The 60,948-nt window shown below is 39.5% G+C and overlaps 4 protein-coding genes across 6 annotated transcripts; 3 read left to right on the top strand and 1 right to left on the bottom strand.

Moving 5' to 3' along the window:
- The first annotated feature begins 200 nt into the window (after positions 1–200).
- LOC149071734 (alpha-galactosidase MYORG-like) lies at positions 201–13,531 on the top strand. Of its 2 annotated transcripts, none has more exons than XM_089247836.1 (3): positions 201–605; positions 9,441–9,730; positions 10,639–13,531. In XM_089247836.1, the coding sequence occupies exons 1-3, from the start codon at positions 485–487 to the stop codon at positions 12,649–12,651; spliced, it is 2,424 nt and encodes an 807-aa protein (XP_089103962.1). In that variant the 5' UTR covers positions 201–484; the 3' UTR covers positions 12,652–13,531. The 2 variants fall into 2 exon arrangements, with proteins under 2 accessions (XP_089103962.1, XP_089103963.1); XM_089247837.1 differs by lacking the exon at positions 201–605 and adding an exon at positions 6,478–6,713.
- Positions 13,532–14,329: 798 nt separating this feature from the next.
- Positions 14,330–24,089, top strand: LOC149071733 (hydroxylysine kinase). 2 transcript variants are annotated; one of them, XM_089247763.1, is made up of 8 exons: positions 14,330–14,559; positions 18,636–18,770; positions 20,705–20,807; positions 22,172–22,300; positions 22,439–22,584; positions 22,759–22,930; positions 23,445–23,701; positions 23,811–24,089. In XM_089247763.1, the coding sequence occupies exons 1-8, from the start codon at positions 14,455–14,457 to the stop codon at positions 23,997–23,999; spliced, it is 1,236 nt and encodes a 411-aa protein (XP_089103889.1). In that variant the 5' UTR covers positions 14,330–14,454; the 3' UTR covers positions 24,000–24,089. The 2 variants fall into 2 exon arrangements, with proteins under 2 accessions (XP_089103889.1, XP_089103890.1); XM_089247764.1 differs by lacking the exon at positions 14,330–14,559 and adding an exon at positions 15,847–15,957.
- A 1,138-nt stretch (positions 24,090–25,227) lies between these two features.
- LOC149071732 (uncharacterized) lies at positions 25,228–30,420 on the bottom strand. Its single transcript, XM_089247762.1, has 2 exons — positions 29,708–30,420; positions 25,228–26,567 (listed from the first exon to the last, which is right to left on the bottom strand). The coding sequence occupies exons 1-2, from the start codon at positions 30,416–30,418 to the stop codon at positions 26,358–26,360; spliced, it is 921 nt and encodes a 306-aa protein (XP_089103888.1). The 5' UTR covers positions 30,419–30,420; the 3' UTR covers positions 25,228–26,357.
- Positions 30,421–35,310: 4,890 nt separating this feature from the next.
- Positions 35,311–47,118, top strand: LOC149071731 (astacin-like metalloprotease toxin 5). The gene is made up of 6 exons (XM_089247643.1): positions 35,311–35,421; positions 36,302–36,375; positions 38,354–38,429; positions 39,590–39,704; positions 42,704–42,879; positions 46,845–47,118. Exons 1-6 carry the CDS (start codon positions 35,358–35,360, stop codon positions 47,063–47,065), a joined length of 726 nt encoding a protein of 241 aa, XP_089103769.1. The 5' UTR covers positions 35,311–35,357; the 3' UTR covers positions 47,066–47,118.
- Positions 47,119–60,948: the final 13,830 nt, after the last annotated feature.

Below are 60,948 nucleotides of genomic sequence, written 5' to 3'. Positions count from 1 at the left end.
AGAAACCCTGATCATCAAAAAGAAAGTCTATGACATTAAAATTGATCTGATTTCAGGTGCACAGAGAAGAAAAAAATCCGCAGAATTTCCTTTCACAGAACAAAGTGGAAAGTGATAAAATGTAGATGTAAAAAATACGTACATGATCTTTACCTTTTTTTTTTCACCTTGCTTGACGATGTTTTAAGTAAATATACCGTACATTTCCTTATCATCCACTCTCTCACGCAGTTATTTCTAACATTACTTGAACCACTTTCATATTTATTTCTTCTTTTTTTAGTGGACTGAAAGAGGGATGCTCATAGATAAGATCCAAATAATACTCGTGAAAAGATAGAAATAGTCATATTTTTTAAAAACACACAAAAAAAAACCCAAAAAACCCAGACGCTTCACTTCAACATTCGTTGTCCCGTTCAAGAAGAAGATGTTTCCTTGAGAGTTTTCATAAAGTTTCGGTGAAATTCAATTTCTTTAGAACATGAATCAGAATGACATGTGGCATAATAACGACCGAGCTTCATTCAGTTCCGTCAATTTGTTTTATCCGCCTGCGAAACCAGAGGAGGAAGTCTGGCAGTTGAGGAAGCTAGACGATGGAGGTAATGACGATATTATGAATATTAAACGGGAAATATTATGAATATAATGAATGTAACTCTTATCAACTTATCTATTTTATTGTTTTACTCTTTCATTTGTTTTTTTCCCCCCTTCCTTTTCTCTTCTATTTTGTTTTTGGAAAGAGCGGTTAGGACAAGTTTACCATATTTGCCGATTCGTCAAATGTAAAAACTCTCTTCCGATACGCCATTTCGATCCGAACACTCCTGTTGTCAGACAAAAAAAAAACTTACGTAAGTGGTAAGGTGGGGTCATTTTGACCCTACCGAAACTTGATCAATGATATAGAGGGAAGAGAAAGAATAACATCATCAATTTTTCAAACACATGTAAACAACTAGTTTGAAAGGTACTTAAAATAAGATAACCCAGATGCATGCCTTTCTCAAGAGGTGGCAAGATGAAGAATGCGTGGGGGTCAAGATGACCTCACCCCGCCAGTTAAGGATTAATGAAATGGTATCGGCTAATGCGAGCGATGTGAAGTTAGGCGTGAGTGTTTACGTAATCGAGAACGGCGATCTATGGAAACACTCCCTACATTACGTCCCAACAACAGGAGCAATACATTAAGTGGTACCGACGTTTGAGTTGGACGCTCTGTGGAAACCGTTGCAGTCAATGCGGCTCTGGTGCTTATGAGAAAAAAAAATTAAATTAAATTGTATTGATAAAAATCGATCAATACTGAAAAATATGAGTCATAACCAATGCTCACAAAAAACGTTGATAACTACTGTATTTATCACGGCCTAGAGTTTTTTTTTATACGTATACAGAGTGAAACCTCCCAGCAACGGCCACTAACGGGACCGTGAAAATGTGGCCGCTGTTGGGAAGTGGCCGTTATTGGGGGAGGAATGGGAGTTATAGTTCTGGAAAAAAACCTCTATAATTTGTGATCTATGTAACATGTAAAATGATAATCCGTTCTGTTATGGATTACGATAATTATACTGTGTAATTGATTATATAATGTATAATTGTATATACGATAATTATATAACTGATTAGAGTGTTTGATTAAATACAAATACGAAGATTATATCGACCCGGCAATATAATAATAATTGATTAATCGACGGGGCCGTAACTAGAGAGGATCAGGTGGGTCGGATGCCGAAGCAGAGAGGGGTGACAAAATGTGTGCTTGTCCTGGCTGACCAAGCTACAACTGAATCTAGTCTTAAACACAAAGAAACGACTTGGCAAGAGAAAGAGATATGAACCAAGACGGTCTACCAGCAACCCCTTCCTCCTAAACAAAACAGTGTGCAAGTATGTGAGTAACTAAATGAGCGATTTAAAGAGCGTGTGTGAGCACGGGAGTGACGGAAAGTAGGATTTAGAAACACGGGTGTACTTACAGAAGTGGAGGGAGACAGGCGGCTTATTGCACACGGTGATGAATTCGAGGAACGAGTAATCAGGAACAATAGACTAGAATGGTGGTAAGGGCAGCAAAATTCGATTTGACCCGCAGGCGGCAAAACTATAAATGCGCCTCTGTGTGTGAGCGTATCAGAAAATATGAACCACAGTCGTCGTCTCTTCAGATGAGCTTTTAAGGTCTCCTGATCTTTTCAGACTTGCGACTTCTTCCTTTGGGGTTTTATTAAATATGCTGTGTACGTGCCGCTGCAGTCAGCCACTTTGAATGAGCTCAAGAACTGAATCACCACCGCTTTTTACAAACATCAATTGGCTGTTGACATGCTATATCGGGCAGGAATTAAGGCCGAAACGCACTACACTGACGTGACGTGATAACCAATCATGGCAGAGACGCTGTAAATTCTGGTTCGTGGAAATTCTGTGACGTGTAAATTATGTGGCGTGCAATTCCCACGAATCAGAATTCACAACGTCTCTGGCATGACGTGCAATCACGTCACGTCAGTGTAGTGTGTTTCGGCCTTTAGACGTGCATATGTGTGCCGCGTAACGAAAAGAAAACACATAGAACACTTGTTATAAGTAGTGGAAAAAAAATTTACTGGAAATGTCTCTGTGTGCTGCTAACAAGATATTATCCATCTTGCTATCCGTAATACCTTTTGAAATATATTACTTTGAAACCCGATGGTTATTTTTGAATCACCCTGTGTAACTAACTAAGAGTCAGGGTCGATTTCGTTAAGGTGGAGGTACAAACGTAATTTTGCTTACCTAGTCCACTTTAAAAATCGATGATTTCACAACAATACCTTTTGTTTCCCTTAAAATTTACCGCCGAGGGAAACTGTTTTATTTGTCCACCAACAGGGTTGGTCTGATTTTGCCCAACCCCAGAAAACCCGGGATGGGGGGTTATAGTTACAAAAAAAAAAGATCCACCAAAAATCACAACTTAAAACTGCACATGCAGTGGAACTTCCGTTAAAACGAGCTTAATTCGTTCCGCAACGAGCTCGTTATCCAAATCGCTCGTTCTTCGAATCAAACTTACCGATAAGAAATAATGTAAACTTGGACAATTGGTTCGACAATTATTCATTCACATGAAAATGACTGACCAATGATCTGGTCTAAACGACCAGAAAGAGGAAGACTACCGTTTAGGACGGTTTAGGCATAGCACTCTGCATCTAAAACTTATTTTTTTATATGACTTTAAAAAGGAACCCTATCTATTACACTTGTTTTGCCGCTTTTTTTGGTTATTCCCGAAATGGGAAATCGCACTACCGGTGGACAGATATATACCCTTATTTGAGGGTGATTCTCTTCTACAAAGTTTGACACAGATTTCCACGCTCTACTCATCCCTCAATCTTATTTGAAATGACGGACACCTCATTTGTCTCTTCGTCTTCCTCAGACGAGGTCCAGCGCATAAGCTCTTGCTGTTGGAGATCCATCGCACAATGGAGATCCATCAGTTCGTCTGTGTATATGACCACGTTCCTCCACTGGGTGTTGAATGTCGGGTTTATGCACCTCCAGTCCCATGGTCTTCCCCAATGACACAATCTCTTCAGGAATGGTGGCCCTAGTTCATGAGCAAACCCCTGAAGTCACGTTCAATAATGCAATCAGCCCACAGTTTTGTCCGAGCGGAATGTAAAAAAGAATTCAAGCGTGCACACGCGTGGTTACAATTCTACATCTAGTTTAGTATCGTAAACAGTCACGTTCGTAAGGGCGTTTATTTTTCGAGTTAGGCACGCTGACCAAAGACTGTAGGGGAGATTATCCTTCACAATTTCACTGTACGTGTGTGGACAAAAAAATGGATAAAAAAAACCCATCAGCTCAGTTGTGATAACGTGAAAATAAACAAACGAAGCTTAAAGTTTTTGCTCAGAATGCGAATCATTGCTGTTTAATCGAATCAAAATTTGTTCAAAATGTTTGCTCGTTATGTAAATTCCTCGTTAACTGAATCGCTCGTTAACCGAATATCCACAGTATTTCAATAACTATAAACGTTTCTCCGAGGATGATGTCACATCATCCTCGAATAAGTCGCCATCTGGTGGCACTGTCAGCAATTGTGAGCTCTTGCCCTAAGTTAGGTCCGACCGTCCATGTACGTTCCCGTTCAGTCCGCGCGAGCTCTGATGAAAGATTGAGATATTCGTTGCCTCTGTAGTCTAGTGGTCTAGGGCGTGAGATCGATTCCCCGCAGGGGCTAAACAGCATCTTTCTGTTGAATTTTCTCTCTTTCCTAAACATATCTTCGCATCTCAGCCAGCTGTTAAAAACCTTCGTTTATAAACGTCTCGCAACATGAATAGGTACCTAAGTTCTATATATACACGTTATTTGGATAATTTTTCTAATAGGAAGCATGCTTCTAGAATCAACAGTTCGCCGGTAAAATGCAGCAAGTGGAATTATGGGATCACCCTGTATGTAATTTTCATCGTTTTTTGACAAATGTTTAATGCAACCAATTGCATTATATGGTTGATATAATTGCATTATATCTGTATTTTTTTAGGACAGAACGATTTTTATCAATGCAATTTAATTTAATTTTTTTTCTCATAAGCACCAGAGCCCCATTGACTGCAACGGTTTTCACAGAGAATCCAACTCAAACGCCGGTACCACTTAATGTATCGCTTACGCTGTTGGGACGTAATATATAGGGAGTGTTTCCACAGATTGGATTCCGTAAAAACTCACGCCTAACATCGCATCACTCGCATTAGCTGATACCATTTCATTAAGCAACATCCAACAATGACTCTGAAACTGATGGAAAAAAAATTAAATCCGCAAACTGCATCGAAAAATTAGATCAGAAAACACGAATTGATAGCTAATTGATGCCAAAGAAAATTGAGGTTTTCTTTGGCACAAGAACAGTGATAGAAAGAACAAGACAATTTGTGTCTTGTCTGTTCGTTTTTGCTCTTTTTCCAGCTACTTTCGTATTGACCGCTATATGCTACAAATCAGTGCCTTTTATAGGACGATAACAATACTTTTCGCAAAAACCGTTAATTGTTGTAAGATTTGAGTTCAGTGTTGTGTTGTGGTTTCATAGCAATTAAAAACGTTTTCCCACTCAATTCATTGTTGGACATAACGGATTTATTGTTGGAACTTCAGATAACGTTTCCATCAGAGGCAGGTACGAAACTGGGATGGTGGCCAGAGTTGGCAGAAATCCGGGTTTTTTTTCTGAAAAATCTCAACCCACTGGGGTTTATTCAGGGTTTTATCGGGTTTATGATACTGGAGCAAGTTATATATGCCATGGCCTACATAAATGCAATAGATAATGCATAAATGCAATTATTTATGTAATTATCATGTCAGTGGTGGCTCCTTACAGAATATTCTGGGGACAAAATCGTTCTGTATTTTATCATGGTAATGGGTATACAAAATGGTTATTTTCAAGGGTTATTCCTCTAACCCATAGTTTCCCAACCTTTTTTGTCTCATCGCCCCATTCTTCAGAAATTTTTTTTTCTCCCTTCACAATCTAACCCATAGGATCCCATCCGCAGCTTCTACCGCCCCCTGGAACTTTCCATCGCCCACGTTGGGAATAACCGCTCTAACCCCCTATAATCTAAATTGCATTAAATACATCGATTTATTAATTTATTTCTCTTTAGATATAATGCAATAACGCCATTAGAAAGCACAGCTTTTTACTGCTTGCGAGTAAGTGCAGTTTTAAGCTGTAATTTTGTGGTGGGTTTTTTCCCATGGGTTTTTGCAGGGTTTTTTTTTTCAACCCCTCTAACCTAATATGGCTCTGCGCATCAAGAAAGGTTGAGAATCGCTGCTATAAAGGGTATTTCCCTAGGATCTCTACCTGCGATTAGCGCCTCAAATGTTACAAATACTCTCAATTATTTAAACGAAATGCATTTCAGGTGTATGGTCAGTGCCGTCTTAACGCATGGGCCCACCCGGGCACGACCCAGGGGCCTCAAGAATAGAGGGGACCTCACAAAAATGAGAAGTGGTTGAAATTTTCGAGAATTTTCCATGTAAAGCTTCAGAAACATCGCTTCACCCGGGGGCGCATGATGCTCTTAAGACGGCCCTGTGTATGACAGCATATGCAGAGGGAGAATCCCGATAAATTTCTCGTCAAAACGGGAGTTTGCGGGTCAAAAAAGTTTGGGAACTACTGCCCGAATGGTTAGAGGTAATTGACGACGTCCATAGGAAGTTATTACAAGTAAACAAAAATCGACGATTTCTTTCTATTATTATTCAATTCTCTCTCTCTCCATCATGGGTCGTAGGTGTCTTTCTCGTACAAATAAATCTTATCTCCTAGTGACATGATTTTCTCCTCCTAAGGTGATATTGTATTCGTATCACCTTCTCTACCTGTTTTTACTGTATTTACAAAAAAAATAAAATAAAATAAATAGATGGGGAAAAGTTAGGCCCACGCTATCGCTTTCCAGCTTCCTGCTGGGTTGGCCTTCGGTTCTACTCTCCCTTGTATTACTTTAACATTCGAAATTGATACCAGACTTGCAGGTCCTTCTTCTCTCCTAAGGATACAAATACGTTTTACCCGAGGTTAAAAACAAAAAAAAAAAAGCAACAACAACATTCATGGAATGCCATGACCGGATCGTGATTGATGTCACGGCGGGAAAGTAAGTAATCACCCGTTTTATATATTGACCGTTGTGTTAAGTGATTGGTAATTCGTAAATATGTGATTCATCAACATGACAAAAACATATCAATTTGCTGATATAGGGGAATTTTTTTCGAACTGAGCTCAGCCCCAGGCTCTCTCGACATTAACAAATTTTAGTGTTTTCCGTTGCCCCGATAGAGAGAGACCGTGTAGGAGAAAACTTTATTAAGCAGTTTAATAGATAATTGAAATGTACATGCTAGGGTAAATGTGATAAATGAATTTATATTAGTAACTGATACATAATAATAAGTTTCTATACATGGTTATCAAGCGCTTTGGTAAGTTTGATAAATTTACCTAAATTTATCGCTTTTACCGGCGATAATGCATAGTATCAAAGCATCGTTGGTAAATTTAATAAGCACTAAAAAATTTTCACTTTTACAGGTGATTATGCATAATACCCAAGCGTCGTATCGTCGGTAAACATGATAAATCGTACTACAACATAATTCATACATGTATTGTATCATTATATCGCGGTACGATTTTAAAATTTGCTATCATTACATAGGGGTCCTACTATACTCATCACATACACTAGACTCATTTGGAATTTTTCTCATATTTATTAAATTCACCAATTATACTAGCGTATTATGCATAATCACAGGTAAATGCGATAAATTTCAAGTATTTATAAAATTTACATCATCAGTGAAAATGATAATGTTTTCAATATTAATCAAATTTACCAAGTACGCTTGGGTATAACGCATATTCGCCAGCAAAAGTGATAATTCATGAAACAAACCAAGACGATTGGTAAGTATGCATAATAACCGGTTATTATGTTTCTGAGCCAACAAATCCTTTTTATTCTTTACTTCGACAACAGAAGACCGGCCGCCCTTACGAGATGATATTATAATTGCCAGCAATTACACCTTAACCCACACGGGTAAAGGGCTTACATCCCGGAAGGGACAGAGCCCGGGTTGTGTCTGGTCTGTCAGCAATTACACCTTTCCGTTCGTGTGTTAAGGTGCGCATTCCTCTATGGCTACTACAGACAACGCCACATATTAGAATCACGGATAATGTTATCACTCGGGTATTGTAATTATTTTTTCAAAAAAAAAAAAAACGGAGCGGACCAACATCATAACATGGCGGGAAAATTTATTTTTTTATTATCAGGACGTCTGATAATGTTGCAAATTTTTTTCTTCAGTCGAACTTGTTTTTTTTTTGCGCAATTTGAAGCTGAGGTTCAACTGAAATTGTTAGTTTGTTCCATGAAGTTATCGTTATCAAGCTGCAAGACAATGTAGGAAGCTAGAAAGTGTTCTCAATCCCCTCTCCTTATTGGCAAACATTTCCATATATTTGCTGTGATCCATGTACGTGTGGAGCTGCTGTTGTTTGCAATGGATTTCCTTAATGAAGGTATGGAACTTGGAAAAAGGAATTTCCTTTGAGTCTCTCATCAGTTTCTTTCAATTCACCACTCGATTCGAATTTCTTTTTCCGAGAGAAAGGATCTATGTTAAATGTACATTAACAGAGAGATTCGTGCATACATTAAACACTTCCATCCTAACGCCTAACAATGGACGAATAACAAAAGCGCATGATTTTAGCTCGATGGAAAAAAAAAACGAACTGGAACAAAAAAATGGGAAACGATTGAACATTTTTTGCAATCAATTATGTGGGAAGGGGAAAAAAAGTTGTCCCGTTTACCAGTACCCGTTTACCATTCGTCCCGTTTGACTAGACGGTATATAGTATATATATATGGTCACAGTAACTGCAGATGGGGCATTTTTCAGTAGAGTTGCCATTCCGTTATCGTTATCAGAAACCATAAGTCCCGATGTGATCGTATTGAGCGGAATTGACTGCATTTCCTTTTTTGAACTTTTGGTGGTGTGTGCTGTACTGTTTATGTGCTGGTATATATATATGTGTAGCCACTCGACGACTTAATTTCTGACAGCCAAATTATTTCTACTTCAGAAATTTGAGCTTAAATGACTAACTGTAGTTCATTGAGACGAAAACGGGAACATCCAGCTAATTACAGTCAATAACAGTCAGGCACAGGGATTTCCAAACAGTGTGCAGCCGCACCTCAGAGTACCAAGAAATTAACCGGATAGACGTGCCGTGGGACATCTTGAGAATAATATTGAAATAAAAACAGCAATAATTAGGTCAGTTGTTCCTAACGGTGTGCCGCGTGGCACTTTAATGTGCTTAGAAATTGTGCTGCCTTGCAGCAGAGTCTTCAATTTCATTGCGATATTTAAAACTAAATTAAGAGTTGGACTGTAAACATTCTGCTCTTGATACAGGGGTGGGGGGGGGGGTGAACACTGCGTAAAAAAAGAAAGAAAATCTCGAGGAGTCACATCAGATCTCACGACAAGAGATTTCTCATTTATCTATTATCAAAGAAATATCTCAAGAAAGGATTATTGTATGAGTAAAGAATGAAGATGAATTTCGTTACTCAGAGTACGACTGGATTTATTTTGGTTTCAAAGAGTACGACATCTTCTGTACTTTACGAAAGTGATAACAATACCCGAACGATAACATTATTCCATGATTTTAATAACCGTAGTGTCAAATATATTTATTTTTGAACACCAGAACCGAAGTTCACTATCGCACTACAACACTACAGCCAATAGCACGACTCAACCCTCCGTTTCGATTATATTTACAGACAGCATCGAGCTTCAGGACAGAGCATCAGCTAGCAACGAAGACCTCACCTCCCTCGACAGCTGGACTCAGACAGTATATTCGAAATCGTCAGTCGGTAGCACGGGATCGCTGGATTCGGCAGCATTCTCGTCGGCTAACACAACTCCAGCCGAGTCACCGGCATCGACGCCAACGCTCAAGAGGAAACTCAAACCCGCCTTGAAGTTGAACCTGGACGATGTCACTTGGACACAGTCCAGGGAGAGGAGGCATCGCAGCAGGAGGCTTAGGCAGAACCTTCAAGCTGGAGTGAGTAGAAGCCCTATCATTACTTCATCGAAATACGGGGAGGATGCTAATGACCATCCAATAATTACACACGTGATTCCTTGTTAAAAAATAATGTGGAGAAGTGTTTTTAAGGTTTTTTTTGATTTGACAAATAATCATGGAGTTATAACGAATTTAAAAATTGATGACGTCACTTTCGAATCTCGCCAAATTCACCGAACGTGCACCAAACGTATAACTTGGCGCTTTTAAGCTGATAGCAATTGCTATAACCCTGAGAGTAATCAAGAAAGATAAAGATGTGCGAACAGGTTTTTTCCTTGCCCTTTCCCTCACAAAATTTACTTAGCAGTAATGGAAAGAAAATCAAATTTTGGCAAAAAAGTGTTGATTTTAGGAGAACAATTTTTTCCAATAGATCTCGTTTGCTTAACGCTTTACAATTCTGGTGATAAATTTGCCAATATATTACGGCGAAGGCAACACGTAATAACAAGGTTAACATCACTCTACACGAAGAGGAAAAAGCGCCAATCGTGAAAAAAAAATTACTGAACTTGGCTTCTAGCGGAGTTGAATATTTCAGTTCATTTTCAATTAGCGGCAACCTGCTGTATGGGGAATTTTTTTTTTCGCGCGTAACTTACCGTTACAACACAGGCACGTCACAAACTTTCAAAACGTTATAACTCCTTTAATTATTCGTCCGATTCTAAAATGGAAAACATTTTTCCATATCAGTTTTTTACAAGGAATCACGTGTGCAATTATTGGGCGGTCGATAGTATCCACTGTTATAATAAAACGAAGGAGTTTCCGTTAAATAGGCAAACCATAGCCAGAGCGTACGCCAAAATTAGTGCTTGCATGAATAGACAAGTAAGTAATGGCAATGCGTAACTTTAATCAATGTTTTTACGTTACAGAGCGCCAGAGTACGAGCCGTGATGAAACACAGCAAAACTCCGCAATTCCGCTTCCGCATGATCTTGCTGACGCTGTTCGCACTGATAGTGACGATCGTATCCTTCACTTGGCACATGTACCAGCGCCAACTGCTCCAGCTGACCATAGGCAATAAGATCAAGTTCCACGAAGCACGGAGGGTGCTCCACCTTCTGACTGACAACGGTAGGGAACTTGTAGAGGCCGTGCTGGGCGATTCCATACCGAAGGATCTGAACCCTTACCATTGCAACATACGCAGCCCTCTGTCATCCAGCCCGATGTGCGAGGAGTGGAAGTACAGAGCGAAATTGCACATTAACTTCTCCCACAGTCCGAGCCTCAGCTGTTATTTCGTGCGCTGGCAGAGCCTGAACCCTAGCACGGTGCTGAGAGACTGCATCGCGCTTAAAGGAGGCCACTGGTACGGAATGGGCCTCCAGAGGAAGCTCCAGTGGCCCCTGAAACCCATACCTGGTGACGGAATGCAGTCCCTGGCTCTTGTCACTGGCGACGGTGTGGAGCAGATGTTCGGTGGGATACTCGACAGGTATTGGATATCTTCTGATGGAGTTGCCGTCCTCGTGGATCCGGATATCACGCTGTTTGTTTCCGTGACGAAAGACTTCTTGTGTCTGGAATCTAGACGAGAGAAAGACTTCCCCTACCAGCATTCCCCGGACGATAACGTGCTTAGTTACACCATCTGCACCGGACCTGACATGCAGACCTTACACAAAGGCATGATGCTGTCCTACAGAGCCCCTCTAACGGACGCTAGCGGAAGCGTCTTCCTGAACTCCCCTGTATGGGCAGTGGCACCGGGGAAGAACCTTACTCAAGCCTCCGTGCAAGATTTCGCCAACCAGATCATGGAACATACCTCCAGACTCCCCGGTTTCATACTGATCGACAGCAGGTGGCAGCAGCAGGAAGGCAGCCTGGAGTTCAACAGGAAGACGTTCCAGGATCCGCCGGAAATTCTGAATATACTCAAGAACAAAGGCTTCCGTGTCCTGCTGGTCGTACATCCGTACGTGTGCCTGCCGTCGAAGTCTTTCGAGACGGCGGCTGAAGAGAGGCACCTCGTCGCCGATCCATGGAAGCACGTGCCTTTGCTAACACGCTTCCACGGGAAGATTTGCGGGCTTCTGGATCTCACGAACAATGCCTCGGCCAACTGGTTCCTTTCCAGACTTATTCGGGTCAAGCAAAAGTACGAAATACACGGATTTGTTTTCACTGGTGGCCAGACCACGCACCTGCCACGTTCATACAAGTATTACAAGACATCATTGAATCCAGATCTCTTCCTATCCCATTACTTATCGGTTGCAGAAGGCGTAGGGTCCTTATTGGGTACCGAAGTAGGCTACCTAACTCAAAGTTTCCCAGGATTCGTCAGACTGCCGCCGAGAACGGTCTCCTGGGATAATTCTAGTGGTCTCGGTTCAGTCATCCCAGCCGTTCTCACTTTAGGTATCTTAGGCTATCCTTTGGTCAATCCGGGTTCGATAGGAGGTGACGGTGCCGGTGAAATTCCGTCCAAAGAGCTTTACCTGAGATGGTTCGAACTGGCAGTTTTCCTGCCGGTTGTGCAGTTCACGATACCACCAGGCCACTACGACAAAGAAGTCGTCGATGCAGTATACAAACTATTCGCCATCAGGGAATCCTACGTGTTGCCTGCATTCACAGAGGCCCTCGAGACTTTCTCCAAAGAGGCCGCCCCGTTGGTGAGGCCCCTGTGGTGGATAGCGCCACACGATCCTCACGCCCATACTTCGAACTCTCAGTTCCTTGTAGGTGAAAAATTGATGGTAGCTCCTGTTCTAAGCGAAAAGAAGCGAACCAGGGACATATACTTGCCCGCCGGATGGTGGAAGGACCACCTACTAGGAGAGATTCGTAGGGGTGGCAAATGGCTTCATAAGTACCCTGTACCATTAACCAAAGTCGCATATTTCAGCATAACGAAGAAACCTTTCGAATGAATTAAACGAATCCATAATTTACTTAGCATAGATGTATGGAGAAGTTTATAGCACACCAGGGGTCGTCTTAATAAGGTTATCATAATCTCAACACATCATAACGTTCCACATACCCTTTCATGCTGTGCAGGATATTCTGTCGCAGTCGTCGATCATCAGAACCCACTGTATGCCTCGTGGCAGGTCTTTCTTACATGCATTAACAATATCATGGGTCCCGGGGCTAAGAGATTCTCTGCGAAAGGGGGGGGGCTGACTTTACCAAATTCAATTTTTAGAATCTTGTAGGTCATTATAAATTGTTTATTTGCATTTGATATAATCATACGAATCCCCCCACCCACTTATGCATCTACTACTACTACTAAACCACACATGCACCTCGTCCATATTCCTCTGCGGAACCTCTAACGAATTGGTACATGCGGGAATCTGTGTGTACGTGTAGTGAAACCTGACGTGAAGTTTGTTTCTGTGTAATGCTTGTTATGTGTCGTGCTGCCATCTGCCACCAGTTTTTCTAACTGTGAGTGAAGTGTAATGATTGAATAATTTATCGTTGTAGGCGTGTTGCTCTCTGTGGCGAGACTTTTTAATGGGGAGATCGCTCGCATTTGCGCCTCGAAGTTGGGAACCACATCTTATGCACACTTATGCATCTGGGGTTTTCGGGCCGTGCGTAGGTTGGCCCATGCGTAGCAACCGTCAATCATCGTCGAGCCTTTTCGATAACTAGGATCGATCGAACCTTGGAGCAATCATTCATTATTTTGGGAACACATCTTGTGTTTATACCGACATCATTCACTTGTTCCCCCCCAAATATTTTTCATGTTCTTGTAAGTTCGCGAATGTACGAATAAAAATTTGTCTTTTCAAAGTGGCATCGTTAATGCTTTCCCGTTTCTGAAATCCGAGGAATTTTCTTTCAAAATCGGGTGCAGTAGCAATAAAACTAAAGATGAATATACAGTACTGTGTGTCAGGGCTAGACAAATACCCAGGCACCGGGTTACCATGGCGACTAAAAACTTGGAATTGGTGTCGCCTAATGTTTTTCATTTATGATAACTTAATTGAAGTCTTAGGGCAGCACAAAAGTATCGGAAATTATACCGATATATCTGCTAGCATTCAAAACGCTCCTTAAGTCCTGGAAAAGCCAAAAAAATACACTAATTTGGGCCGATTTTATCGGCAAAAAAAATTTCTTGGCGTCTAGGAAATTTTTATGGCTCCTAATTTTTTTCTCGATTTGTCAAGCCCTGCTGTATATGAAATAGACTCATTTGGAAATTTTTTTCAACTTCATCAAATTAACCAATTACGCTTGTGTATAATGCATGATAACCGGTAAAAGTAATAAATTTTAAATATTTATTAAGTTGACCAGGTATACGCTTGAGTAGTATATATAATAACCGGTAAAAGTGACAATGTTTTCAGCGTTTATCAAATTTACCAACATTCCAGTAAAAGCGATACTTTTATCAAACTTACCAAGGCGATCTATAAGCATGCATAATAACGATTATTATGTATCATAACCGATTTATCATATTTATCGTGAAAGGTCTATTTATGGACATTGAGCGGAAACTACGAATAAGTTTATTTTTTCGTTTCTTGCCGATAAGTTGATATCTGGATATCTCTTCTTTTTACACACTACTTTGAGCACAAGTGATCACAGGAAAGATTAAGTAACATTGCTGGCTTAGTGAAATCGTTAACCCAGTGATTTTCTGATCCACAGTTATCGGGTTCACGGATAAGATGCGATAACTTGTTCTGACGTCATTGATGTTCTCGATAGCAATCAATCAATCTTTGAGCTCGTTTCGTTCATTATCCAGTCACCCGAAGGAATCGTACACTTTATTTCGATTCAGGAACGACCCCAAAAAAGTGAGTACTGGCCAGTGTTTCTTAAACTATTTTTTACCCGTGTCCCTTTCTAGACCATTTTTCTTGTCGTGGGCCCGTCTTATCCAGCCCCCCCCCCTCTACAGTGTACTGAATTTAGGCACAACTAAATTTATGCTAAGTAGTTTTATTTTGAATAAGTTTAATCTCTGTGGGTAGTAGATAGGTGATCATCCCTAGCAAGAGCCGAACTATATGGGAAAAATCCCGTATTTTACGGGACGATCCGATGAGCTTTCATAATCAATCTCCCATCATATCACCCTAGATTGCCTCAGGGTTAGAGTTCAGATTGTTTCCTTTTTTTCTGTGGGTATTGTATGTAAGGAAGCGTGGGGGGGGGGGGGGTGATGGATTTTCGGAACTTCTATATTATAATATATTGCATTTATTGAATAATATTGCACTTCCAATCAATCCGTTGAAAATTACCTGTATCAACATTTTTGGTTAAATAACGAATTAAAGAAACTTCGACTACCAAACGGAAAAACCGATGCATTTTTTTACAAAATTCGAGACGGAGGAGAAAAACCGGAACTGTCCCAGAAAATACGGGTTGTATGGTCACCCTATTCATAGCAACTAATTTTTAGCAATTTATAAAATCATCCCTGTCAACAGCGAGCTGTAGGTCCACCCATGTATGCAACGCTGTTTCATGTGTAGGGGTATGACGGTTATGGGCTTATGAGGCATCCGGTTCATGTCCGGATGGGCCCGCGCGTTAATATAGTCCTGGTCCTAACGACAGCTTTGCTTTTATTCTGAAAGTGGTCACGTTTCTCCCTAATCATATTTCATTTGAAAGCTTGAGAGTCCTCAGTGGCTCCCCCCTCAATCACATGTCGCGGCTACATTTCCACTTGATTTACACTTGTGGCCTTCTCAATGTATATTCCACAACCACGGGGGTGGAGCATACAACCCCAGGTTGAGAAGCCTAGTCTAGCATTGGGCCGGGAGTTTTACTGCCTCAAAGTAAATTTATCGTAAAATTTCAATTTTCTCTGATCATTGCGCTGGGACTCTGTCGGATTGCGTGCACTGAATATGTAAATGACTGAAATTTTAAGAATAATACTGAATTTAAACTTCTCGGAAGCAGCTTATACAAACAAAACAGAATTGGAACCTGACCGTAAAAGAAACTATTGTAATATGAGAACATATATAGGAACTGAAAAAGGAAACAGATGATTGGCCATCCCTACACACGTTATTACGTAATAACAAGATCTTGAAAGGCTGTCAGGAATACGACCTCGTGTCAGTCATTACTTGGCAACTTTCCAAGATCGAGGTGAAAAAAGAACAACTCTATGCAATGGCGTCTTGACTCCATCATAGAAGAAGAACCTCGTGGTTGAATTCAAAATGGTAAGATTTCGAGAATTTTATTCTGGTTTCCCGATGAGAGAAATATCGATTTTTAGTTGTTACTTTCTTTCATATTCATTTTTTCTTGTTACGGATTGGAAATGGATTCTTTCGATAGAAGTTTAGTACGTCAATTCATTCGATATTCTTTTATGAATAGGCTACACGGTGTGTCTAGGTTCAGTTGAGATTCAATTTTTTAACCTTTCCTTCTGAAATGGTAAAGCTTGTGAAGCTGTGAAATTTCGATACTTGACGTTTAAGCTGTTACCATCAGCTTGCGGTATTGTGAGCTACAACTAAGGCCCGAAAGCTTGGGCACTTCAAATGATCAAAATAGGCAAAAAACAAACTTTACATGCTTAAAATAGGCAATAAAAAGGCATTTGTAATTGATTGTAAAAAAAAAGGAAAAGAAAAGTTACTGAAAGCTGAGATATATTAAGGATTTGAAAACTGGCTAAAATGTTGGCAGCACCCGCTCAGTCTACTGTTTCAATAATTGCATCATTTTAGTCAAGTTAATTTGGTATTACCGCGTCAAGTGTTTATGGTCCCGTAAGGTTAGATCGGGGATTCAATCGAATACTTGATATGTAATTAGCTAACATGCAAAAAATAGTGCTAGCCGAAATCAAAGAATAATTATATCAAAATCATAACGTTTTCAAATGAAATTATTGAAAAGGATAATTTTTTTTTATAATAACGCCACACATTTTCCTCAAAAATTGTGAATAATGAGCTTTGTTTTCGATCGGTCAGCTTAAATTTTAAAGAATCTCTCAAATTCTGGGCTGGATTTTCACGTATCTGAAGTAACTTGCTATGATTGTTTGCAGTTTACTTATCTATGGTGTGAAAAATTAAATAAAAATGACATGGGCTACTGTCAGCCTGCTGTAGCTGTCAGTAAAGCTATTGATTGTCAGTAAAGCATTGGTCAGCTATTCAACTACAATGCTGTACGTGAGCAACACGTGGAGAAATAAACTTCCAATTTATTCTCTGCTTCACTTTGTTGTTTTCGTCTAGAACTCACATTGTTGATGCAAATTCGACGGTATTTTGATTGCTAGATGAAAACTACGTACAGCAAGATGAAAAGTCTTTGTCACTTCAATACCTAACACCGATTTACTTATAGGTACTTATTCCCATTTGTGTCTAAATATGGTCCGGGATGGAAGGCTTTTTGATGAGAATTAATAGTAAGGGTTGAAGATTTTTTTTTTGAAGTTCTCAGTGCTAAAAATATCGAATTGCACAGAAAATGGCCTCTAAAATTCACTAATAAACATAAAACAATGTCGAAACAAGCATTTACGACAGAAAAATCTTAAAAAAGGCATTTTTGCCAAAGAAGTTCGAAAATAGATAATAAAAGGCATTTACGGAATTTTTCCCTGACTTCACTGCCGGGCTCTAGTTATAAGCTGATCTGACATTCGTCGGATCCAAGTAAAGCCCGAGATACACATGCTACTTAGCAGCCCGAAACCATTCTACATTCCAGCAAGTCTAACAGTTGAACAAAAAATGAACATAAAAACTTGCTTTGTAAAATAACCGGAGGAATGACAGTTATGTATGATAGTCGCATATTATTATTTTTGTTCTGAGACATCACCCACCATCCCCAAAAGTATCCTAGTTTTTGATTAAAGTTCCAGTACTCACGAGTAATTTTTCTCAATAAACTACTTAACCAAATGCAGTCAGATTTTTAGGGTACCTTAATGAGACAGTGGGAGAGAGAATTATGAAATAATTCAATTTTCGACCACCAGGTGGGAAAGTGGCATTTTTTTATTAAATATTCCTTTTTCCCATGGAAAACGTGTACACACTGAAGAGCCAAAAAAAACTGGTACACCTGCCTAATATCGTGTAGGGCCTCCGCGAGCCCGCAGAAGTGCCGCAACACGACGTGGCATGGACTCGACTAATGCCTGAAGTAGTGCTGGAGGTAACTGACACCATGAATCCTGCAGGGCTGTCCATAAATCCGTAGGAGTAAGAGGGTGTGGAGATCTCTTCTGAACAGCACGTTGCCAGGCATCCCAGATATGTTCAATAATGTTCATGTCTGGGGATTTAGGTAGCCAGCGGAAGTGTCTAAAGTCAGAAGAGTGTTCCTGGAGCCACTTTTTCCAGATCCGTATTACAGTGAAAACTAAACTTTCTAGAAATTTCCACAAGAGGAATATATTTTCTTTCCGATTGTTTGAGCTGATAAATGCTCCCCCACACAAAATAATAATGATAGAAAAAACAAGGAGGAGAGGGGAAAAACTATAAAGTTTTATGTTATTTATGCTGTACCTTCGTATACTAGCTCGAAGGAAAGGGAAAAACATCCTTTCTCCTCCCTCTTCTGTTATCAGACTTTGAACAAAAGTCGACCCCGCCCACTGGCAGTTGATTGACTGGACGGGAGGAGGGAAGGAAAACAAGTTATCAGGAGAAGTAAACTTACAACGGTATCTGGGCTCGTTGCCGGAATGAGAGAAATTTAAGAAGCCAAGATATTTCGGGATTGCCAAAATAAAGCGGGGCCAAGTTATACGAGATGTCTCGGGATTGCCGCTTTGAAGGTTAACTTACCAGAACTTGGACACACTATAAAAACCAAAATGTAAGTTATTCTATTGCATTCAAACATGGTCTATCTCCAGATGAACCCAGGAGTAGTTGTAAAGCCGGCAGTCAGCAAAGATCTGGCCGTGGTGCTGGCGTCGAAACTGTACGGCTTCGAGGTCGAGTCCATACGAGAGATGGTCAGCTTCGACGACAAGAATTTCCACATACAAGTAAGCCGAAGCTATTGTACAGGGTGTCCCACGAATTCGTTAATACAGTCGAACCCAGTTATAACGAACTCCAAGAAACCGAAGAAATCACTTCGTTGTAACGAAATTTTGTTAAAAAGGAATTCCAGGTTTTAGCATTTTCCCTATTTGAACTAATCTGGGAATTAGAAAAGTGTTCACTAAAACGAGATTTTTTGTTTTCGCTATAACGGGATTCGACTGTAGTTTAAACATGCATAGAAATTGAAGTAATTTGTTTATTTGAATGCGGTTTGCGAAAAAGTTATTCTCGCGAAGGACCAGACCAGACCAGAATTAAACTTTTTAGCCGATTCCCAGCCCATGGGTCCAACTACCGGCATAAAAACTGGCCAAGAAGGCCTATGAAGAGTAAAATGTGGTAATGTTTGTTGATAGATAGGTGCGGCATGTAAGTGTAGTGAATGTTAAAAGAACTGGTCAAAATTGGTCAATATAGTCATGATCGAACAGGCAAAAGCCACCACAACCACAGAAGCAGGTCACACGTCTTCAGTCAGCAACATCAGTTCAAAGTAGAAAAGGGAGTAATCACATGGGGATCGTGACGGAAAAAAAAACCCCCAGCAAGAGCATCAAAAAGCAATGGTAAAAGAGTTCTGTTTCAACTTAGTGCATCAGAGTTAAATGGGGGAAATTAGAGATATTTATGTGAACACAATTTCAGATCACAAGAGACTTTTTTTTTTATCATATACATTTTATGCAGTTCAAGTCCAATAAGTATTTTGTATGGGAAAACATATGGGGGTAGAAGTCGAATGATGTAGATCAATTAGATACAATTAATGCTGAATAGATGCGAGTAATGTTGGATAGATAGAAATAATATCGATTAGGTGCGAATATGTCGAATAAATGAAAAATCGTCAAAAGTACAAGGTGCAAATATATCTTTATCTGAAACCGACTATAGGTCAGACCTACCACAATGAAGTGATTTTCTGCCCTTTACCCAATTGGGTGAGCTATAGCGGAAGGTGCAAATATAGAGTACGGAATGTGCACTTCAAAAATATTTACAAGTGAGAAAATACCTTTACAAATTTTCCCATGTAAGGTGCCCAATTTGCTTGGGTCCCCTATATTTTCTCAGAGAGTCAGTGTCATAATCAACAATCTCCCTCAGATGTTCAAATTGGGAGTTAAGCATACGAGATCGAATTGATCATTGTTTAGTTTCTTAATGTATGTGAAGATATGCGGTATGCCCAAGTCTTGTCTTATGTTTATTCCCCGAACGAACCAAGGGGCTCCTACAAATCTCCTAAGAATTTTATTCTGTATGGTCATTCTCACGAAGGGTGAGGTTTTTTGGTAAAGAAAAGGAAAATTAGTTCAAATTTTTGTTGATGGAAGCTGATCACTGGAAACATGCAAATTAGAGTCCTATAAAATGCTGAGGCATGCACGATTAACCGCCAATTTCTGAATTTTCCTGTAACTGGCGATCGCATAAGGGTTCAATTGGTAGCTTAAGTACAATTGGTGAAGTTGTGTTTTACCTCAGCTACGAATCGCCGTCTTAATGAATGTTTCAAACACAGAAGGGACTGAAGAAAAGTTCAGACAAGAAAGGAGCCCAGTAACAAGACAATGGTAATGGTTTACAGCTCTCTCTATCGACAAAAAATCGAACTGATTTTGTTTCTGCACTGAAAAAAAAAATCTACTTTCGTGTGGAAAAACTTTCTCGCAAACCGCATTCAAATAACTTCACAATTTCCTCAATTTTTATGAATTTTTTTAACTAATAACGAATTATAAGACATTTTATATAATTTAAAGGTATTTAACTATAGAAATAAATACGAAATTATTATTTAAGCAATGTCGTTTAAATTGTTCTTATTATGTCAATTCATATTGATGAAAATTATTTGTGTATATTACAGGTCTCGAAAGAGCACAAGAACCCTTTCTTGTTGGACGTTCATCAGGGAGGCTACACTCTCAAAGTCACCAACACCGCCAAAAGCGCTCTTCCAGGCCATTTCGGTGAGGATTTACACAGAAAAGTCCGTTATAACGACAGTCCACAATCAGAGGGGAAAATTGCCGCTATAAAGGAATTCTCGTCGATCATTTTTGTTGCACCACGGTCATTTTCTGCACACGAGGCTACAATTTATTGCCGATTCCGAACGGCAGCCTTTTTTTTTTTAATTTTCTCCGAGGAGTTACTACGAACATCGTCGGTGTGCAGGAACTCCCTGTTGTAGTAATCTTTTTCTGCGGTCAGGTCGTCGTTTCTGTAGTAACCCTGTGTCAGGAAAGTTTCTGACAAGGACGAACCAGGTTTCGAACTCGCGACAGTATAAACATCTTTGGTATTACAGGCGAGTATCTTATCGACCTGGGCTACCGCGCCAATTTCTTGTTATTAAGGAATTTTTGTATTTTGTACCGAGAAACATACAAATGGGAGGAAAAAACATATGAGAGTAAATTTATCTCTCTTTTCCATCTTTAATTTGAACTACCGTTGCTGAAATATCTAGAGTTGGCTGCTTATGCATACACAATTTTGAATTGTACTAGACCAGAATTAAAGTTTTGGCCGATTCCTAGCCCTGTGGGGCCAACTGTCGGCTTAAAAACTGACCCAGAAGGTTTGTGAAGAAAAGAAAGATTGTTTATGTTGGTAGATAGAGTTATGTAATGTTTGTATGTGTAGTGTGTGTAGAAAGAATTTGTCAAATTTAGTCGTGGTCTCGAACATTGCTGGTAAATGCCGCCGCAGTTCGCTCACACAATCGTCACCATCTGCAGTCACGTAGCATCTAACTAGGGAGGGCAAAAAACATCACATTGGAATTATGACGCAAAAAACCCCAAGTTAAGAACAATCAAAATAGTAGTAGTAGTATACAGTTCTGTTTCGTACTCAGTGCATCAAAATTTATTTTGAATTGTATAACAAAATTTTGCACTTTATGGAATGCAGCAGTTTTTGCAACTGGAGTATTCGTTGCGTGTGCTCAATATAACATTTAAGGCAAAGAAAATGATTTAGACCTCTTTTCCCCTGTGTCCAGTTTTAGAAGATTCCAATAAAAGAGACGGGGTGGGGAGGGAAGGATTTTCGAGGGAAGCAACAACGATGTCAAAACCAGAGGGTGCGTCCCACCTGCTTGGTGGGCGTCCCAAAATCAACTGACGGTTTTCAAAATGGGATAGTCGTCAGATGGCGTAGAAAGTTCGAGTGCGAAATAAAAAATTTGGAAGTAGAAAAATATGTTATCTTTGATTCAATTACTTTTCTTCTTACAGATCCACGAATTTATGATTTCCTTCCAGAAATCACTAAGTTTATGGTCAATCAGTTTCAGCAATACGTTTTCCACGAATTTCTTTTCCAGATTCGATGCATGCAGCCATGAAGCACCTGCATCGGAAAGGATTGTCCGTGCCTTTGCCGATCCAGAACCTTCAAGGTGATACGTGGACCTTACAAAATGTCCCTCTGCTGCGGAAAACATCATCTTGCGGTAAGCATCTAATGAAATGAAAAGAGATTAATCATTGGTTCACTTGGGATGTCCGTTCATTTTCATCTTTTGTGATTTGTATTGAACTTGAGATCTCACGACAAGATATATATTTATTATTTCTTCCAATTCTTCTAGCCGCCAACGGCCAGGCCAGCTCGGGTAAATGCGGTGTCCACCTTTTGACGTATTTGCCAGGTATGCCGGTCGGCAATAAGGATTACACGACTGGTATCTTGCACGAATGGGGCGATTTGCTGGCGCAGTTTCACATCGCTGTGCAGGTAAATATATCATATCATTTTTACAATATGAGTTTAGGAAAAGCACTGAATATGGAATACTTTATATTAACTTTCTTCGCTCACAAGCTTTTGGCAACAAATTTGGATGATCTCTATGTTTTCTTTATATATGGTAATCTCTCTTCTAACCCCTTTCTTCTTATATTCCTTCAGGATTTCATTAACGAAATTATGTACCAGAAGAAGATATTCTGGAACATTGAACATATTCCAGAGATCAAGACATTCATGCAAGTTTTACCAGAAGAGAGGGCGTCACTAGTACTATCAGTATTGGACCAGTACGAGGAAAAAGTATCAAAGGTTTTACCTACTCTGCCATCAGGTACGTGTAAAACATTTCATGTCTGGGCAATTATGCTATGATAATAAGTGAATTTAGTGAACATTATGACGGTCGTCCACTGGAACCGATTTGATGTAATAAACAAGTTGCGCACAATTGTGTGTATTCGCAAGACTGATTCCCTGAACGTCGTACACTAAGACCAATCGTGAGAGACTTCCGATATTTGTAGTGACAGATCCGGTGAAAATGGGATTTTATGCCTCTTACCGTTTCTGCGCTGGTTCCAGTGTGCAAAAATTTTGGTTTTTCACTATTTCCTCAGGGTAATTAAAGAACGCACTCGCTTGCACGTAGTGCAGTCGTGACCTGAGTAGCGTGTAAGTGTCGCTTTCAATAGACGACGTCAGACGGCCTTAGTCGTCTGTAGTCGCCCACGTTGCTGGCAGTGTGTTTTCACTTCCAGTGGACGACCAGCCATAGGCTGTACTAGACTGTTGAATTATGCATAATGTGACTGAATCGATCGCATTTCTCCATCCCCCGTACGCAGGTTTCATTCACGGCGACTTCAACGAGAACAACGTCCTCATCAGGGAAATCGCTGGAGACAATCCGAAGTGGAAAGTGGACGGGATTCTCGACCTCGAGGACATGCACTGGGGCACCTACGCCTGGGATGTCGGGATGATGTTGGCTTACGTGTCCCTGGAATGTAAAGCGATTGATCCCGTGGAAGGCATGGGTCATTGTCTAGCTGGATACCTCAGACGGAGATCACTGACGGACGAAGAGCTCGCATTTCTGAAGGTTGTGATTGGTCACGGAGCTGTCGTTTGTATCAGTTGCAGTATCTGACTTAAAACTGCTCGGACTTTCGAAGTTTGTGAATTCACTTTGTATTTATATTTCTTTTTAGATGTGCATTGTATGCAGGCTTTCTCAGTCTCTGGTCTTGGGAGCCTATAGTTATAGCTTGGAACCCGGGAATTCCTACCTGTTGGTATCCGCCAAGTTTGGATGGGAGAGGCTCAAGCTCATCTGGGAGATGGACGAAATGCATATCCTCGACACCTGGAAATCGATAATCGCATCATATTCGACGTAACGGGTTGCTTAAGGACTGAATGCAAGTACGCTAGCGACATCCGATTTATATTTTTTGTATCATTTTTTAATAAAAGCCTTGAATATTTGCAACGATGATTTTCCCACACACCTCTTTACGGGCCCTTACGTGCAGACGTGCAATTATTTCCTCCTGGGCATTGAGTGCAGCTATTCATTTTAGCTTCATAATTGTCTCCGCCGGTATAACGATGTGAGTGATTGGGTACTTGGGAGCGCGGGGCCAGTGCTATAAATCATAATAAATTAAATCACTAATTTTCGAACACAAACTTGCTCTTATACAGGGTGTTCTGTTGATGAACCGACAAACTCAGAGGGTTAGTAGTAGACATCAACATGGACAAATTTGCAATGGATCATGGGGTCACAAACCACGTTGAGAAGGTGAAAATCACGAAAAACTCATGCAGGCTCTGAGTCCAGAGGAGACGAAAGGTGGATGTCAGTTGGTCACTGTGCACTCGTGGGTTCACTCACCATATCTGACGTAAGCAGTGTCGCGAAACGCATGCGCTGGGGTAGGATCCCGCTTTGCGGACGACGAAAATAGCGCTATTGCAGTAGTAAGCAGCAGGTGTAGCAGTTGGGTTGTCTGTTTCAATGAGTATCGTGATGTCTGACTACACGAACGAGAAATTTAATCAGACTGGAAACGCAACCACTGAATATGTGTTTATCAATGTTGAAAGGAAATACAGTACCCAGTGCAAAAGTTTAGTGATTGAATCGCCGTGTTTTGCCGTATTACTTATGGCGACGAAAGTTTTCTGACAGGGGGTCAAAAATGGCTAAAAATCTGCTGGCGTAATACTTGAATGGCCCCTCAGCATGAGACATATGACAAAAATTATTTATTCTTAAGTAATTCATGCTCGTATCAGCCATCATTCACATTCTGCGTGCCACCTAATAGTCCGGTCCAGGGCGGAGATACGCCTCCCCCCACCAGCGTCAAAAGTGGAGTGGGCAGATCTAATTAGGGTGACCATATTTCCTCGAGAGAAATACGGGAAATTGGGATTCCAAACACGGGAAAATACGGGACATCGCTAATTATTGCCAAAAATGACGCCGAATCCGAACAAAATTGCCAAATATTGTTAAAATTACGGAAAAATCACAATGGCGGGAAATAAAGCATTACGAAAATTGCGGTGGATTAAAATGAATTCCACGAAAAACAAAACGTTCTCCAAGACAAATGTGGGAGATTAATATTCTCATTTATAGTTGCAATTATCACAATATAATTTATGAGTTGAAAAATAATTTCAATCGTTGTGACTTCAATAAAGAATAAAAATTCATGTAGACTTTGTGTAAAATACGGGAAAAACTGGGACACTTTTGCCTAAAAGTCGGGACGCCCTAAAATACAGAATGTATACGAACACTATTACGGGACGTATGGTCACCTAAGTTCAGTCAGTTATCTCGGATTCGCAGCATAGGCGACGGAACCTAGGTTCTTCGGCATATTTGAGCCAACTCCAGTAAATTTTGTAAGGGAGGCCGAGTCCCCCCCCCCCCTATAATTTCTGAAAAACAATGAAAAATTTCTACATCATTGTGCTTATTTAGAAAATTTATTACAATCACATTTCATTTTTTCACAACACTTATATTTTTTTAATCTATATAATACAAAGTAATCATTGAAAACTAAGAAATTCATGTAAGTTTTGCTATTTATCTAATAATAAATTAAAATGTCATGAGATGTGCTCATAGATGGCAGCACTGAATCATAGTATTAATATAATGTTTTTTGTCAGAAGTCCGACGCATTCGAAATTATGAAACGATGCTTAGATAATTAGAAAGGCAATTACGCAGCACAGTCAACCCTTGGCTTACAAACGACTCGGTTTGCGAACAGTTCGATTTTACGAACAACAAAACAAATGATTCATTTTAAGAATTCATCTTGGTTTCATGGCACCCACAAGGGTGGGGCTGACAGGTCTCCAGGCCTGGGACGGTTCTCATAATGTTATTTTGTCTCTTCATACTATAAATTATCATAAAGGGGCCCATGAAAGTCTGGGGCCGCAAAAGATCTCAGCCTAGGAGTCCCTGCTCCAGGATGTGGGGCCATGCTTGGTTTACGAACACAGAAGATGGACTGAATTTCGGGGGATGGGTATTTCAAAAGTCTGTAGCGGATAAAGAACGGATTACTTCATTTTACATTGATTCCTACGGGGGAAAAATGTGTTTCGGTTTCCGAACAATTCCGCTTAAGAACGGACTTCAGGAACGAATCTAGTTCGTAAACCAAGGGTTGACTGTATCTGTTTGAATCATTGAAAAGGGGGGGGGGGCACACCTAGTGTCATTCGTCTACAGTTTTACGAAGCAGACAAACGTCGTAGGTCGAGTAATGATTGCTGCCATGCGTCGAATTTCCCGACACATTGAATTTTCTTTCACTTTCACTGTGAAGCACGCTCATTGAATTGAAGATACCCTCCGTTCTGGCCAAATTCCCTTCTATATCGATGAACAGGAACAGAGCTCCTAGTTTCATAGACGAAAAAATGTTCTGAAAAGGTAAAAAAAAGCAGAGAAATATTTAAGACAGCGATGATGGGAAAAATAAACATTTCTTTTAGGTCAGTATTATGTTATAAAAGTTTAATAAAAGATCTTTCAAGAAACTTGAAAAAAAAAAACCAATCAATAAGCCTATTGATTACATTCGAACACATGCAATTGATAAGCTCATTGGTTGCACTTTTCTGGTTCTACAAAAGACGTTTTATAAAAGTTTTTACTACGATCCCTGCCTTAAACACAAACGAACACACTGTCAATGAAACTAAATCGCACATGACGCACCTCCAAATGCAGGGGATTCTTAACCTTCTTCAGCAGTGACCCAAAATCAACATAAAGATCAGCTTCGTGACCCATGGGACTATTTGCGTTTCGAAATTTGTGAAACCAGTGAAGCAATAATGCATTTATAATAGGATTATGTAAGTGGCTTCGTATGACTCGTCTAAGGAAGCTCCCCCGCGAATTCGGCTTGGGTTGTGAACTATAGCTGAAAAATCCCTGGCTGTAAGTGGATGTGAGCGACCCATCTCGGAAGCCCTTGCGACACACAAGTTAAGATAGATAGATAGTTAGACAGAACCGCAAAGCACCTTACTTCCGTTACTTCAAAAAAAGGCAGAATTGTGACGGAAAAGTTAGAAAATATTTATAGTGGTGACTCCCCTTGCCCCGTGCTCGCAACTATCGAATCAATCGCGTCGTTCTCCCCATGAAGACAGCCATCAACTCGATGCAACGTACAAGCCATTTGACTGAAATGGATATCTGAACCCAATGCACCTCCACTGTCACGGGAAACGAAGAAATAAGGTCTCCGTCCACAGTGTTGGGTAGTTCTGTTTCCCTTTACTTCTTCTTTTGCAGAATCATGAATTTGGTGTGGGAGATTTTGAGGTTTTTTGTCACTGATACTGAAGATGATATTCACGAATCTAGACATCGCCCTGGAATCAGGGCCGCCCTTATCAGAAACGGGGCCCGAGAGGAAAATAATTTTAGGACTCCTTATCTCCTGATTTTATATATTTTGGGAGGGCGGAGAATTTGACATTCTGAGATTCGTGCATTATCCCCGAATATACACGCATGCTGAAAAATATCCATTCAGCAGTCAAAATTTACAATTAATGAGAGAAACAATTCCAAAACTAATACAAATTTAGAACTAATGAGAGAAACAATCCCAAAACGAATACAAATTTACAATTAATGAGAGAAACAATCCCAAAACTAATACAAAGTTACAATTAATGAGAGAAACAATTCCAAAACTAATACAAATTTACAATTAATGAGAGAAACAATTCCAAAACTAATGCAAATTTACAATTAATGAGAGGAACAATTCCAAAACTAATACAAATTTAGAACTAATGAGAGAAACAATCCCAAAACGAATACAAATTTACAATTAATGAGAGAAACAATCCCAAAACTAATACAAAGTTACAATTAATGAGAGAAACAATTCCAAAACTAATACAAATTTACAATTAATGAGAGAAACAATCCCAAAACTAATACAAATTTACAATTAATGAGAGAAACAATCCCAAAACTAATACAAATTTACAATTAATGAGAGAAACAATCCCAAAACTAATACACATTTACAATTAATGAGAGAAACAATCCCAAAACTAATAAAAATTTACAATTAATGAGAGAAACAATCCCAAATCTAATACAAATTTACAATTAATGAGAGAAACAATCCCAAAACGAATACAAAGTTACAATTAATGAGAGAAACAATCCCAAAACTAATACAAAGTTACAATTAATGAGAGAAACAATCCCAAAACTAATACAAATTTACAATTAATCAGAGAAACAATCCCAAAACTAATACAAATTTACAATTAATGAGAGAAACAATTCCAAAACTAATACAAATTTACAATTAATGAGAGAAACAATTCCAAAACTAATACAAATTTACAATTAATGAGAGAAACAATCCCAAAACTAATACAAAGTTACAATTAATGAGAGAAACAATTCCAAAACTAATACAAATTTACAATTAATGAGAGAAACAATCCCAAAACTAATACAAATTTACAATTAATCAGAGAAACAATCCCAAAACTAATACAAATTTACAATTAATGAGAGAAACAATCCCAAAACTAATACAAAGTTACAATTAATGAGAGAAACAATCCCAAAACGAATACAAATTTACAATTAATGAGAGAAACAATCCCAAAACTAATACAAATTTACAATTAATGAGAGAAACAATCCCAAAACGAATACAAATTTAGAACTAATGAGAGAAACAATCCCAAAACTAATACAAATTTACAATTAATCAGAGAAACAATCCCAAAACGAATACAAAGTTACAATTAATGAGAGAAACAATTCCAAAACTAATACAAATTTACAATTAATCAGAGAAACAATCCCAAAACTAATAAAAATTAAGTTGAATGAGAGAAGAAATCCCAGAATTGAGATGAAATTTCGGAACTAATGAAAAAATAAATCCCAGAATTGATGAAAATCCAGAACTGATGAAAATTTAGAATTAATGAGAGAAATTATTCCACAGAATTGGATGACAAAGTTTCACAGAATTGATGAAAACTCCAGAATCAAATCAGTTGAAGCTCATACGCCTTGTTTATACTACGAAAAAAAAAATATATATGTGACGTACGTATATTTTTCGGCTTTATACCGTAAATGAATACGGGTAAAGTTAGGGGCCTCCCAAACCACGAGGGCCCGATGTGACCGCACCTGTTACACACCCTAAAAGGCTGCTCTGCTTGGCATCGTATACATTTAATTTCTTCCAAATTATGGTAATATTTTTCCAGTTTTGGTTTATTAGTTCTATATGTTATACACAAGAGCTGCTATTAGAAGTTCACAAGAGTCCCATGCACGGATTAATTCATTCTACACTGATTCCTGTGAGAGAAACTATTTCAGTTTACGAACAAATTGGTTTACGAAGGGTCTTACGAGGGTAAACTAAGGGAGGACAAAAAAAAAAGAATCCGAAGCAAGTTAAGGTCGTAAACCGAGAGTTGACTGAAAAAAAAACCAATATTACCTCCTATCCCCCGTTGATATAACAATCCTTTCAACAGTGTGGTAAAAACTCACCTTCAAAATTCTATGTTTCTTCCCGGCAGTTACCCAAGAGAGAACTTTTGTCATGAGTACGACATCTGAGGAAGCTATTCCGGTAATATTCTCTGTCTCCCACAGATCGCAGGATTCATATGAATGCGAGACACCACTAGCTGCGCCGAGAAGCGAGCTAAAGTCGCCGTGGTCACCAGATAATGCGGTGGCTACCATCTCCTCGAAAATAACTTGCCAACCGGCTTTCAAATCGACCACCGTGAGGTGAACGGAATCCAGAAATTGCACCATCCACCCAGCGTCTCGCTGACGACGGCTGTGCAGGGCGCTACAGAACCCAGCCAGATCGTTACCGGGTCCACCACCGACGCTAGCTACCTTCAGATCGGTCTTGCTCGATAAGAAAGCGAATCCTGGACACATCTCGAACAGTTCCAGGCACACGGATCGAACCAACGCCGAGTGACAACCTGCGTACAGCTGTAAGTAAGCGCAGCAAGTCACAATGTCGTTGAAATCGATTCCTTCGAAGTCGAAATTGAACCTCCATGGTCGATTTCTCACAGAGGTCTTCAGGGATGACACTTTGACGACCAAATCATCTTCCGAATAATAGTGATTTTCTCTTACGTTTCTTAACACACGATCGAATAAATCGTAAAGAACCGATTCTTCTCTGTATCTCGACGCGTCGGCCATCGTGCATGCCAGCAATGCGTCTGACAGCATGAAAAAAAATGTCGAGAGCAAATTATATTGGTAATGAAAAGAAACAACTATATGTTTCAATGTAATGTGTGAGAGATAAGCTGTTATCAAGAGATAAACCCTGCAATGGTTTTGGTTTTACTCTTTAGTCATCGGTTTATTATTATTGTTGTTATTACTCACATCTTCGATGACACGAGAGTATAGAACTTGTTTATGCAAAAACAAAAAAGGAAAGCTTTTGTTTCAAACTTGATAATTATATTATCAGCTTGTCATCTATTGAGATCGGAGATAAGAAATGATCCCGCTTTGAATGATATACGAATTGATTTCTAATCATCGAGTTATCGGCAAATCCTATATTGCAGCATAAATAAATATAAGTGGAAAAATAGTAGGTAGAGTTGCACTTTCGCTCATTGCCCAATCTAAAATGATCAAAATGATAACCACAAAAGATAATTATTAGTTATGTCACCGGGGTCTGGAGAGTATTCGACGCCAACGCAGCTATTCCGTGGGTCTTGTAGCAGAAAGACTTGTGAGACTCCCAGTAAGACTCCCAGAGGGGATTTGCTACTCAAAGCCCACACTCCTGAGGAGTGTGCGAGAAGTGCGGTCGCTCAGGGCCCTGTACTTGAATTATATTGGAGGCTTTCCACCATTAAATTATATCTTGCATTAATTCTGAATTTTCATCAATTCTGGACTATTTCTCTCTCTTTCATCCTGTCTGCAGTCATTTATTTTTCATCAGTCCTGGACTTAGTCTCTTCATTGGTCGGTGGGCCACAACAGAAAGCTCGGAGGTTCACGTTTGACATGCTGGCCATGGATTGAAGACGCTATGACTATGGAATCAAACTACAGTCGAATCCCGTTATAAAGAACTCCAAGAGACCGGAGAAATCACTTCGTTATAGCGGAATTTCGTTATAAAGGAATTCCAGGTTTTCGCATTGTTCATATATGTAAACATATCTGGGGATCAGAAAAGTGTTCGATGTGTGAAACGATATTTTCGCTACAACGGTATTCGTTAAAACGGGATTCGACTGTATATATAACTATTGCTCCTTTCATAAGTGGATACATGCTCAACGAGCAGTGGTGGGGGTGGAGGGGGGGGGATGAATCATTCAGGAATGTTGTTTATAGTGAATGGAGGGGATGGGTGGGCTGCATGCATGCTCCCCTTCGTTCTTCTGCCTATGCTCATTTGAATATCTATTCTCTACCGAATTCAAAGTGTTATAACGATTATTAATTTTAAGACATTAAACCGGGGGTTGGTCGTGAAGAGGGTTGAAGGGTCTCACACACAAACGTTCCCTAAAATCTGAAAAACCTTACATTATCAAAAACACAATCTTGATCTCACGCAAGAAATACGACACCATAGAACCATTCAAGTCCACGATTCGATTAATGTAGTCCATAGTCGACGAATCGAGAATTTCAGGTTCATGATGATGCGAGAGTGTCCCTCGGGCGGACCATGGACGGCGAGTTGGCTGAGATAGGCGAAGCCAGATGTGGTCACCCCCCTCAAGGAGAACTATTGCCCATCTTCGTAGAACAAATTAATTCAGGAACAGAGTTAAGAGGGTGAAGGACTGAATTTAATTTTGCACGTGGTCGAGCCACTTGGGGTTCTAATTAAGGCAATTAGTTAGTGTGGGAAGTGTTCTCAGGTGAGGATTACATACATGGTGATGGGGAACATTCAGTTGTGACATGGGGATTTGCTCAAATGACATGATAATGATATTTTTCTTCACCACTTTCCTTGAATATCATATGATAATAGTCACCCTACACCTTCTATTTTTCTCCATAACAAAAGACTGTAATTATATTCCAAACTTTATAAATTATGCTACGATAATTATGAAAAATATATGAATATTCATCTCACATGGTTATCATGCGTTGAACTTTTTTTTCCCCTGCAGAATTTCAATAAGTTGTAACTTGTAGCATTATTTCCTACTATTTACGATTTTTTTCGTGATTCCAGCAATAATTCGCAACTTTGCGGACATTTTTGACGTATATTTGATGACAACTGGCGTTTTCAAGTGTGTTTGGGATACAGATTTCCTGTATTTTTCTGGAAGAGAAATATGGTCTCAAATATCACTTAATGGGCCTTTCTAGGCCAGCAGATTTTTTCAGCCATTTTTGACCCCCGCCCCGTCAGCAAAACTCTCACCCCTAATTTCCCATGGCCCAGGGGCGAAATGCGGCCCACCACCTCATAATTTTGTAAAAATGAATCAAGCGGAACATTTACAGATCGCTTAAGTGACCCTTGGCACTATTCTAGAGCATTTAAGCGGAACGCGGAATATTTTCAGATCACTCAAGTAGGCCTGTGCAACATTCACAGATCACTTGAGCGACACATGGCATAGTTCCAGAGCACTTAAGTGACCCCGCAACACATTTATAGAACACTTTAGCGGCCCTGGTACATTTCCAGATCATTTGAAGCATCCGCGGAACATTTAGAGATCACTAAATTGGTTCTATAGAGGATTTATTAGTAGGAAGAACGTTAGTTCAGGTTCCCACAAACTGGCGGAAGGTTTTCCCCTCGTTTCCTGCACAACCTGTAAGATGCCATTAAGAATATTTCATATTTTTGTAAAGGGTGATTGATGACGTGAGCATCTTCCAACCCCCCCCCCCACCCCCGTCACCAAAACCCCGAACCCCTTCCCCCATTGATGCTGACGTAATACTTGAATGACTCCCCCCCCCCCTCCCGACTGGTTTTTCGACGAGAAACGGTCTAAAGGTGCTGCCATCTGTACATGCGATGGGACAAATTTTCAAATAAAATTCGCACTGCAGAATAACACAACATCAATCACTGATAAACTCTGAGAATGTAAATTGATTAAATCATCACTAAATATTATCTTATAATTAATTGAAATGTATTATAAAGCCACTCTAGATGATAATTCATTGATATTTTAGGTACATATTATTGAGAATTAATCAATTGTAAATACATTTCATTATTGTTCGTTCGCCACCTGAAATGTAAACCAATGTAACGCTTAAAAATTCTGAGCTCTCCACGTCACCAGCCAATCAGAGTCAAGCAACTGTGACGTCACAGTAACCCGAGGGAGGATATAGATAAGGTATTTTCCCTAACGAACGCCCTTCACTTCCAACCCATAGCGATATGGCCAGAGTTGGTGTTTGAGTGAAGTAGTTCAAAACCTGAAACTGCGGGGTTTTTTAACCAATTCACGTAGAGTAAATTCTTTGAAAGGATCATTGTGTGCAGTAAGAATTCGATCTATGCCAACAAACAAAATACGGAGATTTTTAACCGCTGGCCGATGCAAAGATGTAGTCAAGAAAGAGAGAAAGTTCAACTACTCTTGCGGGGAACCGAACCAACGTCTTTTCACTTGCCGGGTGAGACCGCTCGAATCTCAATCTTTCCTTAGAGCGCGTGTGCGCTGAACATGGACGGCCGGGCGTAACTCAGGCCAGAGCTCACAAATTCTGACACTGCAACCAGATGGCGACCTATAAAAAGATGATGGCTGATGAGAAGATAAATCAGGAATTCCTTAGATAAGTTGACATCTAGTGGTAGTGCCAGTGTTTCTGAGCTCTGGCCTGGAGTTAGGTCCGGTCGTCCATGTACGAGCGCGAAGTGGATTCGTAGGATTTGTAGTTCAGTGATCTCACTTGGTAAGCGAGAGAACTACGGTTCGATGCTCCATAAGGCCATTTGAATTTTCTTTCTTTCCTAAATTCATTTTCCCTTAGAGCTCGTGTTCACTGAACGGGACGGTCGGACCTAATTCAGGCATAAGCTCACAATTGCTGACACTGCCCCCAGACGACAACTTAGCCAGCAGGCAAAATTCAGAAATCTGCCGTTTTCACTTCTAGGTTTGGAGAAAGAGAAAGAGAGAAGCCAGATGACATTCGAACGAGTAACACACATAACTCTGACAACATTAAGCCCACACACATAACACGCTCCAGAATGTAGCAGTTCACTGTAAATTCCTTAGAGACATGTTTACGAGTTGGGGGTCATTCAAGTATTACGTCAGCATCGAGGGGGGGGGGAGGTTTCGGATTTGCTGACTTTTGCTGACAAGGGGGGGGGAAAGGAGGGTTTGAAGATTGCTTACGTCATCAACCACCCCTTTTTGAAGATATGAAATATTCTAAGCTGCTGTGGGGGAGGGGGGTGTCAGTGTTTTTCTGACTTTTGCTGCAAGGGGGGGGAAGGGGTCAAAAATGGCTGAAAATCTGCTTACGTAATACTTGCATGGCCCCTTGCATGCGCGGTTAAGTAGTAATAACTGCAGACCACATTGTGCGTAACGCATGAGGAGGAAAAACTGGCATCCCCATAACCAAATCATGGTCCGCCGTTCTGTCTCAACGGAAAAAAAAAACAAAAAAAACCTCAAAATCCTTGGAGAAGTGATTGGAAAAACTGGCCGTTTTTTTGCTTCTTCATGTAATCAGATTTTCATGAAAAACTAGAAAATACTTCAACTATGTGATCAAGGTCGTGTTCTGAATATAACCGAGTTGAAGTATGAATGTACACACACACACACACACACACACATGGTAATTTGGAAAAAGCTCCGAACTACAAATGTCGCTCATTTAGCCAGTCTTCGGTGCTTCACAACTTTCTGAATATTTAGTGTCGAGCGCACTACCGCAACTCACAAACAAGAAATTGTCCTTATATCGTCCTACAACATCCTTATCGCAAGCGCTTCATCCGGATGTATCTTTTCTTTCATCCCTAATACGTAACAAACAGATGCCAATATTCTCATCGTCGACCGTTTCATCCGAGAGATGATAAAAGACGATAACGGCTCGTCGTGGAAGCATGCCTTCCCGCGTCGTTTTACGACCTTCTTCATCATCTCAAATCGAAGAATTCAAGATGATATTTTTAGGAGCTCTGCTTCTAGTGGCATCGGCATGTGCCGACGACGGTTACCTCAAAGGTAAATATGATCAATATATATATATATATTGACACTGTCCACAGCGTGGAGGATTACGGCCAAAAACCCTCTAAAAATAAGTAAATATATATATATCTTTGTGATTCTGAGATGTGTGAATGGGGACACTGTGTCCTATTAAGGAACTGCCATGGACACCACGAGTTCCTGAAGCATAGGATAGAATTTATCGGCTTGATTCCACTAAATCGATTCAGCAAAGTTCGGAGAATATCGTTATTCACATAAATTGAGATTGCATTCGTCCAATATTTCTCGTGATGGACACCGTGGGATTGAGGTGAAATGTTGGAACGGATCTTTGGCTTGAAGTTGTGTTCCAAATCTGTCCACAACCTGGTCTATGTACTGAAGAGCATGTACTGAAGGTACGCATATATATACCATTTGTAGTGTATTTTCAAAAGCCAGAATGACGTATTTTCAAAAGCCCCCTAAATGACGGGCCTGCTTTTAGCAGCATAAACCCAGCTCTAGAAGTAGACAAATGAAGATTTTACTAAGGGGTTGGTACATCAACTTTCTGAGGCAGTAAAATGATCTGCACTTGGTTGTTTCTACATTTTTCTTTGCCTAGTCTAGCACCGGCACTACGAGTAATTGGTCTAACGCAATTAATGTTTTTTCACTGTGCCGATCACTTTCTAATGCATAAAAGTGGGTGTTGCCATTTGAGTTCTCCAAAATTTTGTTACCGTAACCGCGAAAACTAGTTTTCATTCCCCCCCCCCCCCCCATATTCTCAAGCGCATACTTTGAAACACCTATATCTCGAATTTCATTCGCATCAATGGATTTTTGCTGTCACTAGGGGGATCGTACATCACAATACTAATTTGTTCTGTTTTATTCCCGACAGTGGACCTTGGTGATCTGCCGATGCAAAATCCCGATTTACTCGGAGGAGATATGCTCGGAGTCGAAGGTGTCGACGTATGTATGCAATTAGGTTTCTATTCATTCATATTAAAAAAAAAATGCTGAATATAATAAATGTTTGTACATGGGTAAGGCAGTGAACATGTGTGTGCTCACTGATGATAAGCGCCAAACTGATGATAACCGCCAATCACAATGATAATAACCGCCACCAACGAAAAATAAGTACCTTTAGTTCAACAAATGACTATGGTCGAAGTGTAAGCTATCAACAACGGGACGAGAAAGAAAAAAAATGCCGTAATGGGAGGGGGGGGGGACATCAAGTCCAAAGAGGGGATAGAAAAATGCAATTTGCCTTGAAAAGCGTCTTATGTGTGGTGCATCGAATTGAGATTGAGAGATTTCGATGGCTTCATTACTCGTGGGATGTCATTGCTTGCAAGGAAGTCATCATTGACGAGAGTGGCGAAACCCAAGGCTATGCTTCTGTTAATGGACCGACAAACTCAGGGGATTGTTAGAAGGCATCATGAGGAACAAAATTTGCGATGGAATATGGTATCGCAAACCACGTTGAGAGGATGAAAATCGCGAAAAACACATGCAGGCTCTGAGTCCAGAGGAGACGAAAGGTGGATGAATGCGTTCGTGGATTCGCTCACCATATTTGACGTCTCACCATATACTATGGGGGGTCACCTTAAATCACTCGTTTATGCTACGCCTGTGGACATACCGGAGGATCTCATAGCGCGGATTGTCGTCGCTGCGGAAGACTTCAAAAGAATACCTGGTATTCTTCGTATCTTCGAGTGCGTCCAGGAAGCTTATAAACAATCCCTACATTTCTACTTACATTGTAGAAATTTATTTCACCGTGATTTGCCGAAATGTTATTTTTGCTGGTGACGTTTAACAATAGATACATTTAACTGTGCTTGAATCCGACATCTACCATCGGAGTAATGGTTATAGTATGAGACTCGTACCGAAGATTGTGGGTGTTCGATTCTCTCTGAAGCCCCTCCAGTTTTTTTCCCCATTTTCCCGTCTTTGCTGTCATATTTACTGATTCAATAAAAAATGCTTTCATTTATCGTTAATGAACATTGAAATTTAGTATCGCCCAAAACTCCACCTCTCTCCCGTACCCTTTTGCTAGTTTTTTTGCTCGCAGTAACCAATCACCGGCGTGCTAATGCTTCCTGTGTTACTAAGAAAGTAGGGATTGTAATTACACATCCGAGAATCGTTTATACATCGTTGTAGACGGTGTAATGACGTCAGTGGCAGTCATTAGGGGAAAACATTGAAATTGCCCATAGGAAATTGCTGGACGGATGCGACCGGAAATAAAGAGGCAATCTCTCTCTCTCTCAGTTATCAATGCAGTATGTGATTAGAGCATCAGTTATAATCTCTTCTGATCATTCAGCAATAGTTGACGAAGAAATAGAGAATCTTGCGTAATCATCTAGCAATGGTTGGAGATAAATCGTGAATCCAATATCGAGCAATCGAGAATCGTTCAGCAATAATAGGCGTAGAAATTTGGAATCTCGCAAAATCGTCCAACAATCCCTTTTCTGGATCTCCGATGGAACCTCTCAATAGAAGTCTGTCTGCACGCATGAGGATTAAGGTCTCTCCACTAGATTCGAGATTTATTACGATGCTCTCGACCACTGGTGCCGAGGTAGGCCGTTTTTGCCTACTCGTGGGCGGTGGGCAATTATCAGACGCTTGGATTACTGACGAGTCTCGTATGAATATTTTGCCTGGAAATCTGTAGCCACTGCAGCGACAGTGACGCGCCTTTGTCACAGCCTTGAGATGAGACGTGCTGGTACAGTATAACAATTCTTAAATACTTTGAACCTTACATTTTGTATATGTATTCATATCTTTAAGCTTTATGCGGCTTATTTTGAGTCGAATATATCTGTTCTGTTGTCTTTGAAGCTTTATTTTCAGCATTTTATGCATATGAGTTTTCGTATCCATTTTATATATTTTTTTGTGATTTTAGGACAGGAATGTGATCCCTAAACTGACGAAAAGATGGCCTGGGAAGATTGTACCCTATGAGATCGACTCTTCGTTGAGTGAGTAAATCCACAAAATCAATATCATAATCCATCGTCTCTACTTTGTTTTGATCTCTTCCGCCAAAGAGGGTTTCGTTATTCACTAAGCTTGCGAAATATTAATAATTGATGACTAAAGAGGATAAACGGATGACAACACAGCAAGGAGGTTTGTTCAAAAAGTATCCGGACCACAATTTTTCGTGTGTAAACCATTAACCCCGAAAGTAAGGAGACGTGGTTTGGTGCACGCATGCAGGTATTCCAAGTGCGCATGCTTGCATTTCTTCCCCTGCATGCAGAATCTTCTAATCGACGACAGACTGGCGATGAATGAGGAAGTATAAATGAGTGCCGTTGCATTTTCGTTTTCAAAATGGCGGGGAAAACTTGAACACAACGCTGCTGCATTAAATTCCGTGTGAAGCTTGGCGCGATTCCCGAGCGGAAACAATCCGCAAGATTCAATAGACTTTCGGAGATGAAGGAATAGCCACCACACCAATAAAGGAGTGGAACAACCTCTTCGAAGATGACTGAAGAACGGAGGAGAGAATGAAGAGTGAAGCACGTTCTGGTTATGCAGGATCATCGAATCAGAATCAGATCAAAGAACTTGCAGACGAAGTTATTATTTGCATTTGTGATACGATCATTCTATTTTGACTGAGGATTTGGTCTCCAGTCTTGCTGACTGTGTTTTATGACTGCAGTGACGTGGTTAATCAGGAGTAGCCTACGCATCGCACGGCATGCTCATCACCAAAGAGTACTAGGCGAAAGGTTCACGAATGGCAGCTCCATCACGATTAATGCAGTAGCGTTGTTCAAGCTTTTCCTGCCATTTGTGTCAAAAACAAAAATCCGACGGCGGCCAATTACATTTCCTCACTCATCGGCGGTCTGCCGGCGTCTGGCAGCTTCTGCAGACACGAAAAAAAAGTCAAGCATGCGCACTAGGATTGCATACATACGTGCAGCAAAAACCACGCCTTCCCCCTAGCTTTATTGGTTCACGTGCGAAAATTATGGTCGGATACTTTTTGAACAAACCACGTATTTTTCGATCATTGTGATAGATGAACAGTACGTAATTCCGCCTATGATAGTGTGTTCACACTCGTAACTACATTGAATTATTTTCAGTAATTTCGTCTTTTTCTCCCTTTCCTTTACAGCACAGTATACTTCCATCATCAAGGAGGCAATGGACAATTATCACAAAACAACCTGCATACGTTTCAAGGAACGGACGGGTGAAACTCATTACTTAAGGATATTTGCTGGACAAGGGTAAATAAGCAATTATCATATACAGGGTGTCCTGTAAGTCCTAATTCGGCCTTTATCTCATTAACTGTTTGTCGTATAGGTATGGCTCCAATTTGAAAAAAGCTGAAAATATGTTCACAAATCACTCTGCACCAGTTCTGAGAGTGAAATACAGTGTGTCTAAAAAAACCTAAATTTTATAAACGGTCCTCTCGTCCTTTTCCTTCCAATTGGAAAATTGTCACCCTGTCTCTTGTCAGCCCAACTAAAAAAAAAATCCACTTTTCTAAAATCAATATTCACTGGGATATTTGAATTCAGCACGTGGAGTTTGGGATTAACGAAGAATAATTTCTGAATTAATGGAAATTCGGAGTAAATTAAAGGAAAAATCAGGATTTTTTAAAAAAATCCCGAATTGACGGAAAATAATACCGGAATTAATAAAAAATCAGAATTAATGCAAATTCACCATTAGCAATAGTATTTCCGGAATTCTTATAAATTCATAGTAAGCGAAAAATTAAAAAAAAAAAATAGAATGAATGAGAATTTAAAAATGTAAGAATTTTAATGTAATTTAAAACTACGTTTTAAATTACGAATTTAAAATTTAATCACATTGAACATTCGGAAATTCAGAAAAGGTCGAAAAAATAAAATTCGCATTTTTTTAAGAGGCACAGCAATAAAATGGTGCTAAATGGTCCCAAAATAACATGTGTGATTTTTGTTTTACATTCTGATTAGTGTAACTGCCTCCGGATTAATATCGAGATTTTTTGATTTTTTTCGATATTTTTAATTTTTTTTCCCAAGGTAAGTTTCAGTTTGTAAGTTGGTAAGTCAGAGTTTCGACCGATTACGTTACTTTCTACAAACATAGACAATTCGTCACGTTGTAGGCGTGAGGGTCGGATGAGTGGGTAAAGTTGGGGAGAGTGGAGGAAGACCCTACGCGTGCGCATGCGACGCCCATGTTACTCAGTATAACTCCGGATGAAATCGGGCGAGGATGTGTTGCGCTCGTTTGCGCCATTTTCATCATGGATCGTACTCGTTCAAAGTGGAAATGTCCACTATGTTGTGATTCAAGTGACAATAAATGCAATATGTTACCAACTTACGAAGATGTCATCAAGTTCTATGAGTGGAACCGTCATGAGATTAAACGTGATAATGAAACTAATAAAGAGCCCACGTATGAAGAACTAGAGGACATTGTCGGGGTAAAAATTGAAGAAATATTTTCAAAAGAGATTCCATTCCTTCTGTGCATCACAAATGAGTGAAAGCGATACTGAAGGCATATCAGGTATGAAATACAAAAATCTTTTAAAATCACACCCTAAAATACCGAAGAAGCAATTAGAGAGTTTCTCCCTGAATTATTGATTGACATTCCATCCTACAAGTGTAAGAACGTCAATGATTGCATTTGCCCTCAACACAAAAAATATCTGTCAGAGAGAAAGGCTTCCTAATCGACCAACGTCCTACAAATACCTGCTTTATACTTCGACTGACACACGGAAGGATAAGACTTTAATTATATCAGAAAAAGGAGGAAAAATGAATAGACAGAGCATTCTTGAACAGCATATTGAATTGATAATGGAACCAGAGTCGAAGTACCAGCTTCACTGGTGCATCTGAATGCATAGAACATGCAATCTTCGATTTTTTCTTCTAATTAGAAATATCTATGGAGTCTTTAGTGGCAGTTGGATGTGACGTGGAAGCAATGTGAACGTTGGTAAATATGGTGGTGCCATACGTCTGCTTGAAAAAAGGTTAGATAAGCCGTTGCGGTAGATTACTTGTCTACTGCATATGAACAAATTACCCTTCCGACACTTGTTTCTACATATTGACGGAAGCACATCGGGAACCAAAACATTTTCAGGGAGAATCGGCAAAGGTATAGAAATATGTGATAAAAAAACGCGACGTTTCGTTTCATGTTATTTCAACAGAGTTACCCGAGTTTTATTTTCAAGGTATTAGCACAGACCAAACATATTTGTACAGGATTGTCTCAATAGTTTCAACAGGTACATTTCATTAGGATTTAGCTAACAAATCGCCAGGCAAAATGTCTCATGTCCAATGGCTAACTCGTGCTAATCGAATTCTCGTTTGTACGTTTCGATGGAATCTCCTTCTGAAAATTTAATAATTCTAGCAACGTATGTCGTCAAATTTTACGCTCCAACTTGGTTTACAATCAAAACTTACCCTTCCTGTGAGGGACGGGTAAGTTTTGATTGAAAACCTGCCAAAAAAAGGGGATTTTTTTGACAAGAAAAAATAACTAAAAAACAGCAGATAGGTGGTGCTGACGTACATAAGTGAAAGAAAAGATACGCAAATAACGAACAGAATGTCTTCAGATTGTTTGTTACAGCAGTACGTTGTTCCACCACCGCAGAAAAATACACATTGCAGGCGAGTCCCAAATTCAGCAACGGTAGAGTGCAGCAGATCCACATACACGGTTTACAACGGTGAACTGATTGTGGATTAGGATCGCAAGTCCTTATAACTGCCTCATTTGCATATTCCCGCCGAAGTCGCTCGTACCAGTGCCACCTATCGGCTGTTTTTTTTCCTGTCTTAAAAAAAAAATTCTCGTGACCTAGCGATGCTAACCTTGCAAACCGTTTTTTATTTCGGTTATTTTTCCGGTTTTTATTCATTTTTAAAGTTTCCCCCGTATTTCCCTCGAAGAAATATGGTCAGCCTACAGGTTCTGCATCTTTAATTGCGTAATCAACATATTTTAATTACCTTTAAATTGTGGAGAAAGTGATTTCCATTTTAACCCGTGACTCTCTTCTCTAACGTTTAAATTTCTTTTAGAGGTTCAAAGTTTGTGACCCGCCAGTTACCGTAACACATTGTTCAAGTTCGAATAAAACAACAGTTAATGAGGAGGGGGAAACCGAATCTTGATAAACTGGAATGATGCTAGTCCCCGACGGACTGGTTTCATGTGTTGTCGATTTTTTTTTTTTCAGATGCTATTCGGATGTCGGCAGAACTATGGGATCTCAACGATTGTCTCTGGGTCGAGGATGCATCCATAAATCCATCATCGTGCACCAGCTCGGACACGCTATCGGATTCTACCACGAACACAACAGATCAGACAGAGACAAATACCTCACTATTTACTGGAAGAACGTCCAGAAAGGTAAGGAAAAGCCTTTGTTGGCGTATCCCAGCGCTATATAGTAAGGGCTGTTTCACCCCTTTGAAGTCGGGTTGCCGCCTTGGCTCAGTGGACGTGATCTCGGAGCTACTGCGTGGCGTCACTGCTCAAAATCTTTTTTAGCAGATGACATCGGCACACGAAAGGTGCTGTACAGATCTTTCGTTATAGAGTTGTTTTAGCGTCACAGGTACACGCGTCTGGTATTTCTGTAATCTATAAGCTAAGACTGGGATTACACTATAAAAGTTTAATAAAAGATCTTTTCATGTCATAAAAGATCTTTTATAAAACTTTAAAGAAAACTAATAATCCTATGGTTATTACATTATAACCGATAAACTTATTGGTTGCGTTTTTCAAATAGTATAAAAGAACTTTTATCGAACTTTTATAGTGTATGGTTGAAGAAATAGTTGATAAGTAATAATATCTTTTGATATTTGCATTCAAAAATTAATAATAACTTCAAACATTTTAGGATTTTTGTTTTTAATATTTGTTTCCCATTTTTATGTTGCAGTTTTATTGGTAATAACTAGAGACTGGAAGTTTAGGCACTAAAAGCGGTCAAAATAGGCACTTGAAAAAGGAATTTATAATTAATGGTAAAAAAGAGAAGTAACTAAAGGCGATATTAAGGGTCTGAAAACTAGCCAGAATCTTGACTGCACTCACTGAATCTTCTGTTTCAATAATATATATTATAAGAATTGCATTACCAGCCAAATTAATTTGATGATATCATGCCAAATAAGTGTTTGTGGTCCCTCAAAATTAGTTCGGAGTTCGATTCAATCGAATACTTTATGCATAATTAGCTAACATGGAAAAAATAGTGCTTGCCGAAATTCAGGAATACAGTCAAACCACGTTAGTGCGTCACCCGGTCAACACGTCACTCCGCTTACCGGGTCACTTTTTGGAAGCCCCCAATTATCTTCAGGCAGGAATTGGCACAGCTAGGGCTTACTCCGTTTAACGAGTCAGTTCGCTTATCAAGTCATATTTTTGCTCTCGCAAGAGTGACTCATTAACGAGGTTTGACTGTAATTATATCACAGTCATAACATTTTCAAATGGAATTATTTAAAAAACAACCATTTTCATAACAAAGACACATTTTTCTCAAAATTGCTAAATATTAAGCTTTGTATTTGGTCGGCCTGCATCGACCTTTAAAAAGATCTCAAATACTCTAGGCATGATTTCTGTGTACCCAAGTAATTTGCCTTGATACTTTGCAGTTTACTTATCCATGACGTAAAAATATTTAGTATAAAAATAACTATAGTAATCTTAATAATAGCTAACAATATAAAATATGTTGTAGCTTAACAACCAATGGGATAGAGATACAGTCACCGGTCAGTTAGTTATTCTTCCACAATGCTGTGCAAATGAGCGCCACGTGTGGAGAAACACAAACCTCTAATTTATTCCTCAGCTTTACTTATACTGTTCATGAGTGTTGCTTTCGTTTAGAACTCTCAATACCTTGATGCGAATTCGATGGTATTTTGATTGCTATCTGAAAGCTACGTATGTATAGCAGAGGTGAAAGGTCTTTGTCACTTCGATGCCTTGCAAAAATTTCCATATCTCTCAGGCACTTATGCTTATTTGTGTTTACATAGGGCTGTGGGAAAGAAGGCTTTCTGACGAGAATTAATACTCAGGGTTGAAGATTTTATAGTAAGAGAATTTTTTTATAGAAGTTTTCAATGCTAACAATGTCTAATAATGAAGTCTAAGGCAGTGGTCCTTAACCGGGGGGCCATATGGTCTCCTAGTGGTACTGGGATACTTCAAGGGGGCCACGGAAGAAAATGGAGAAAGGGGCCATGACAGGTGGTTTGGAGGGCTGCAGAGAGCTGAAAAGAAAAAGTAAGGTGTGAAGAAATAAAAAAAAGCTTTTATATTAGTGACTATACACTTACAGAATCCACCAAAACCACCAATAAACCAAGGGCCGTCTTAGGGCATGAACCCACCCGAGCCTCACCGCCTACATTTTGAAGCAGGTTCCCTAGGATGGGGTTTTTTCAGGCCCCCGGCTGCATTTTTCACAGACCTCTCGTCTATATTAAATTGATAGCGTGAAAAAAAACAATGATGAAAACCATATCAGGCGCCCGGGCTTCAGCTCTGTCAGTCCCACTCTTGTGAGGGGTCTCAATGTCCCGGGGGTCTCATGTCCATAAGTGACCCCACCTTATTAATAGAAATTTATTTTGTATAGTAGAATAAATTTTGAAAATAAGTAGGATATATGTAGGGTGTTTATTTCCAGCTAAGTATGGGACTACTATAGCATCACTTTGCCTAAGGCATCCATGATGTTGAGACGGCCCTGAATAGAACTTGGACTAGCGGGAGCTCAATGAATTCTAGGCCACTGGGCTAGAGGCCAATCTTATTTGCAAAATTATCGTTCAGTATAAATTCACTGAAAAAATCAATTCAATACGTATAAAGCATCTTGCTTCTAGATGAGGGTCGAAAACTCTGGGTAAGACAGGGGAGCCACGAGAAAAAAAAAATGTTTCAAAGGGGGCCACGGGCAAAAAAAGGTTAAGAAACACTGGTCTAAGGCATAGTTTCCCGAACATCTTGTTCTATCGCTCTCTTCATCAGCAATGTTTTTTCTCTCATCGCCCCCCCCCCCCAAAATCAAGTGAACCCATAGAATTCTATGTCAAGCCCATAGTTTCTATCGCCCCCTTGGCTCATTTCATCAACCACCAGGGGGCGATATTTCCCTCTTTGGGAACACTGGTCTAAGGCTTTCAAAAGCTACACCCAATTCAACAAAACGATGTTAGAAAGCTCAAAAGATAATTGAAATTATCCGCGTCTCGAACTGAAGTGGATTCGAGAAAAATGTTCCCATAAGTGGAAGTTACTTCATAAGTGAATGCGCAAAACTTCTGATTTTAAATATTTAAGTCGGGGTAGCTAAAACGTTTTTCCAAGCCGTGCCACAAATCTTAACCATACGTCCCGTTTCAACGGGAAAAACGAGCATTCTCCCTGTGTCTGCAAAACATTGTTCGGCTGTCCTCTTATTTTCGTGAATGTTCAGTTGCCACTCTTCGGAATTCTAAATTGTTTTTCCCTTAGTGTCATAAATTCGATTATCACAATGCAGATTGTGCAAGTACGTATCAGAACCTGAGGACTCAAGGTGTTTGGGTGTGGCTCCCCAATGAACTCTGTAAGAAATCGTAGCCACTCCCCGAAGCATTCGTGGATATGCAATTGGATATGTAATTGTGTTATCATGAATATGTAATTGTATTATCATGAATATGTAATTGTATTATCATGAATACGTAATCGTATTATCATGAATATGTAATTGTATTATACAATATATGTCCCCCATGTGGATAAACAATCCTTAACACCGTACACACGTAGGACGTCCAGGTTTATTTGGACCGTGGGAAAAAGATAACTGCGATAAGAAAACGTCACTTTTTCACCTGGTTTTCAAAAATTGAAATATTTTTCAATTTAATCTTTCTTATCCCCATGATTCATATTTTTCCTACCAAGTTTCTTCAAAATACCTCCATCAAAATGGGCGCTGCATACGCCTGAGGGGTGTCGTATACTTACAACCACCCTGCACAGAAATACACCGTATAGATGCAGTCTTTCATTATCTTAGCTACATCAGCATCCCCACGAGAGGAGGGCCGAATTGAACAAACCGTATCAATTTCCAGATTTTGTCATTGCCTGCAGTTCTATTCCCATCCAGTAAGTTCTCCATATACCCTGGTTTTTATCACTTAATGTGCCCGAGAATAGAACTGGACCACTGCAGAAACGCACCAATCAGTACTACTGTCCCGGTTTCTACGTTACCTGATCTGGCCTCCCAATCTATGTCTTCAGTTTTGATTTGTTAGTGGATGATGGACTTTGTTATTTTGTAGGACAAGAGACGCAATTCTTCCTGCTGAAACCAGAGGAGAACCTGCTCCTGGATGAATTCGACAACGACTCCATAATGTTGTACGGAAACAAAGCTTATTCCAAGGACAACGTTTCTTTCACCATGATGGCTAAGAATGGTAGGTTGCTGTTGGACATAAAGGACAAGAAAGGTCTCAGTGCCAGCGACATCAGGCGAGTGAATGCCATGTACCGTTGTTAATTTATTTCGTTCCGTACCATTACTACTGTGAAAATAAACTTGCTGTTACATTACGTGTGTGCCGGTTTCTGAAATATATGTTCCGGGTCTAAAGTGGATCCGAAATTTGCTTTTAAACACTGCTTACAACTCCGAGAGATTTACCGTTATTGGAGCGATCCATTACCGTTTTGGCTCAGGGGAAACAATCAGCGACCCAGGAGGGTTCGTACAGGAAGTTAGTCTGCTATTCAAAGAATCTGCCATGGATTCGACCTGCATATCAGCACCGTCTTAACGTATAGGCCCGCCCTGATCCCTGAAGTGCAGAGAGTATGCACTTACAAGTGCCTTGTAAAAATACGATTTGATTAAAATTTTCTGAAGCAAGCACGCAAATTGGTAGACAGGCATTTCTAGCCAGGTAGGGACCTCTGAAAAATTACTTTTCTCGGAGGCCTCATGGTGCTCTTGAGACGGCTCTGTCACAGAAGTAGAATAGGACCCGCAACAAGTCCCTTCTCTGTGGTGGAAGTTGGAAAATACAGAGAACAAACTTCATATCAGACCAGGTTGGGGGTAACGTGTTCACATGTCGAAAGATTCCATTTTCGTCCACGTGACCACATTTCTGTGACTTCACGTAATTATTGACGTTTCAGGGAGGTATACAGGGTGTAGCCAAACTGATTGTGAGAACTACAAGGGGTGGTAGAATTTGACAAAACAAAGAATTTTACACCATACAATGTGCGGTCGGAAAGACGCGAGAGAGCACCGGCGTGTTGAAAATGTAGAACACAGTAAAGACGAATGATAAAGGTTGAAAAAAAAAACCTTATTATCGGAAACGTTTTTTGATTAAAGTAACAAATTCAAGAAAACTTCAAGAAAACTTCAAAAAACTCAAAAAATCAAAAACAAGTGGGGACTGTGCCGGAAAAACGGGACAAAATGCGTATGGTCACCCCATTCACAAAGGTTTGTAAAATCACCCCTTCCTAACAGTGAGCTCTAGATCCGCCCCTGGTTAATACTATTCACGTCACACATTGCCCATAATTGGGCAAACGGGCATTTGCTCCCCGCCCCCAAGCCTCTCAAAAGGCGATATAGGGACCCCCCAAAAATTAATATTTGCCCAGGACCCAGTGCCGTCTTAACGCATGGACCCGGGGGCCTCAGGGGTAGAGGGGCCTCACAAAAATGAGATCCGATTGAAATTTTCTAGAATTTACAAGGTAGGGTCTCAGAAAAACCACTTGGTCAGGGACCCGTGAAGCTCTTAAGACAGAAACAGGCCTTGTCCGTAGCAGAGCCCGGATCGCGACTGTTGTGAACGACGAGCCTCTGCCCCGTTCAACTACATGCTTTTTGTGATAACCACTCAGCTGCCACGTGGCATTCAACTTTGTGTTGTTGCGAAATAATGTCAATGATGATTAAATGTCTAATGTTACCATGATTAATGTAATTCTAAATAATTTAAGTGATTTGAATTGTCCATTTCAAAAACATAGAAGTTAAAACCAGTCTTTTACAGTAAATGTATATAGTTCATGGTTTCAAAACTAGATGGCAGCATCGAAAGAGTAAAAATACCAAATTACTGTACAGTGAAACCTCGCTACAACGATATTCGATACGATAAATTCTCTTTACAACGGGAGTAAACAACATCCGGATCGCGAATGTCCCACTTTCGGAAGTTGTTTCAGCGGGAAAGTATCAATACATACAATGGGGATACCTAGGATGGGGGCCGCAAATGAAGCGCGGGGGGGGGGGGGGCTGAGCATACACAGAGATAGACTTAGAAGTCTGGGGGGAGCACGATGATGATGATGTCGATTCATATATGCATATATACATATTAGATCAGTCAACTTCACCTTTGAGGGAGGACAATGCCCTCCCGTATCTCCGCCCATGGGCCTGAGCGGCTGGTGTGATGCTCAGAGCGTCTGAATGGAGAGGGCACAACCATAACCCTTTAACCTCTCCTAAAACATAAGTATGGGAGGGTTGCCGAAATTCCTACTTGCCCCGACTGACTTATTGCTGCCCTGTCTAGGATGACTGTTTTTCTCTCATGGAAGTACGGGACATGAACAAAAAATTTGGCAATTCTAATAAAGTTGCCAGTTGCAGCAAAGAAATAAAAAATAATTGCTGAAGAGAAGTAAAAAGTTTTTTTGGTAATTAATTACAGGCAAATAAAGTTACCAAGTATCAGTAAAATTGCAGAAAAACCACCAATCGCGCAAAATGATACTGAAGTCATAATGTGATTCAGCCAAAGCACATATATGTTTGAGAAATATGCGAGATAAATACATTTATTTGACTTAACTAATTATTATACAGTTAAGGTATCCGACTACTTTTCTTGTCACGTTTCTTTAAAATGGTTCTGGAGTGAACTTTGAATACATTTTTTGATAGAAAGTGTCTCGAAATGGTGAAAACAGTGACAAATTTTGGTCTGTGTATTATAATTTCTATGAAAAAGTCGTTTTTATGTCAAGTTTCAGGCAAAATTCACGTGATATTCGAAACACGATTGCAAAAAATTTTATTAATGAAATGCTTTGTGATTTTCACAGTGCATTTAGCTAGTAATGTTGCAGGTTATGAACCAAAAATTAAAGTATTGCATGATATGTTCATAAGTTACACCAAAAAATGTTTAAGTACGTGTGAATTTTTTTGAAATTTCATCCTACGTTTTGTCTATAAAACACTGTAATTTGAAAAATATATGCGATAGACCTTAGATTTTGGTGCATAACCTCAACAATATATAGCAAAATATCACATTAAAATTTCGTAATGATGCAATGAATAGATTTTTACAAATCATGTCACAAAGTCAAGTAAAATGTAAAAAAAATAGCATTCTTCGTAAAACACGTTCAAAGTCTTCATTCGCGTATTACTTGTATGTAAAAACGCAACACTAAAGTGAACGTAACTTTGGTTCTAAGCATCATATATACAAAACAAAGCCTGTTTTGGAATTACAGCAAATAGGGCTTTTATAAAAAATAAAAAAATAAAAATCCATATTTTCTTCCAAAATGACGTTTTCAACGCAGTCGGATACCTCAAATAATTATCGTAACATACTTTATAAATCTTGAAAATAAAATCTTTATTCTTCATTCAAAATATTCCTTAAAATACGGGTCATATGGTCACTCTTTATACAAACGTTTCTATCCTGCGATCGGCGCAAACACGGCATATTTGGCCTGCGGACGAAAAGTATTATTCTCGATAATATGAACTAAATGTCGGCATTATGAGGCCCCCTTTCCCCCCAACGGGTCGTTTCCAGGTGGACCCATGCACTAATACGGTACTGCCCCTGCTTTACAAGAAGCGGCTCAAGCAAGGGTGCAGTCCAGTCGGGCGACCGGTTGTGCAGCAGCGTTGACTTTTGTTGAGAAACAAATTTTCAAAAAAAAAAAATTCATAACAGACACCAGCGCTATCACTCCTTTGAGCCATACAGAGTGAATACACTAGCTATCACCCAATTATTACATACGTGATTCCTTGAAGAAGATAAAAACTAACATATGAAAAATGTTTTTTCCGTTTTTTGATTGAGTTAGAAAAACTGGTTGCAGATGGCAGCACTAAACATAAAAAGCATTACACAGAAACAAACTTTACGTCAGGTTTCACTGCAAGTACATTCCAGCATGTACCAATTCGTTAGAGGCTCCGCAGAGGAATATGAACGAGGTGCATGTGTGGTTTAGTAGTTTCTTGATTGTATCGACAATTATGGAGTCCTAACGCTTTAAGAATTGATTACGTCACTTCCAAACCGTGCCAAATTCACTGAACGTACACCAAACGTACAACTTGATATTTTTGAAGCTGGAAACAATGCCAACAACACTGATAGAAAGCAAGAAAACTACAATATGCAAAACCAGCTTTTTTTTCCTCTTGCACTTTCTCTCAAAAGATTTGACTTGTAACAGTGAAAGAGAGAGAATTACCACATTTTTGGCCAAAAAAAGTGTTGATTTAGCAAAACAAGACTTACAAATATACAAATACAACGCCACAACAGGCAAATTGCCCAACGAGGTGGCTGACTTAAGAACATCATGGATCCCCGAGCCATTTTTTGGAGGCCCTACCTACCACTGCTACACCACATATGCACCCCGCCCACACCCCCCTCCGCGGAACCCCCAACGAATCGGTACATGTGGGAATGTGCGTGTACGTGTAGTGAAACCTGACGTGAAGTTTTTTTTGTTTCTCTGTAATGCTTGTTATGTGTAGTGCTGCCATCTCCCACCAGTTTTTCTAACTATGAGTGAAGTGTTATGATTGAATGATTTATCGTTGTAGGACTGTTGCTCTCTGTGGCGAGACTTTTTAACGGGGAGATCGGCTCGCATTTGCACCTTGAAGTTGGGAACCACAGAAAACCAACTTCAGCCGACCACCACTGTGGGGTTCGAACCCGGATCCTCGCATCGCGAGTCCGTCACTATAACCACTCGACCACCACAGCGGCAATTATTTGGAGGTGGGTGGATTTGAACCCAAGTAACCGAATTCTTCCCATCTCTAACCCCGCATCTTACCAACCCACCACTACAGCTCTTAATGATAATAACAATGATAATGACAAACAATAATTACAATAATGATTACAATGATTGACAAATTCCAATTGTTCTTATTTGTATAAGACTTATTAAATGTGGTGATAAATTTGCCATTATAGTGGAGCGAAAGTAACACGTGATAGCAAGGTTATAACATTACTCTACACAAAAGGAAAAAGCTCCAATCGTACCAATCGAAACTGGGTGCTAATGGGATTGAATATTTCATTTCATTTTCGAGAAGCTGCAACGCGCTGCTTGGGGGAGGAAGGGGGGGGGGCAAATTTATTTTCGTTGAGTGTTTCGAGCGTAACTGACCGTTACAAAACTGATAAGTAGGGTGACCATACGTTCCGTATTTCCCGGGACAGTCCCGGTTTTTTCTGTTTTTTTGCCGACTTTTTTGCAAAAATGTCCCGGTTTTCCACGTATTTTCAGCGAAGCCATCATGACTATTTATTCATCAAATCAAAGATTAAAATTATATTTCTTACTCAGAAATTGCATTACGATAATTACGACTACAAACAAGAATACATTCATCTCAAACATTTGTTTTTCCTTCCTTTTTAATTCACTGAAATTTTAAGTGGCGCTTGTTTTCCGCGATTGGCGACTTATCCTATTTTAGCATGAGTTGGCGACTTTGCTTACCTTTTGGCGATAATTTGCAATCTCCCGTATTTCGAAGCTGAATTTCCCGCATTTTTTTCTCAAGGAAATATGGCCAGCCTCAGTCACAAAACTTCAAAAGGTAAGAAACCGGTACAGTTTGACGCTGGAGATCGAATGATGCGATAAGAATTTTCGGTGGGAATGGACACATACCCGCCTTGTTTGGTCCTGAAAATCTATAAACTGAACTTCTTGCTTACTTTAAACCACGACAACCAAAATAAATGTTTCACGAAGTTCAGCGTTTGCAACATTTTGTCGATTCTTTTGTGCAAACAACATTCAAAAATGTCTTCAAAAAGATAGATTTCGCGTACCATACAAATAGGCTCAAGCATGATTTTTCCTGGATGCCTCACCCACAAAATATGCCCTAATGCAGTTTTTGAAGTAAAATTCAATATAAGACCGGGTCTTATTTTCGGGAAAACACGGTATATTAGCAAATACATACCTAACAAATTGAAGGGGGGAGAAAAATGAATTCTGTACATTACGGTTCAACCATTACCATCAAATACATCGAGTCCTAAAGCCTCTTCGGGAAAAATAAAGAGGAACATTCAAAAAAGCAGGATAAATGGGGATAAAGGATTCATACAGGCGGTTCATGTGCATGAGGAATAAATACTTGAAATGTGTCTTCTTTTTTTTTGTTAAAAGCATCATAAAAGAATGGAGGAAAGAAAACCTTTTTACGTGAAACTTTCAACATGCGGATTGCGTTTTCTCCATTGCACTCTCACGTTTAGAATCGCACTACTCACTTCATAAAGAAGGAAAAAGGTAGAAACACGGGAAAAAAACGGGTCTTTCTCCCAATGAGAAATAAAAATAAAATGCCATTGAAATGCTGACTTTGAGGGAAATTTAATGGAAAATTTGTGTCTTTCTCTTCCCCCTGGTAACGCTACAAGAAGTAGAAAAAAAAATCTTAAAAAGAAAAGACGCTTTTCTTATCCAAAAAGAGAAATATTTCCCGGAAAATATATACCCCGCGAAATCCCGGAAATATTTATTTACAGCGAATGTACGTATAGGTAGAGAAGCTTCGAGATGCAATTTATTTATATGGATGTACGTTTATGTGCGTGAATTATAATTTATAGCCTAGCATTTTCCATATATGAGAGTTTTTCCTTTTCTTTATTTCGGAAAAATGCTCGAATTTTCTAGTTTTTTACATTTATTGGAGTTCGATGTGCGTTTCGTATATGAGTGTGAATGCGTAATGTATAATATCCGTGCTTGTTGGACTGGATGGATGCAGTTTTATTCATTTACTCGTTTTTTTTTGTGAAGTGTAAATTTTGCTCCCCCGCCATTAACCAAATGAGGCATCGGATGCATTTCCCCCCCTATTTTACAAGCTTATTTTGTTATTTTTGATGAATCAGTAATGGCTTCAGTCATATTCTTCGTTTTCCTGTTTTTTTCTTAGATTAGAAGCATGAAACCAGTGGTATGTTGATTTAAAAAAAAAAAAAAAAAAAAACCGTAAAAATCTGATACAGAAACCCCAAGATTTTAGTTACAAATTACGCCGATAGATGGCGCAGCAAGCGACATTACCATAAACAGCCTCCATATTCACCCGACTTCACCCCTTGCGACTACTTTCAGCGGGACAGGCTGAAGGGCATTGTTTTACCGCAACAATCCTTTAACACTCGACGAGCTGCAGGAGGCTATTTGTCAAGCTTGTGTGTCGATTTCCGGTTACACAACTGCGGAAAGTCACTGACAATTTCATTCTTCGTTTGCGACATGTGTGTTGTGTGGAAAATGCACATTTTGAATCGCTTTTGATGCGAATGCAACGAGGGCTGCTTGCATTATCCACTATGTACAGCCGAGTCACGGTAATACCGCCTGCGGCGCCATTTATCGGCGCAATTTGTAACTAAAATTTTGAGGTTTCTGTATCAGATTTTTACGTTTTTTTAAATAAACATACCACTGATTTCATGCTTCTATCTATCACCGTTTCCGAGTTATTTATTTTCAGAGTTAGGGTCCTTCGTGAAACACCCGGTATCTTATCTCTTTTATTCTATGCTTCTTTTAATAATTTACTTGACTTTTGGTTGTCTTTGAGGCCTTTGCACCTCCATTGTACCTCTACTAAACCACACTCGTGCACCTCGTCCATATTCCTCGGTGGAACTTCTAAAGGATTGGTACATGTTGGAATGTTCGTGTCCACATTCTGAACCACATTGTTTGTATTTATTTTAATAACTAAATAATCATTGAGACTATACTTTCTTAAAAATTTCTCAATCTAAATGTGCGTTTTAGCGAGAGAGAGAGAGAAAGACACTGCCTTAGATTGTCGTGTTTGAATTTATTTATAATTTTACTTCACACACACATACACACACACACGCACGCACGCACACACACACACACACACACACACGCACGCACGCACGCACACACACACGCACGCACGCACGCACGCACACGCACACACACACACACACACACACACACACACACACACACACACACACACACACACATTAATTTTTCACTTTTTTGCATTATTTGATAATTTTGTTATATTCTGCGCTATTTCATTTTAATTTATTTCTCCTTATTTTTCGACAGAATTTTCTCCATTTTAAATAAATTTTTAAAAGTACCACACAATCACCCACACTTACTCATACGATCACTCACTTGGCCACTTAAACGGTCGCTCATCTACTCGGATATTCATACGGTCACTAATACACTCACTTGGTCGCTCGGACGGTCACTCCCTCAATCACTTGGTCACTCATACTGTCAAGGCATGCGAAATATCCGGACGAAATGTTTGGGAAGAATCGTTTGGACGTAATTTCCGCGGACGAAACGTCGGGGTCGAAATTTCTAGATCCCGAAGAAGAGCAGACATGAGGATATGATGCTAAACGCGAAAAGAACGGGAACAATAATGATGAAAAAAGCAACAATAAATGAGGAAACACATTGCACGCATAACACGTAAGGGGGACCGTCACTCATTTACTAGATTGAGTTGCTCATCTGGAATGAGATGGCGTCCCCGGGAACGTGACACGATACATTCACGTTTGCACAAGTCCGTCTACTAAAGAGATAAGGCAACTTACACTACTAGAGCTTCGTCAACTTTTCCTTTAACGAGATGGGCTCAGAGTAAGTGACCCGGAGTAAATTCGATTAAGATGGCGACGAACGCTTGTTTCTATCGAATTATTATTCCTCGGGGTTTTTGTTTCTTAGGGTTGCAAGAAATTACCTGCTCATGTTGTTACCTGAGAGGTGATGAGTGGAATTCTCATCTTGGACACGTGACCAAAATGAAAAAAAAAAAAAAAGAAGCACCAAAGATATGTTTTTCTTGTATTTCAGCACATTAATCCGAATCGAAAATTTGAATGAAGTGTTCGAATTTGATTAATTTTCATTCTTTCTAGCCCCCCACTAGAATTAAAATTAGGACCCCGAGGAAGTACAGTCGAACTTGGTTAGTTCGAATCTCAAGTGGAGGGTGGGCAGAACAGAACAGACCGAGGACGACCAGGCTCGGTCGCTTACGCGATTTTAGCTCGATGCCCCCCGTAGGTCGCAGTCGTCGCGTCGGAGAAAATTTTGAAATACAAGGAGGGGGGGGGGAAATAGTAATTGGGGTCTCTATCATGGGATCTAAATGACCCCTAACCATGTATGTGAATTCATTGACAATATAAATTCAATATACGTTAAAATACATTTCTTATACATTGAATAATTGAATATACATTCGCAATATACATTCGATATACATTCAATTGACAATATACATTCAATTGACAATATACATTCAATTGACAATATACATTCAATTGACAATATACATTCAATTGACAATATACATTCAATTGACAATATACATTCAATATACATTCGATATACATTCAATATACATTCGATATACATTCAATATACATTCGATATACATTCAATATACATTCGATATACATTCAATATACATTCAACGGACAATATACATTCAATATGCGTTCAACTGACAATATACATTCACAACATGCATTCACAATATGCATTCAATTGACAATATACATTCACAATATGCATTAAATTGACAATATACATTCACAATATGCATTCAACTGACAATATACATTCACAATATACATTCAATTGACAACATACATTCACAATATGCATTCAATTGACAATATACATTCACAATATACATTCACAACATGCATTCACAATATACATTCACAACATGCATTCACAATATACATTCACAACATTCATTCACAATATACATTCACAACATGCATTCACAATATGCATTCAATTGACAATATACATTCAATTGACAATATACATTCACAATATGCATTCAATTCACAATATGCATTCAATTGACAATATACATTCACAATATGCATTCAATTGACAATATACATTCACAATATGCATTCAATTGACAATATACATTCACAATATGCATTCAATTGACAATATACATTCACAATATGCATTCAATTGACAATATACATTCACAATATGCATTCAATTGACAATATACATTCACAATATGCATTCAATTGACAATATACATTCACAATATGCATTCAATTGACAATATACATTCACAATATGCATTCAATTGACAATATACATTCACAATATGCATTCAACTGACAATATACATTCACAATATACATTCAACTGACAATATACATTCACAATATGCATTCAATTGACAATATACATTCACAATATGCATTCAATTGACAATATACATTCACAATATACATTCACAATATACATTCACAATATACATTCACAATATACATTCACAACATGCATTCACAATATACATTCACAACATGCATTCACAATATACATTCACAACATTCATTCACAATATACATTCACAACATGCATTCACAATATGCATTAAATTGACAATATACATTCACAATATACATTCTCAACATGCATTCTCAACATGCATTCACAATATGCATTAAATTGACAATATACATTCACAATATGCATTCAATTGACAATATACATTCACAATATGCATTCAATTGACAATATACATTCACAATATACATTCACAACATGCATTCACAATATACATTCACAACATGCATTCACAATATGCATTAAATTGACAATATACATTCACAATATACATTCACAATATGCATTCAATTGACAATATACATTCAATATACATTTACAATATAAATTCAATAAACATTTACAATATAAATTCAATAAACATTTACAATATAAATTCACAATATGCATTTAATTAAAAATATACATTTGACATACGTTCACAAATATACATTTGATATACGGTTCACAATATACATTTAATATACATTCAATTGACGATATCAATTCAATATACATTCAACTGGACAACATACATTCAAATACGAGATTCAGACTTTAACGTGCATATGTTACTGCCAAAGCCCGAAGTTGAACAATTCACGACGGGGAAAGCCCAGTTGACCCGGCCCATGTCCGCAATTCGGGCTTTTGCCCGGCCCCTATATATCGATCCTGTGTGATGCATCCCTACATCTGTCCCTATGATTCGGGGTCATCACCACGTTGGCGTATTTTTATTTAATTTTTCTTTGTGAAAATTATGGTCACTTCAGATAACTTCTTGGGCAAACACCGCATTAAAATGTACCGATTCCTTGAATTTTAATGAGTTATGAAACTATTCACGAATTTATATACAACCTGCCCATAAAAACGACAGCTACTACTAAATCACACATGCACCTCGCCCACATTCCTCCTCTGCGGAATTTCTGACTAATCGGTGCATGTTGGAATATGCGTGTACGTTTTGTGAACCTAAAGGCGCGTATACACTAGCGCGCGGATCATTGCAATGAAATCATTCGCAATTGATTGTTCAGTAATTTGCACGGTGTTGTGAACGATTCTTGAGCTGTTTTCAAGTGGACCTACCTGGAATCGGTTTTTTCAACGAACACAAAGGAAAGAAAGTAACACATAGGGAGTTTGTGTACCCACGAGCGGGCCTGAACCGCTGCACACGGTCGTGCGTTGCAAGATCGGCGCGCTAGTGTATACGCGCCTTTAACGTGAAGTTTGTTATGGTTAGAGGAAGATGCGTATTGTGTGTGCAGCACTGCCATCTGCCATTAGTTTTCATAACTACGAATGAAGTGCAATGATTGAATAACAGTACGATTGTAGGTCTGTCTGTTGTTCTCTGTGTGGCGAAACCGTTTAAAGAGTAGATCGGCTCGCATTCGCGTCTCGAAGTTGTGGGGTGGGAACCATAACTGAAACAGAACCTGAACGGGGATCGGTAAATAAAGAACCAATCACTGAGCGATCATCCCCCCCTCGTCCCTTTTCCGTTCGGACAAAAAATAACTTAAGTCGTCGAGTTCGGCAACTAATTCAATAAAACTCGATGATACGGTAGTTACAAGAACTGTCGAAAAGACACAAAATGGCTACCAATTTACAAACAAAAGACCCCCAGACAATAGAATAAAAATTGCCAAAAAGAAAAGGAAAAAAGAAGCCAACGCACACAACTCCTCTAGCACTAGTTCAGAAACTTTTCCGATATTTGGCTTTTGGGAAGTATTAGGTTTCAAAGCTTCTACCAGGACATATTAATCTGGGAGCGTTTTCTCCTCGGAATCGCTGATGCACGCGATCGATTTTTCGCGTTTTTCCAATATGGATATACTTTTCTGTTTTTATTCATTCTATTCTAGACTATTCAGAGGATCGGAGGTCGAAGATTTTGAATGGAGAAGTAGAGAGACAGAGAGAGAGAGAGAGCTTGGAAGGTTCAAAAATAATAAAAGACGCTCCTTTTTTTTTTTGGGAAAACGTTCTAAAAATAGCTAACATTTTCCTGCTCCTTTCGCGGGGCTTGTTTCCTGTTCCCATTAGAACTTCAAAGGATAAGGAACGGGATCCGTTTGCGAGAGCGATTTGTTTCCATGTGGCATATCTCCCAAATGAATCTATGTTTTCGAAATCCTTTTGTGTTGCGTTCGGGAAGGTTTTTACGTCCGATTCTCCATTATCTTCATGCCAGTCAATCTAATGCGGAGAAAAGATATCGGCATTTATATTACCGTCCAATCGGACCTCGTCCTTGCTGTTCTGCAGGGCAATGCGGCACCTGATGTTGCTCACTTTGAAAGTATTGTAATGATAATGAGAGAGAGAGAGAGAGAGTAATGTGAAGAGTTAAACTTCCCCCTCTCTCTCCTAACCAGAACATGACACGCCACTCTTGTCTCAAATAAGCAATATGTGTAATTTGGATGCCTTGTTCGAAAACAATGCGTTATCAGACAGGTTTATTGCTTTTACAATAGCACTTAGTATACAGTCGCTTTCGTGGCCCGGGGTATTTGTGGGGGGGGGGATGCACACTCAAACTTCCGGCACAACTCAATCTGTAGTAAATTGCCTATGGCGATAGACCGGAGTGGTGCTCGGTTTGAATGAATGAATGCTTTTACAATAGTTTTTTTTTCTCCTTCTTCAATGCTGCCAGTGTATGCAGAAAAAAACGGGCAGCGCCTGGTATTATTAGCTAGTAGAGTATAAGTGGGAAATACAATTACAGACCGAACGTTAGGAATTTTTTTTTCTTGTGCTGGTTCGCCTATCATTTTTTCAATATATGCATGTCATTTGCGAAATTTTCACTAAATTTCACCCGCCCGTAACCAGAGAAAAGTTTGAATACTGCTCTAGATAAGTGTTTTCCCATTGTGGGCAATACTGCCCCCTGGGGGCGATAGGAGCTTCGGGTCTAGTATAAGATTCTATGGGTTGACTGGAGTTGGGGGCGATGAGGAAAAAATATTTTGGAGGAAGGTGTGTGTGATATATGGAACGAAAAGGTTGGGAACTATTCTCTTCTAGACGATATTTTGACGATTAAGGGTTCTTATTGTATGGAGTCCAGCAACACTCGTGAAATGGTCGTACGTGAAAATCCAAATTTCATCGCTACCTCGGAGATGCTATGTCCCATCTCTCGTGCGCCGACTATAACACCACGTTCAAACTCACTTAAATCTCGATAACCTGCCATTGTAGCAGCAGTAACCGATCTAACAACTATGCCAGACACTTGTTGTGTTATATAGGCGTTGCCAACGGCAGCGCCGTACTCTGACTGGTTCCATATCTCTTTATTTGCATACGCATGACTGTACCAGTTTTTTTGGCTCTTCAGTTTATATAGATTCTTTCATAAATCTAAGAGCGCAAACCACATCCCGGTAAGTAAATTTTTTGGCATATTTTTGTGATTTTTTTTTCAAAGTCCGTCCAAATTTAAGGGACAGCCTATGAATTTTACATGCTCTTGCCAAGGTGTTTTCTCGAACCATTAAAATTGATTGACTGATTTGACAACACGTCCTTTATGTGTACCTCTCAGTTTTAAATGTTTTTAGCTATACTAATTTTCGAGAAGTGTTCCTGACCCTTAATGACTTTGTTGAGATTACGCACACTGATATATCTTCGTTTCCTATTCGACACAAA

The sequence above is a fragment of the Pholcus phalangioides genome, unplaced genomic scaffold, assembly GCF_987345545.1.
Source record: "Pholcus phalangioides strain wild (caught in Gottingen) unplaced genomic scaffold, Ppha-v1.0 ptg000018l_1, whole genome shotgun sequence".
Lineage (NCBI taxonomy): Eukaryota > Metazoa > Arthropoda > Arachnida > Araneae > Pholcidae > Pholcus > Pholcus phalangioides.
The sequence above is the reverse complement of the archived record's forward strand: the minus strand, read 5'-3'. Positions and strand labels throughout refer to the sequence as shown.

What these genes read in the sequence shown, in the direction of transcription:
- LOC149071731 (XM_089247643.1), top strand. Translation starts at nt 35,358, where the DNA reads ATGATATTTTTAGGAGCTCTGCTTCTAGTGGCATCGGCATGTGCCGAC. An exon ending in CGACGACGGTTACCTCAAAG is followed by an intron (nt 35,422 to 36,301) that starts GTAAATATGATC and finishes TATTCCCGACAG; the next exon opens with TGGACCTTGGTGATCTGCCG. An exon ending in TCGGAGTCGAAGGTGTCGAC is followed by an intron (nt 36,376 to 38,353) that starts GTATGTATGCAA and finishes TTGTGATTTTAG; the next exon opens with GACAGGAATGTGATCCCTAA.
- LOC149071733 (XM_089247763.1), top strand. Translation starts at nt 14,455, where the DNA reads ATGTTCTCGATAGCAATCAATCAATCTTTGAGCTCGTTTCGTTCATTA. An exon ending in CGCTCTTCCAGGCCATTTCG is followed by an intron (nt 20,808 to 22,171) that starts GTGAGGATTTAC and finishes TTTCTTTTCCAG; the next exon opens with ATTCGATGCATGCAGCCATG. An exon ending in GCGGAAAACATCATCTTGCG is followed by an intron (nt 22,301 to 22,438) that starts GTAAGCATCTAA and finishes CAATTCTTCTAG; the next exon opens with CCGCCAACGGCCAGGCCAGC.
- LOC149071732 (XM_089247762.1), bottom strand. Translation starts at nt 30,418, where the DNA reads ATGCTGTCAGACGCATTGCTGGCATGCACGATGGCCGACGCGTCGAGA. An exon ending in AGAAACATAGAATTTTGAAG is followed by an intron (nt 26,568 to 29,707) that starts GTGAGTTTTTAC and finishes TTACCTTTTCAG; the next exon opens with AACATTTTTTCGTCTATGAA.
- LOC149071734 (XM_089247836.1), top strand. Translation starts at nt 485, where the DNA reads ATGAATCAGAATGACATGTGGCATAATAACGACCGAGCTTCATTCAGT. An exon ending in GAGGAAGCTAGACGATGGAG is followed by an intron (nt 606 to 9,440) that starts GTAATGACGATA and finishes TTATATTTACAG; the next exon opens with ACAGCATCGAGCTTCAGGAC. An exon ending in GGCAGAACCTTCAAGCTGGA is followed by an intron (nt 9,731 to 10,638) that starts GTGAGTAGAAGC and finishes TTTACGTTACAG; the next exon opens with AGCGCCAGAGTACGAGCCGT.